The 72089-nt window shown below is 42.1% G+C and overlaps 1 protein-coding gene across 2 annotated transcripts; it reads right to left on the reverse strand.

Annotated features, from left to right (window-relative positions):
- Positions 1 to 7029: 7029 nt before the first annotated feature.
- On the reverse strand, positions 7030 to 41147 carry LOC139541384 (zinc finger protein 644-like). Of its 2 annotated transcripts, XR_011668338.1 has the most exons (10): positions 41044 to 41147; positions 37525 to 37574; positions 19710 to 22787; positions 19197 to 19404; positions 18759 to 18969; positions 18395 to 18593; positions 15525 to 15650; positions 12866 to 12971; positions 9184 to 9249; positions 7030 to 8169 (listed from the first exon to the last, which is right to left on the reverse strand). XR_011668338.1 is itself a non-coding variant. In XM_071345984.1 (9 exons), the coding sequence occupies exons 3-9, from the start codon at positions 22771 to 22773 to the stop codon at positions 7731 to 7733; spliced, it is 4353 nt and encodes a 1450-aa protein (XP_071202085.1). In that variant the 5' UTR covers positions 22774 to 22787; positions 37525 to 37574; positions 41044 to 41147; the 3' UTR covers positions 7588 to 7730. The 2 variants fall into 2 exon arrangements, 1 of the variants encoding a protein (XP_071202085.1); XM_071345984.1 differs by lacking the exon at positions 9184 to 9249 and having other exon boundaries at positions 7588 to 8169.
- Between the last annotated feature and the right edge of the window lie 30942 nt (positions 41148 to 72089).

The raw sequence follows: 72089 nt of genomic DNA on the forward strand, positions 1-72089 counted from the left end.
ATGTTGGAATCAACGTTATTGTTTCAACGTCATGCTATCGACATAAATAAAGAGGTATATTGAAATAAAATGTGAAGCTACCGTCCAACAATTCCTGCCTGAACATCGACTCCTACTGTTATATAAAGGGTAATGCAATTCAGTGAGAACAAGTCTACCAGCCAGATACCTAACACTATGTACTCTGCTTAGCTTCAGAAACAAGATGTGTTCGATTCTGCTGAGCTATTATGTCAAGACATTCAGACATTGATTCCATACTAATTTGTGTAGACAACCTAGGCCCAAATAACTAAATAACTCCTCTAACTTTTCTCACACAAGCTGATTGTGAAAGTGAATTTGGAGTGAGCTTGGGTTTATGTAGGCTACATTTGATTTGCTCAAAGGACACATTAATTTCAATGTGAAGCTAGGTATACTATCATTCATCCATGGTTGATTGGATCTTTGGAAGTTTAGAAGTTTAGAAGCAACCACAAATCAGATGTAGCCTACATAAACCCACCTCACTATGAATTTACTTTCACATACTGCTTGTGAAGAGGAGTTACTTTCAAATATTCAATGATATTTAGGTAGTCTACGTAAATGAGTTTGGAAGCTGATCAATGTCTAAATGTGTTGACATGGTAGCTCAGCTGAAACAAACACAGCTTGTTTCCAAAACTAAGCGGGGTGCAAAGAGGTATGTATCTGGCGAAGTAGATTATTTCTCACTGAAATGCATTACTCCTCATATACCAGTAGGCTATGATCCCTTATTGATGTCACTTGTTAAATCCACTTCAATCTGTGTAGATGAAGAGAAGGAGATAGGTTAAAGAAGGATTTCTAAGCCTTGAGACAATTGAGACATGGATTGTGTATGCGTGCCATTCCGAGGGTGAATGGGGAAGACAAAATATTTAAGTGCCTTTGAAGGTGCCAGGAGCACCAGTTTGTGTCAAGAACTGCAACACTGCTGCGTTTTTCACACTCAACAGTTTCCTGTGTGTATCAAGAATGGTCCACCACCCAAAGGACATCCAGCCAACTTGACACAACTGTGGGATGCATTGGAATTAACATGGGCCAGCATCCATGTGGAACGTTTTCGACACCTTGTTGAGTCCATGCCCCGACGAATTGAGGCTGTTCTGAGGGTAAATGGGGAAGTGCAAGTCAATATTAGGAAGGTGTTCCTAATGTTTTGTATACTCAGTGCATATTGAATATAGGATGACATTTTTTAACACATTTCTATTACATTTTCAACACAATTTCAACGTATACATAGCTTTTATGATTATGTAGAAATTGAATTGGTGTAACAACCTGTTAGTCAGGTTAAGTGAATGTATTTAAGTTGAAGTTTAACCATAATTTCAATGTTTACAACACTGGTTGAAATTAGATGAAAACACTACTGGTTTGTTACTTCTTTCAAATCCAATGTATTTTCCACGTTGAGTCCATGTCACAATACATTGACGAATTACATTGAAACAACGTTGATTCAACCAGTGTGTGCGCAGTAGGTAGCTTCAATCCACTGCTTCTGTATGCTTATTTAACAACGTTAGCAAATTAGCAAAGGTTGCTAGTTAAACTAATGAAGCAGTGGTTTGAAGCAAGTCCATTCCTAATAAACACTTCTGTGGTAAGATTGCATTGCATGATATTGATGGGCTACTCAGTTTACACTCTACACAAATCCAGTAACCCAACATTCAAACTTGTTTAGAATATTTCAGTAAATAAAATCTAATATTGATCTTTAGAGATCTTTGCTTGATTAACATAAAATTAGAACATATCGTAATTACAGTTAGTCTACTGTTTAAGTCAGAACAAGACAAATAGTAAATAATCAGCATAAACGTTGGAGAGAAAGCAGCTTTGTGTCCATACATACAATAAGGACAGTTTTAGCAATGCATATAATTTGTGATATGATTGATTGACCCTGTATTCTGATTATGGCTCCTATGGCTACAGTTAAAGGGTCTATTCTCATTGATGAGAATTAAAGGGATAATTCGTGATTTTATCTACTTCCCCAGAGTCAGATGAACTTGTGGATACCATTTGTATGCAGTATGAAGGAAGTTGCTAACTTGCGCTAGCGCAATTGCTACAGTAACTAGCGTTAACGCAATGGCTGGAAGTCTATGGGTAGATACCCATAGACTCCAGTCATTGCTAGCAGATACCCATAGACTTCCAGCCATTGCGCTAATGCTAGTTAGCATTGAGTTGCGAAACTACCTCTGACTTCCTTCAAAACTGGTCACAGAGACATACACAAGGTATCCAAGATTTCATCTGACTCTGGGGAAATAGATAAGGGGCCATTGCCAAAATCCCGAAATATCCATTTAAGGATCATTTCGAGAGATTCTTGAGACATAACTGTAATGTAAACTTGCTTATTTCTCACATCTCGAATGCTACCTCCGGAGCTCGCACATGACACTCGCCCGACAGTTTCCTCCCTCTGAGCAGGGCAGTGTAAACAGAATTGTATCGTTGAGCCCAACTTTCAAACAGTAAAAATACTAATAGCAGAGCAATGTTTTTGAAACAGCTGACATGTAAAGACATTTTCATTATATTTGAGACTTGTTTTATTGAGCTTTCACCTGAAATTGCAGTAACAGCCGGTTACGTTCTGAAATTGTCACCGTAGCTTTAAGAAAGGGAAGCTCAACTGCGTTTTCCTGCTTTGGCTGCTCAGAGTCACAATCCAGCAAGAAGCTGATCAACTCACAAGGAAAAACGTTTTCAGTCGCAATTTTGCATTTACCACAAATAATGACTTCCACGATACTGATAAAATAAAGCCTGGTTTGTTCTAAGGTAACTTTAATGTGCTGAAACTGTACTTTTATATTCGAATGTCATTGTCTTGCAAGCTACATTTAATGCATCTACGAACATGAAAATAAACCACTTAATTGTCTATATACTTGTGAATCGTTGCATTATTCAAGTGTAGCTAATATGTTTTAGAGGAAAAGTTGTTTGCATTGTCGAAGAGTATGCAAGGTTACAAGGTCAGTGATAACTGATACTGATTTTTACGGTAAATTTGGAGCTGCAGAGCCAGAAAGTGTATATACAGTACCAGTCAAATGTTTGGACATACCTACTCATTCAAAGGTTTTAATTTTTTTTAAATACTATTTTCTACATTGTAGAATAATAGTGAAGATGTCAAAATTATGAAATACCACATATGGAATCATGTAGTAACTAAAGTGTTAAAACAAATCAAAATATAATATTTGAGATTCTTCAAAGTAGCCACCCTTTGCCTTGATGACAGCTTTGCACAATCTTGGCATTCTCCAACCAGCTTTATGAGGTAGTCACCTGGAATACATTTCAATTAACAGGTGTGCCTTGTTTAAAGTACATTTGTGGAATATCTTTCCTTCTTAATGCGTTTGAGCCAATCAGTTATGTTGTGACAAGTTAGGCGTGGTATACAGAAAAATGCCCTATTTGGTAAAAGACCAAGTACATATTATGGCAAGAACAGCTCAAATAAGCAAAGAGAAATGACAGTCCATCATTACTTTAAGACATGGTCAGTCAATGTGGAAAATTTCAAGAGCTTTGAAGGTTTTTTCAAATGCAGTCGCAAAACCCATCAAGCGCTATGCTGAAACAGGCTCTCATGAGGACTGCCACAGGAAAGGAAGACCCAGGGGTACCTCTGCTGCAGAGGATAAGTTCATTAGAGTTAACTGCACCTCAGATAGCAGCCCAAATAAATTCTTCACAGAGTTCAAGTATCAGTCACATCTCAACATTCACTGTTCAGAGACTGCGTGAATCAGGCCTTAATGGTTGAATTGCTGCAAAGAAACCACTACTAAAGGACACCAATAAGGAGAGACTTGCTCTGGCCAAGAAACATGAGCAATGGACATTAGACCGGTGGAAATCTGTCCTTTGGTCTGATGAGTCCAAATTTGAGATTTTTGGTTCCAACCGCCGTGTCTTTGTGAGACGCAAAGTAGGTGAACGGATGATCTCCACACGGGTGCAAACTACCCACCCTCCAGGACACCTATGTCACAGGAAGGTCAAAAAGATCATCAAGGACATCAACCACCCAAGCCACTGCCTGTTCACCCCGTTATCATCCAGAAGGCAAGGTCAGTACAGGTGTATCAAAGCTGGGACAGAGACTGAAAATCAGCTTTTATCTCAAGGCCATCAGACTGTTAAACAGCTATCACTAGAACATTAGAGGCTGCTGCCTATAGGCATAGACTAGGAATCACTGGCCACTTTAAGGAATGGAACACTGGTCACTTTAATAATGTTTACATATCTTGAATTACTCATATGTACAGTTGAAGTCAGAAGTTTACATACACTTAGGTTGGAGTCATTAAAACTCGTTTTTCAACCACTCCACAAATTTCTTGTTAACAAACTATAGTTTGGCAAGTCGGTTAGGACATATACTTTGTGCAAGACACAAGTAATTTTTCCAACAATTGTTACAGATATTTTCACTTATAATTCACTGTATCACAATTCCAGTGGGTCAGAAGTTTACATACACTAAGTTGACTGTGCCTTTAAACATCTTGGAAAATTTCTGAAAATGATGTCATGGCTTTAGAAGCTTCTGATGGGCTAATTGACATCGTTTGAGTCTATTGGAGGTGTACCTGTGGATGTATTTCAAGGCCTACCTTCAAACTCAGTGCCTCTTTGTTTGACATCAGGGGAAAATCAAAAGAAATCAGCCAAGACCTCCACAAGTCTTGTTCATCCTTGGGAGCATTTTCCAAACTACTGAAGGTACCACGTTCATCTGTACAAACAATAGTACGCAAGTATAAACACCATGGGACCACGCATCCATCATACCGCTCAGGAAGAAGCGTTCTGTCTCCGAAAGATGAACGTACTTTGGTGCAAATCAATCCCAGAACAACAGCAAAGGACCTTGTGAAGATGTTGGAGGAAACAGGTACAAAAGTATCTATATCCACAGTAAAACGAGTCCTATATCGACATAACCTGAAAGACCGCTCAGCAAGGAAGAAGCCACTGCTCCAAAACCGCCATAAAAAAAGCCAGACTACGGTTTGCAACTGCACATGGGGACAAAGAATGTCCTCTGGTCTGATGAAACAAAAATAGAACTGTTTGGCCATAATGACCATCATTATATTTGGAGGAAAAAGGGGGATGCTTGCAAGCCGAAGAACACCATCCCAACCGTGAAGCACGGGGGTGGCAGCATCATGTTGTGGGGGTGCTTTGCTGCAGGAGGGACTGGTGCACTTCACAAAATAGATGGCATCATGAGGAGGGGAAAAGTATGTGGATATATTGAAGCAACATCTCAGACATCAGTCAGGAAGTTAAAGCTTGGTCCCAAGCATACTTCCAAAGTTGTGGCCAAATGGCTTAAGGACAACAAAGTCAAGGTATTGGAGTGGCCATCACAAAGCCCTGACCTCAATCCTATAGAAAATGTGTGGGCAGAACTTAAAAAGCGTGTGTGAGCAAGGAGGCCTACGAACCTGACTCAGTTACACCAGCTCTGTCAGGAGTAATGGGCCAAAATTCACCCAACTTATTGTGGGAAGCTTGTGGAAGGCTGCCCGAAACATTTGACCCAAATTAAACAATTTAAAGGCAATGCTACCAAATGCTAATTGAGTGTATGTAAACTTCTAAACCACTGGGAATATGATGAAAGAAAGAAAAGCTGAAATAAATAATTCTCTCTACTATTATTCTGACATTTCACATTCTTAAAATAAAGTGGTGATCCTAACTGACCTAAGACATGGAATTTTTACTAGGATTAAATGTCAGGAATTGTGAAACTGAGTTTAAATGTATATGGCTAAGGTGTATGTAAACTTCTGACTTCAACCCGGAGTGGTTGAAAAACAAATTTTAATGACTCCAACCTAAGTGTATGTAAACTTCCAACTTCAACTGTATGTACTGTTTTCTATACTATTCTACGGTATCTCATTCACTTAATGTTTACATATCTTGCATTACTCATCTCATATGTATATACTGTTTTCTATACTATTCAACTGTATCTTAGTCTGTTCCACTCTGACATCGCTAGTCCATATGTATATAGTCTTAATTCATTCCTACTTAGATTTGTGTGTATTGGGTATATGTTGTGTAATTTGTTAGATATTACTTGTTAGATATTACTGCATTGTTGGAGCTAGAAGCACAAGCATTTCGATACACCCGCATGTGCCCAATACAATTTGATTTGATAGGTTCCCACTGTGAAGCATGGAGGAGGTTTGATGGTGTGGGGGTTCTTTGCTGGTCACACTGTCAGTGATTAATTTAGAATTCAAGGCACACTTAACCAGCATGGCTACCACAGCATTCTGCAGTGATACGCCCTCCCATCTGGTTTGCGCTTAGTGGGACTATCATTTGTTTTTCAACAGGACAATGACCCAACACACCTCCAGGCTGTGTAATGGCTATTTGACCAAAAAGGAGAGTGATTGAGTGCTGCATTATATGACCTGGCCTCCACAATCACCCGACCTCAACCCAATTGAGATGGTTTAGGATAAGTTGGACCGCAGAGTGAAGGAAAAGCAGACAACGAGTGCTCAGCATATGTGGGAACTCCTTCAAGACTGTTGGAAAATAATTCCTGGTGAAGCTGGTCGAGAGAATGCCAAGAGTGTGCAAGCTGTCATCAAGGCAAAGGGTGGCTACTTTGAAGAATCTCAAATATAAAATATATTTTGATTTGTTTAACACTTTTTTTGGTTACTATGTGATTCCATATGTGTTATTTCATAGTTTTGATGTCTTCACTGTTATTCTACAATGTAGAAAATAGTAAAAATAAAGAAAAACCCTTGAATGAGTAGGTGTGTCCAAACTTTTGACTGGTACTGTACATATTGTGTAAATTAAAATCTTATCACGCTGTCTCCTTAAATGTTTGTCAATGAGAATAGCCTCAAAGTAATGGGCAAAGCATTTACCATTATCACAATGCTGAGGTGTGAGTTGTCTCTTTTGGTTTATTTTTATTTAACTAGGCAAGTCAGTTAAGAACAAATTCTTATTTACAATGACTGACTAGGAACATTGGGTTAACTGCCTTGTTCAGGGGCAGAACGACAGATTTTTACCTTGTCAGCTCAGGGATTCAATCTAGCAACCTTTCGGTTACTGGCCCAACGCTCTAACCACTAGGCTACCTGCTGCCCCATTGGTATTGGGTTCAAAGTTCTGACTGACTGCTAAACAGTGTAAAGAAGGAAACAAGAAGACACATTTAACATGCGTCCATGTTGCAATATGGCAAGACTATCTGTAAGTAAAACTTCACTTAAACGTAGAAGAGGTAACTGCACTGCATACATTAGGTAAAAAAAGTTGAGATACAAGGTTCTGAACTGACAACTGTTCTAGCTTCAGCGAATGTTGTTGGCCTTTTTGCATCTCAAGTAGAATTCTCTGTAACTGTAAATTCTGTAACGTTTCTGTACGTCTAAGTAACAAGATCTATCATCTACAGTATCGTATAGATACCGGTCTTATAAAATAGAGAGAAGGGCTAGTAGGTCCATGTGCATATTAAGAAAAACATATATATAGCTTTAGAATATTTGTATTTATCTCTATATATATTTCTATGTATCTATCCATATTTACATGTGCAGGATAAAGATCTAAAGTGAAAATGTTGTAAACAACCCTTTTGCTCAGGAAGCCACTGGAAGAAGCTCCGGAGGGGGCGTGGCCGTGTGCTGCTCCAGGCTGGGGTGCTCATTGGATGAGGGATATGCATAATGCAAGGGGTGCTCATCATGTGGCTCAGGGTGCTCGTGGGTTTCGGGGTGCTCATTGGGCAAGGGGGGCTCCTGCTGGGGAGAGGGGTGATCATGATGAGAGGGGTGTTCCAAGCAGGGGTGCTCATGGTGCTCCAGTGGCTCATGGGCTGTGGGGTGCAATTTGGACATTGGGTGCTCCAGACAGGGGTGCTGCTGGGGGGGAAAGGAGGACATCTCTTTGTGTAGTCCCAGGACCTCTACCATGCCAGCCCCTGTATGAGGGACACTGGTGTGCATGATGTGTCTTTGTAAGTGCTTGATCCAATCCTCCTGGACGGACAGAGGACCCTGGAAGACCAGGTCACAGAATCTGCATGGGAGAGAGCGCTAGGTTAGGTTTGGTTAAGGTAGGATAGGATAGGCTAGGCTAGGTTAGGTTTGGTTTGGTTTGCAGACATATGGATATTATTTAGTAGGGGTGTAACGGTTCACCACACCCACAGTTCGGTGCGTATTGCGGTTTGGTTTCGGGACTGTGGTAAAATGAAATGCCATTCACAATGTTCAGCATTCACAATGTTACTTGCATTGTCTGTTGTGACCAGATTGTTATGTTGGGCCTCTCAAGTTTCCACTCTGATGCTACATTTGTAACCATGTAGGAGGTGGGAATTTACCAGTTGTGAAGTCATAAATACCAGTTGGATGCATTCATGTGATTGAACTTGTTTAGAAATGTTGATTGGCTAATGGCCAACAAGCTGTGTCAACCATACACTAAAAGTAAAGATATCATGCTTGTAAACAAATGATAGAGTTCAAAAACCACATTAATAGATCGCTTTTTATAAATGTTTTGTTGTTGCATATAACTGCTGAAAATGCTGTTATAGAAGCCATTTCCTTAGTAGGTGACATCAGAGGATACCATGTGGGAGAAGTGGGTGCTCAGGATGATAGACGAGTTTCCCACTAGTATATACCAGTTGGAGGGGCGTTAAAGTACATTTTTCTCCCCAGTCATATGTGGTAAATTCCCACTTCCCACTTGATTCGAACGCACCATGCAACTGCCTCCTTCAGTACCAGATATGCACTTGTGAATCTCATAATGAGGCTGTGTCTGTAGCACGGTACATCTACCACTCCGGGGTAATGTGATAGGTGGTCAATGCGTGCAATTCATTGTAAACTTAGGCTTTGGTTTGCTTATATAGAGTGGGTACTACATGTTTTCTGAAATGGGTGCAATGCAAGAGGGAAGTTCATAACGTGGTTCGAGCACTTTCACAAGGTGCTGAAACCCTCTATTCTCAACCTCCGAGAATGGGTGCATATGCGCAGCTATAAATCAAAGGCTGTAAAAAATATAAACATAGCCTACCTATCACTCTTGTAATTTCTTTAGCCCGGTCAGAATCAGCTTTGGTCCGGTCAGAATCAGAATCAGCTTGAATGCAGAGGGGAGACGATGTTGAGTTATTGTATATTTGCGTTTCCGTCTTGGGGTAATATCGGTGTAAATGTGTCAACATATTTGAGCTGTATAGGCTATTCTCGTTGAGTGTGGAAACATACTGTTAACATTGCATCCACAACTCTCTGTCCATCGCCATTGTAATCTACTGGGAAGCCAAAATGTTCCCAAACTGGAGATTTAAACGATGATGGAGGATACTCCAATTCTGGTTTATCGACCCAACCACTCGCCATCGTACAGAACTAGTTCCTCACAAAAGGACAGTATGAAATGCGCAAATTAAGATTAGAATTTTGATTACAACATGTGCATAGGCTCTAGTTGTTTTATCGGAATAGCCTGAAATGTTTTTTGCTTTACTCAAGAGGCAGAAGCCTATAAGCCTAGTGTTTTTATTGCGTAAATATAGTTTTTTAATGTATTCATTAGGGTTCACAGGGCAGACCGAACCGAGGTCCTGGTACCGAACAGTTTGGTATGTACAGTTACACCCCTACTACTTAGTATCTGAGGAGGCAACACTGTTCATACAATACAATATGTGGTGACATGCTCGTCAAACATCTCAATCCAGAATCATGGACATTAATATGGAGTTTTGGGGCCTCCCGAGTGGCGCAGCGGTCTAAGGCACTGCAGTGCTTGAGGCATCACTACAGATCCGGGTTTGATCCCGGGTTGTGTCGCAGCCGGCTGCGACCGGGAGACCCATGAGGCGTCGCACAATTGGCCCAGCGTCATCCGGGTTAGGGGAGGGTTTGGCTGGCCGGGATGTCCTTGTCCCATCACGCTCTAGCGACTCCGGTGGCGGGCCGGGCGCATGCACGTTGACACGGTTGCCAGTTGTACTGTGTTTCCTCCGACACATTGGTGCCGCTGGCTTCTGTGCAGGCCAGTCAAGTTCTTCCACACTGATCTTGACAAACCATTTCTGTATGGACATCGCTTTGTGCATGGGGCATTGTCATGCTGAAACAGTTCCCCAAACTGTTGCCACAAAGTTGGAAGTACAGAATCGTCAAGAATGTCAATGTATGCTGTAGTGTTAAGATTTCCCTTCACTGGAACTAAGGGGCCTAGCCCAAACCATGAATAACAGCCCCAGACCATTATTCCTCCTCCACCAAACAGGTAGCGTTATCCTGGCCAAACCCAGATTCGTCCTCGGACTGCCAGATGGTGAAGCATGATTCATCCCTGAAGAGTGGCGAGCTTTACACCACGCCAGCCGTCGCTTGGCATTGCGCATGGTGATCTTAGGCTTGTGTGCGTCTGCTCGGCCTTGGAAACCCATTTCATGAAGCTCCCAAGCGAAGAGTTATTGTGCTGACGTTGCTTCCAGAGGCAGTTTGGAACTCGGTAGTGAGTGTTGCAACCGTGGACAGACGATTTATACGTGCTACGCGCTTCAGCACTCGGGGAGTCCCGTTCTGTGAGCTTGTGTGGCCTACCACTTCGCGGCTGAGCCATTGTTGCTCCTAGACGTTTCCACTTGACAATAACAGCACTTACAGGTGACTGAGGAAGCTCTAGCAGGACAGAAATTTGACAAACTGACTGTCAAACTGACAGAAACTTTCTGTCCAAAAATGATGCAGAAAAAATTATTCATGCTTCTGTCACTTCTAGGTTAGACTACTGCAATGCTCTACTTTCCGGCTACCCGGATAAAGCACTAAATAAACTTCAGTTAGTGCTAAACACGGCTGCTAGAATCTTGACTAGAATCCAAAAATGTGATCATATTACTCCAGTGCTAACCTCTCTACACTGGCGTCCTGTTAAGGCAAGGGCTGATTTCAAGGTTTTACTGCTAACCTACAAAGCATTACATGGGCTTGCTCCTACCTATCTTTCCGATTTGGTCCTGCCGTACATACCTACACGTACGTTACGGTTACAAGACGCAGGCCTCCGAACTGTCCCTAGAATTTCTAAGCAAACAGCTGGAGGCAGGGCTTTCTCCTATAGAGCTCCATTTTTATGGAATGGTCTGCCTACCCATGTGAGAGAGGCAGACTCGGCCTCAACCTTTAAGTCTTTATTGAAGACTCATCTCTTCAGTAGGTCCTATGATTGAGTGTAGTCTGGCCCAGGAGTGTGAAGGTGAACGGAAAGGCACTGGAGCAACGAACCGCCCTTGCTGCCTCTGCCTGGCCGGTTCCCCTCTCTCCACTGGGATTCTCTGCCTCTAACCCTATTACAGGGGCTGAGTCACTGGCTAACTGGTGCCCTTCCATGCCGTCCCTATGAGGGGTGCGTCACCTGAGTGGGTTGAGTCACTGACTCAACCCACTCACTGACGTGATCTTCCTGTTGTGCCGTGGCGGTAATCTTTGTGGGCTATACTCGGCCTTGTCTCAGGATGGTAAGTTGGTGGTTGAAGATATCCTTCTAGTGGTGTGGGGGCTGGGCTTTGGCAAAGTAGGTGGGGTTATATCCTGCCTGTTTGGCCCTGTCCGGGGGTATCGTCGGATGGGGCCACAGTGTCTCCTGACCCCTCCTGTCTCAGCCTCCAGTATTTATGCCATAGTAGTTTATGTGTCGGGGGCTAGGGCCAGTCTGTTATACCTGGAGTATTTCTCCTGTCTTATCCGGTGTCCTGTGTGAATTTAAGTATGCTCTCTCTAATTCTCTCTCTCTTTCTCGCTTTCTCTCTTTCTTTCTCTCTCTCGGAGGACCTGAGCCCTAGGACCATGCCTCAGGACTACCTGGCATGATGACTCCTTGCTGTCCCCAGTCCACCTGGCCGTGCTGCTACTCCAGTTTCAACTGTTCTGCCTGCGGCAATGGTACCCTGACCTGTTCACCGGACGTGCTACCTGTCCCAGAACTGCTGTTATCAACTCTCTAGAGACAGCAGGAGCGGTAGAGATACTCTGAATGATCGGCTATGAAAAGCCAACTGACATTTACTCCTGAGGTGCTGACCTGTTGCACCCTCGACAACCACTGTGATTATTATTATTTGACCCTGCTGGTCATCTATGAACGTTTGAACATCTTGGCCATGTTCTGTTATAATCTCCACCCGGCACAGCCAGAAGAGGACTGGCCACCCCTCATAGCCTGGTTCCTCTCTAGGTTTCTTCCTAGGTTCTGGCCTTTCAAGGGAGTTTTTCCTAGCCACTGTGCTTCTACACCTGCATTGCTTGCTGTTTGGGGTTTTAGGTTGGGTTTCTGTACAGCACTTTGAGATATCAGCTGATGTAAGAAGGACTTTATGAATCAATTTGATTTGATTTGTTGGAAAGGTGGCATCCAATGACAGTGCCACTGAGCTCTCCAGTAAGGCCATTCTACTGCTACTGTTTGTCTATTGTGATTGCATGGCTGTGTGCTCGATTTTATACACCTATCAGCAACGGGTGTGGCTGAAATAGCTGAATCCACTAATTTGAAGGGGTGTCCACATATCTTTGGCCATGTAGTGCATATTTTAGAACTGATACATGACCATTTCACAGTATTAAAAGGGTAATCCAGGATATATTTGTGTCTTGTGGCCACAGGATGAAACGCACAACAGATCAAGACACCAACAAAACCAACAAGTGACAGAGAAGCTTGTTGTGTTCCTACATACCTGCAGGTGAGTCTGTACATCTCCTCAACAGCAGGTGGGAGAGCTGAGAATAGTTTCTTCTTTGGTCCAGCCCTCAACCTAGGCTTCTTCTGTATACAGGAATAGGCTGGAAAACACAGACCATCTCAGTACAGGCCAAGTCAGTACAGACCAACTCATTACAGACCAACTTACTACAGACTTACTCCGTACAACTCTGAAGACTGATTGACACCAGGACAGAGAGTCACAGGTTGTGTCCCAAATGGCACCCTATTCCCTATATAGTGGACTACTTCTGACCAGAGCCCTACCTATATAGTGGACTACTTCTGACCAGAGCCCTACCTACATAATGGACTGCTTTTGACCACTATAGTTGAAGTCGGAAGTTTACATACTCTTTAGTCAAATACATTTAAACTCAGTTTTTCACAATTCCTGACATTTAATCCTAGTAAAAAGTCCCTGTCTTAGGTTAGTTAGGATCACCACTTTATTTTAAGAATGTGAAATGTCAGAATAATAATAGAGAGAATGATTTATTTCAGCTTTTATTTATTTCATCACATTCCCAGTGGGTCAAAAGTTTACATACACTCAATTAGTAGTTGATAGCATTGCCTTTAAATTGTTTAATTGGGTCAAACGTTTCAGTAGCCTTCCACAAGCTTCCCACAATAAGTTGGGTGAATTTTGGCCCATTCCTCCTGACAGATCTGGTGTAACTGATTCAGGTTTGTAGGCCTCCTTGCTCGCACACGCTTTTTCAGTACTGCCCACACATTTTCTATAGGATTGAGGTCAGGGCTTTGTGATGGCCACTCCAATACCTTGACTTTGTTGTCCTTAAGCCATTTGGCCACAACTTTGGAAGTATCTTTGGGGTCATTTTCCATTTGGTAGACCCATTTGCGACCAAGCTTTAACGTCCTGACTGATGTCTGAGATGTTGCTTCAATATATCCACATCATTTCCCCCTCCTCATGATGCCATCTATTTTGTGAAGTGCACCAGTCCCTCCTGCAGCAAAGCACCCCCACAACATGATGCTGCCACCCCCGTGCTTCACGGTTGGGATGGTGTTCTTAGGCTTGCAAGCCTCTCCCTTTTTCCTCCAAATATAACAATGGTCATTATGGCCAAACAGTTCTATTTTTGTTTCATTAGACCAGAGGACACTTCTCCAAAAAGTACGATCTTTGTCCCCATGTGCAGTTGCAAACCGTAGGTAGTCTGGCTTTTTTTATGGCGGTTTTGGAGCAGTGTCTTCTTCCTTGATGAGCGGCCTTACAGGTTATGTCGATATAGGACTCGTTTTACTGTGGCTATAGATACTTTTGTACCTGTTTCCTCCAACATCTTCACAAGGTCCTTTGCTGTTGTTCTGGGATTGATTTGCACTTTTCGCACCAAAGTACGTTCATCTCTAAGAGACAGAACGCGTCTCCTTCCTGAGCGGTATGACGGCTGAGTGGTCCCATGGTGTTTATACTTGCGTACTATTGTTTGTACAGATGAATGTGGTACCTTCAATAGTTTGGAAATTGCTCCCAAGGATGAACCAGACTTGTGGAGGTTTACAAATTTTGGCTTTGTCTTGGCTGATTTCTTTTGATTTTCCCATGATGTCAAGCAAAGAGGCACTGAGTTTGAAGGTAGGCCTTGAAATACATCCACAGGTACACCTCCAATTGACTCAAATGATGTCAATTAGCCCATCAGAAGCTTCTAAAGCCATGACATCATTTTCTGGAATTGTCCAAGCTGGTTAAAGGCACAGTCAACTTAGTGTATGTAAACTTCTGAGCCACTGGAATTGTGATACAGTGAATTATAAGTGAAATAATCGGTCTGTAAACAATTGTTGGAAACATTACTTATGTCATGCACAAAGTAGATGTCCTAACCAACTTGCCAAAACTATAGTTTGTTCACAAGAAATTTGTGGAGTGGTTGAAAAACAAGTTTTAATGACTCCAGCCTAAGTGTATGTAAACGTCCAACTTCAACTGCATATACTGGACTACGTCTGACCAGAGCCCTACCTACATAATGGACTACTTTGGACCAGAGCACTACCTATATAGTGGACTACTTCTGACCAGAGCCCTACCTACATAATGGACTACTTTGGACCAGAGCACTACCTATATAGTGGACTACTTCTGACCAGAGCCCTACCTACATAATGGACTACTTTGGACCAGAGCACTACCTATATAGTGGACTACTTCTGACCAGAGCCCTACCTACATAATGGACTACTTTGGACCAGAGCACTACCTATATAGTGGACTACTTCTGACCAGAGCCCTACCTACATAATGGACTACTTTGGACCAGAGCACTACCTATATAGTGGACTACTTCTGACCAGAGCCCTACCTACATAATGGACTACTTTGGACCAGAGCACTACCTATATAGTGGACTACTTCTGACCAGAGCCCTACCTACATAATGGACTACTTTTGACCAGAGCACTACCTATATAGTGGATTAATTTGGATTAATTTTGATTTTGAATTCTGGTCAAAAGTAGTCCACTATATAGAAAATAGGGCGCCATTTGGGACACAATGTTCTGTACATTTTCTACAAGGAACATTCAATACTGTAATTTCAGAAATGTGCCTTTATTTTCTTGATTTTTCTGACCAGGCTTAGAGAACTTACTTGTTCCTTCCAACATGGCAACCCTCTTCCTGCGTGCGTAAGCGCGAAGATGATTGGACAGGCTAACAGCACTGGGGAAGGTTGTGTTACAGTGAATGCACATCTTCTTATTAGATTCATTTCTCTCTGGAAAGTGAGACATGTGAAAGGGAAAGAGAGACATTTCAAAAGAAAGCAAAGCACACACAAGTTCAGTTCAAAATGTAAAATATGTTCCAAACACTCCTTAACAACACTTTTCTTGCAAGGGAATGCCTTTGAAATAGTGTCAAGAGTATAGCATTTTATTCAAATGCCCCTAAGCCTCCGGATTACCTCGCTCCATTCGTTTTTTACTTCATTAACAGTTATCTTCCATTAGAGACATTTTGTTTGTTCAACTTCTACACACATTACATCTAAATAAATTGTTTGGTTTCAGGGTCTTTGATGAGCGTCTTTGACAAATATAATCTGGAGGTGAGTTGAGGTGACTGTAAGGAAAAATCTGAAGAAATATGGCTAAAAGTGACAACAGAGCACATAGAGATGAACATGAAGTAAAACTGCTATTCCCTGAGTGCCAACACCTCTCCCTCCATCTGTTTTCATATGGGAAGGATCTGTTTTGCACTCTGCAGTTGGAGATGTATTGTTGAGAGTAATGTTTATCACAATCTAAGGACTCCAGGGTGCCTATTTTCACCTGGGTTTAGAATTTGATTTAGGCTATGATAAGAAATTCATACTGTGCTGATTGTGTCAATATTGCACATGAATTACAATAGTTTTGCATGTCACTACAGGCTACATCTAGAGCATGTTAAATCGTAAAAGCGTTTGATTAGGAAAGGTCTCTCTGTACACCCTTTAGAGCAGATTTGATTGGATGACAAGCCCACACCAAGTTTCTATGCAGGCTGTCCTGAAGCTACTGGCAGTGGTGTGAAAATTATAGCGACAGCTTCCCATTCATTTCACACCTAATAGGGGGGAAAACATCTGCTACGGAGGTGTTTTTTAACCATGACAAGCCACTAAAGGTTATTTAAATTACCTGCAAATCGTTTGCAACAATTGCATGTGCAAAATGAATCTCTTCTTGGTTAATTAACTAATGTCCTTAAAGAAGCTTAAGTATATATTATACAGTATTCTCCCCACTGTATGTGTTAAATCTCCATTTAACATAACACTGATTACACCAAAATGGCGTAAAAGCCTTAGTTAGATGATTAAATCTGAATGTCAGAGTCAGTCTATTCTCCCTTTAAGGTTTCAGCTTTCAGCTATAATGTAAAAAGTAACTATGACATTCAACAATGTCAGCCACAGAACGGCCAATCATTAGAATTGAGATGGACATTAAAAAAAATCCATATTTTTTAAATATATTTTTTGTTGTTGTATTTTACCCCCTTTTCCCTCTCAATTTCAATTACGATCTTGTCTCATCGCTGCAACTCCCCAACAGGCTCGGGAGACGCAAAGGTCGAGTTATGCGTCCTCCGAAACATGACCACCCAACCGCGCTCCTTAACACGCGTCCGCTTAACTCGGAAGCCAGCTACACCAATGTGTTGGAAGAAACACCGTTCAACTGACGACCGAGGTCAGCCTGCAGGTGCCCGGCCCGCCACAAGGAGTTGATAGAGTGCAATGAGCCAACTACAGAGCCGGCCCCCCGGCCAAACCCTCCCCTAGCCCGGATGACGCTGGGCCAATTGTGCTGCGCCCTATGGGACTCCCGGTTACAGCCAGTTGTGACACAGCCTGGGATCGAACCCGGGTCTGTAGTGATGACTTAGACCGCTGCGCCACTCGGGAGGCTCCCATATCTGATTTAGACATCTTTATTAATCTTTCTGCGAAACGGACGGAAACTGTTATTTGGACAGAGATTAAACAAAGGTGTGTAAACACAGCTGATGTGCTCCCAGAACCACATCAAAAGGACGTGACAGGTTTTAATTTCAATTTCAAAGCCAATTTATTATTTTTGTGTGCGTTACAATAATACTGTTTCCTGGTGACTTCAAGGTTGCTGACAGAAGAACAGACAGAGTACTGGGGTATTATGATGATGCTCACATACATATTTAATGAAGCTCAATTTGAATGACATTTTGTGATTTAACATGAGCGCCTGTAAACAATGAAAATCTGTACAGGTAATAAAACACACAAAACAGCTGCGGAACAAGACAAGTTTGTGTTTCATTATGGCAAGCTGATCTACTGTAATTGGAGGGTAAACTACTATCTTAACTCTGTATCATTGCACTCAATAAAACTATTCTAAAGATCACCTAAAATAATCATACCTATCTGCAAAGGACTAAACTGATCAAGCCTATGAATAATAATAGAACACTGTGAAAAGAACAGACTGGCGACCCAATTAAGCTAATAAAGCTGTCTGTCACTTCTATCCATCATGTATCTGGCATAACTGGCTTTCTTGTCTTCTTTGATTCTACATCACTTGAAACAGACTGATCATATGTCATATATGTTTTGCTGTCACAGAGGGGCCTTGTTGCACTACAATAATCAGTACCATTAAATAAAATATATTTGGCAGATAAAGTAACTCTGTAGTTTTTAACTGTATAGTTTTTCACTCTGTTACTTCGCAGAAAACAAAAAAAAAATCATATTTTGGCTATCTAGGTCCTTGTATCCACTGTTCAAAATCTAATCACAATAAAAAAAAAAGTAGTATTTTTTCTGGTCGCTAAAAAGACATGTAAAAAGTAATTTTCAACCTTACCATGATGTCACCAATTTTGAAATGTTACAATCTCAACCTCTGTCTCATAACAGTTCTGAAAGTGCTCTAAAATGCTGATATTCTGATTTGTATAGAAATTCGTTGTGAATCTGCTTACCTTGGGCCCAGTGTGGTTCCAGATTGCTGGCCTGTTGGTTCTGTCTCTCCTCAAACCTCTCTTTGGTCACAGTAAAGTGATTCCTATCTGCATCATACGATCTGCTGTTATCCCTCAGCTGCTCCTGCTCCTTGTCCAACTTCCTCTTCCTCAGCAGCTCTACTAAAGTGCCCTGGGAAGGTTCCCTGACCCCTCGTATCTGTAATAATAATATTAATTACAATAATACATTTTACTTGAGCCTTTCAAGATACCCAAGGACACTTACAGAATAAAAAAAGATGTAATTATAAGCAACTTAACTAAGCGTAAAAGTACATCACACAAAAGAACATAGCACCAAAAAACAACACAACAACTGTACCTCTATACTCTTCCTTTCAGAAAATAACTCCTCTCTCTTAAATTCCTCCTGCCTGGGTGTAGTTGCACTGGGCCCCCATGAAGTAGAATTGCCATCCTGGCCTGGCTGGCAGCCATGTTGGATCTTCACTGGGAACCCTGTGGGTGTCAGGAAGAGCCCATCACTCCCGATGAACTTCTGGGAGATGATTGGTCGAGAGAGGAACTGCTTCCTGTTCAGATTTCAAATGAAACACAACAATGATATAGGATACACTAGTCACAACATATAGCCAGAGAGGTACATGAAAAAGAACAATGACATAAAAGTAGACAAAATGAAAAATACATTAAAATGAAGACAAATTCAAAATAAATATATAGCTGATATAAGATAGAATATTCTATTACATCCCTAAAAGGTGTAAACAGTAACTTGTGGAGGAATTGTTTACAGTACCTGTTGAGGGTCTGGAGGATGTTCTGGTGTTCCTGCTCATCCTGTAGCAGCTCGTTAAGGATACACACTGGACTCTTACTGGTGCTGGTGCTGGTCTTCCCTATCCGCTTTAGATGGCCCCTCACATGATTGGAGAGGCCCGTGTTGGTATCGAACCAGCCACAGCACAAGGGACAGGTGTGCTCCGCCTGAGACTCCGGCTTCTCAGCTGTAACATGAAGATTAAAAAAAGGTTTTAACACAATATCTATATTTACATTAACATTTTAGTAATTTAGCAGACGCTTTTACCCAGAGCGATCTAGGTAAATCACTATGCAACTTTGTGATAACTCTGAATATTACACACTATCTATAAAAGAATAACATGACACACTTGACTGTGAAAGAAACAGTCACAAATATTGTTAGATGTGATTACAGATTACTTTTATTACATATTACCCTATTACAGTACAATAGGAAACAATAAGTAATTGAATAAAGACAGGGAAAATATAATAAGTTGCTGACCTTTTTTGATCCTCCGTGCCACAGAGGGGATCTTCCTGCGTATGCGTGGCTGTCGGTCCTGTGAAGCTACCTGCTCAGGTGACACCACGTGACGAGCATCATAACTCAGCCCCACCCTGTGCAGGTGCCCTCGCACGTGATTGGACAAGCCCACCCCAGACTCAAACACAGCAGGACAATAGGGGCAGGACTTTCTTTCTGACCCAAATGGAGGGGAGACGTCATACTCATAGGAGAGACTTTGGTTGTGTGTTTTGGTGGTGGTGGGTGACTCCGGAGAATCGTCACACACTGAGCTTTCTATACACTCCTCTTTGATGATAAGCTTCTGTATGTCATCGCTGTCATACTCCCCCTCCTTGACTTCAGTCTTTTCAAAATGGTGGTCAGCCTGAGTAGCGTTCTTTTCAAAATGGCCGACATCAGCAGCAGGTGCAGGATCTTCTTTAACAAAATAACCCCTCTGTCTGCGTATGAAGTAGCTACGGGCGTAGGGGTTCCTCTCATTCTCACTACTATCCAGGAAATTGGCTGTAGCCTCGCTGGTGTAGGCACTAAAGTCATATGTGTCCTCATAATCATCATCTTCTGTGTCTTCAGGAGTGGTAGTCTCTTTTAACTTTGGGTTCAGTTTTGGAAAATCATTATCAACCACCTTCTCCACAGTGTTGCGGAAGGGTGTGGACATTTTTCGTTTGGATGGAGACTTTTGGGTAACAGCTTGGGGCTCTGACTTCCTGCAGGTCAAGTCGTTGCTATCTCCCTGACTCTTGTCAGAGTCATAGCTATGATTTAGCATCTGGCCTGTTTTAGCCGTCTTGGATGTAACCAACACATCTACATTTGAGGGATATTTTGTCCTTTCTGAGATTCCTGAAATGACATGGTTGTATTGCTGATTGTCTTCCTCAACATAAGGGAGACCTGTTGTCACGTCTATTTTCTCTGTTGGTTTGGGAGATAATTTGCTTGGCTTGTCGCTCCTCCACATAGATGGTGACAGCTTGTTTGTTGAGCTGCCAAGACTGTATTTGAACTGGGAGGCTGTAAGATCTTTGTAATACTTCTGTGCGTCTGCTTTGTTTCTCGTGTAAAAGTCAGCTACACTACCAGACCAAAAGGGCAAATCTGCTCTTTTCCAGAAAGCAGGCTTTTTAATACAGAACTTTTGCTTCAGCTGTAGTAGTTTTAAATTTGCTTTTTTGGACGGGCCAGCTAGCCTATATTGATCTTGATGGTCAGATGCTTTGTTAAACGGTGGACTTTCACATTCATCTTCACAAAACTGGTGTATTAGGTCACAATGGCTTTTCAGGTCATTTTGACTTTGGGTGCTGAAAGGGCACACTTTACAGTGAAACAGAACAGATCTTGATTCATTATCTTCATTGTTATCTGTAGGAAACTCTGACTCCTCATCTTTGATCATGTTCTTGTATTTGTACTGCAGTGTGTCACAGTGTACCGCGTACAGGTGTGCTTCAAGCTCCCGTTCTGTCAGGGCCATGTGGTTGCACTCCTCGCAACAGTAATAACGTTTGTCCTTCTCATGTGTCTTGGCGTGCTGGACAAACGTCTTGGGGCAGTTGGTCCCGAACACACACTGCGGGCACTGCAGCTTGGCGTTCCTGCCTTCGTCTCGGAGTTTGTTGAGTCCCTGGATCTCCTCCATAAGTTTCTCCCGTCTCTCCTGGTGGATAATCATGTGCTTGAGGAGGGAGTTGCGATCGCGGAACGAACGCCCACACTCCCTGCATATAAAAGGCCTTGGAACGTTCTCATGGTGGCCTATCTGATGATTATGCCCATCTAAATGATAGATCATATGTCTATGCAAATGCCTTTTCTCCTTGAAATTAACATTGCACTTTGTGCATGGGAAGAACGATGGTTCTTGTTCGGATTGCTCTGTCTTTAGCTGCTTGGGCTTTCTACTAAAGAGGGAGTCGGAGTGATTGTCTTCGTGGCAATCTGCTCTTATAATCAGTTTCTTGATGATTACAGGACTGTCACTGGGATGCTCTTGACATGAATTCACAGAAGATTGTACATCAGCCTTTTTACAAGGGAAATCCTCATCATTTATGTTGGCGATGTCAAAATCCTCGTCATCATCTTCCTCCTCTTCAATATGCCACTTTTTGTAGGTGTGATTCGAGCTGCTGTTGTAAACTTTTTCAGGAGAGCCTGACGTACCCACCAGGTGTATTTTACGCTTCCTCTGTCTTTGGCTGGTAAGCTGAGGCATCACTCCCACTCCCGCAGCGTTTTCCTGTAAGCTGCTGTCAACGTTACGATTGTTCCACAACACCCGTATGAGCTCTTTCTGAGAATCCCAGTGTAGTGAGTCAGCCCCGTCAGAACCGTCCGACGAGCTCTCAGAGGACTCTGTGGTGTTTAAGTCCCATATAGATCTAGCTCTAGCCTTGACTCCCTCAGCCGTCCATATTTGGTTAATTGGCGTTTGGTGAGGCTGTGGACTGTGGTCTGACAAGGTGGCGTCACGGGCCTGGTAGGGCAGTTCAGCCTCACTCTCCCCAGAGTCAGATGGTGACGTGTTGTTGGCCTCTGGCTGCGTGGTGGCTAGTGTTTTCAGAACAGGCCCTGGCCCTGCTGGGTTCTTCAGGGCTTCTGATTGAAGCTCACTGGGTGGCGGTAACACCTGAGGGCTTGTGTCCCTCCCTGCTTGCCATAGTTGGGCGTCCTGGGCCTCCACCAGGACAGTGTTGGGCGTTGTGCTGTCTTTGTTCAGGCCACAGCTCTCCTCTGAGGCGGGGTGTGAAGCAGGTCCATTAACAAGTGCTACGGAAGGTAGTGAATGGGCTGCTTGGGCTGTGTGGGGAAAAGCAGGGACACTGCTGGGTACAAATGGACTGGGCTGTGCTCCATTTAAAGGGTTTGGGAGTCTGTCAGAGGACAGCTGCTCTGACAACCTTGCAGCATTGTTCTTAAGGGAGGATGTGTGACGCTGTAATGGCTCCTGAGTGGCAACGGAGCTGTTACACACTGGTTCCACCACATCTCCTTCTTTGTCCTCTTGTGCATTTGGCTTTATATCAGCCATCTCCCCAGTATGTTCTGAGAAGAGAGAAACAGAGAAAAATCACCAAATCAGCTTAAAACATACTCAATAATTTATATTGTGTTTTGAGGGCTAAAGGCGATGAAAAATGGATGATTAAAACAAGTCTAAATGTGGCAAATGGAAATATATACAGCCCAACCCATAACACTTGTATTGGTTCAAAGTCAAAATACAGGCTAATATTATGTTGAATAACAAACAATTATTATTCCTTATACACACAGAAAATCAGTCAGTGTTCAGTGTCAGCTCTGCCTACTTTCTCTCCAATTGTTCCACACAATGAGAGATTCATCCACAATACTCTTCTGATCGACTCTCTGTTACTGCATTATGATTTTCCTAACACCCTCGTCCGCCACTTCTCTTCACAACAAACCCTGCTGTTAGCCCCAGATACCCCGGTGAGGGCTCTTAATTACCATAGCACACCTCTGGGATACAACCTTCCTGTTCCTCCCCCGAACGCTCCCAGACGCCTGCTAAAATTGACCAATTTCCATGTGAACAAAGTAGACTTCCAATGAGATCATACTCAGTCTTAGCACTCTGTGATGGTGCTAACACGGGTCCCAGCACGACACTGTTGTTGCTCCAATCCTGACAAATTGGCATGCGTCGGGCTACACAATCTGTCTGTCTCACATACACTCACACAAACACACGCATGGAAACACTCACTCACACATACACACACACAGACATAAAGAGATATAAACACACATACATCTATAAACACACACACCCATGAACACACACACACACAAACATTAGGGTTGGGAATTGCCAGGGACCTCACGATATGATATTATCACAATAGTTAGGTGCTGATAAGGTATGTATTGCTATTCTCACAATTCTCATGATTCTATACGTATTTGATGCGATTTGATGCTCCAAACATATTGCTCACTGTAGGTTTATGAGAAAACAAGTTTGATCAGTCAGAAAAATAAAATGCTGAAAACATGTTGGCAAACTATTTAAGAAGATGAAGTGGTGGCGTGGCGAGAATCTGTCTCCGCACCACGTGCTCTCACCACTGGTGTCCCCCAGGGCTCTGTTCTAGGCCCTCTCCTATTCTCGCTATACACCAAGTCACTTGGCTCTGTCATATCCTCACATGGTCTCTCCTATCATTGCTATGCAGACGACACACAATTAATCTTCTCCTTTCCCCCCTCTGATAACCAGGTGGTGAATCGCATCTCTGCATGTCTGGCAGACATATCAGTGTGGATGACGGATCACCACCTCAAGCTGAACCTCGGCAAGACGGAGCTGCTCTTCCTCCCGGGGAAGGACTGCCCGTTCCATGATCTCGCCATCACGGTTGACAACTCCATTGTGTCCTCCTCCCAGAGTGCTAAGAACCTTGGCGTGATCCTGGACAACACCCTGTCGTTCTCAACTAACATCAAGGCGGTGACCCGTTCCTGTAGGTTCATGCTCTACAACATTCGCAGAGTACGACCCTGCCTCACGCAGGAAGCGGCGCAGGTCCTAATCCAGGCACTTGTCATCTCCCGTCTGGATTACTGCAACTCGCTGTTGGCTGGGCTCCCTGCCTGTGCCATTAAACCCCTACAACTCATCCAGAACGCCGCAGCCCGTCTGGTGTTCAACTTTCCCAAGTTCTCTCACGTCACCCCGCTCCTCCGCTCTCTCCACTGGCTTCCAGTTGAAGCTCGCATCCGCTACAAGACCATGGTGCTTGCCTACGGAGCTGTGAGGGGAACGGCACCTCCGTACCTTCAGGCTCTGATCAGGCCCTACACCCAAACAAGGGCACTGCGTTCATCCACCTCTGGCCTGCTCGCCTCCCTACCTCTGAGGAAGTACAGTTCCCGCTCAGCCCAGTCAAAACTGTTCGCTGCTCTGGCACCCCAATGGTGGAACAAACTCCCTCACGACGCCAGGTCAGCGGAGTCAATCACCACCTTCCGGAGACACCTGAAACCCCACCTCTTTAAGGAATACCTAGGATAGGATAAAGTAATCCTTCTAACCCCCCCCCCCCCCCTTAAGAGTTAGATGCACTATTGTAAAGTGGTTGTTCCATTGGATATCATAAGGTGAATGCACCAATTTGTAAGTCGCTCTGGATAAGAGCGTCTGCTAAATGACTTAAATGTAAATGTAAATGTAAAAGATGGACACCAAGCTATAGGATGCAAGAGTTTTGCCACAGGTGCAGCCAACAAATGTATACTTTGAGTCAAATACCGATATAATAAAAAATAATATCACAATATGTCTCGATTTCCCCCCCCCCATCACTAACAAACATATAAACAGCAATCAACATTTGACAGATTGCTAAATGTAATATAGACTCAACTGTTGAACATGTTAATCGTTAAACAAGCCACTTAAAAGAGTGAAAATACATGAATAAAATCTTCTAATATTTAACACTCTTCCCAGCCTTGTAATAGCCAAGCTGTGAGACTGAGGCGAGGTGATGTATTTTACAGCTTGGTACAATGTGAAGTGTCCAGGCAGGCTTGTTGTAACCCAAGCTGATAGACATAGACTGCATCCCAAATGGCACCCTATTCCCTATTTACTGCACTACTTTTGACCAAGGCCGATAAGGGCTCTGGTCAAAAGTAGTGCACTTTATAGGGAAAAGGGTGCCATTTGAGATGGAACTATTGTGTAGTCTACAATGTATACTCAGTGGATTTGACATGATCCAGTGTTGGCTGCTCTCTGCAGGAAGCTACGTCGCTAACAAAGTGGTAAATTCAGTGTTAATGAGTGGCTTCACTGTTACCACCTCTGAGGTAAAACCTTCCGAGCTCCCTATTCCCTCCGTCTGCTGTGGTGTTACTGTAGGGGCTTGGGTTAGCAGGGAGGGAGAGGCAGAACAGACGCTCTGCATTTAAAGCTAACTTCACTGCTACCCCCCGAACAGCAGGGTGGCAAAGCCATCAGAATATGATTTCAGCTTTAAAGGCTCATTAGTGGGGCTACTAGCATGCGATATGACTCTCTCTCTCTCTCTCTCTCTTTCTGCTCCATATATAACAACCACAAGCAAACATTCAGGGTTCAACAGGGATGCGATTGAAAAAAAATTTTTTGCTTCTATTTACTTCACTTTGTCAATGTTAAAAGGCTGACTTTGCCTTTCTGGAAGCTATTTGCAAGGATTATAAGCTTAAATACATTTATGCCGTATGCATAGATCGATCTGTATCTTATCAATGAGATGTATTACCATTAATCCAGCTCTGCATCATTCCTCAAGACATCTTATATGAGAGAATGTTCAGTAATCATTATGTTCTAGAATTCTCTGAAATGGAACGTTTATGTTCAGCCAAATTCTACTGAAGGAATAACAAGAGCTCTTACTGAAACACCTCCCAGATATGTATAATATGTTACTTGGCTTTTTCTTTCTTTCTTTGACTATTTTTTTTACGGGTCTATCAGCACTTTCAGGAACACTCGTATAGCACCTTATCTTGAGGTTTGTACAGAAGAAAAGGGGAGGCGATAATTGCATATTATCATTATTATTCTGGATTCCCAAGATACATAAACCTTTCTGAGATATTTAATAACCAGCTTGTCTCAGCGACCCATTATCTTTAAAAGCATTGTAGAAAAGCATTTAAAACTTTAAACGTCTTACTCTTGACCCTCAGCAAAACCTGCAAAAGAAATATTACATTTATTACATTTTTTATTGCAATTTTTTGTTACAAATAGAAAAATAACGAAAAGATCTTTGTTGCGCCATTCATCACCATATTTATCATAATGTCCAGGAAATGGCTAAAATATCATGTGAACAGCCTGAAAACATCACAAAACAAAGAGTGCCAGGCTAGCCAGTCTTAAACATCAGTAGAGAATCAGTGCTAAAGGCTTTTGAGTTTGGGACTAGTGTCCAAAGGAATTCCCTCTTCCCAACCAGGACCAGTCAACCAGACCAGTTCAACCGCTGGAGCTGTCTGGATAGATCAACAGACAGCCACCCATCCCCATGTAGCATGTCTCTGCCTCTGCCTTCACTGGGAGAGAAAACACACATCTAAACAACAAGGGGGGCCGGCGCTGCCCTTCAAGTACTGCAGCAGCTCCACAACTTCCTCAGCTAATGGGAACTATTGATTTATTTGACACATAGTGAATTTATGAAGCTGCCTCTCAAGTGTGAGTATCAAAACCCACGGATCAAAATAAACAGGCAGAGATTCAGTCGGACTCTTCAGCACTCCCAATGAGAGGAGAGCACAGCACTGTTCTCCTCAATGCCACAATGATTAGGAAAGGCTTGGTTCAGTTCATATTCTGCAGTGTGGTCTAAAGCCTACAGTTAACCAATAACCACATAGACCCAGCGACACCAGATATTTTTGCTTAGAATGGGGTAAGCTTTTGAGGCATTTAGAAGTTATATACTTTAAAAAATGATAGTTAATATCACAGACTGCTCCTTTACCCAGACAGACCCATGCAGAGACACAAGAGAAACAGGCCCAAAAAGATTAGTGTAGCCTACAACCCTCATAATAACACAGTAATAATAACACAGCTATTCAGCAACTACTGTAAATGTAGAGCTCACAATTATGAATTTACAATAAATTCAATGGTGCTTGTATTCATAAAGAGAATAAAGTGGGCAGTTTCATACGTCAAATCAAATGTTATGTGTCACATGCTTGGCAAACAACAGGTGTAGACAAACAGTGACATGCTTGCTTAAGGGCCCTTCCCAACAATGCAGAGAGAAAAATTGAAAATAATAGAAAGATAATAACACAAGGAATAAAAACACAATGAGTAACGCTAACTTGACTATACTGTATACACGGGGTACCAGTACTGAGTCGATGTGCAGGGGCATGAACGAGGCAATTGAGGTAGATCTGTACATATACTGTAGGTAGGGGTAAAGTGACTAAGCAACAGGATAGATAATAAGCAGTAGCAGCAGTGTGATGAGTCAAAAGAGTTAGTGCAAAGGGGGATCAATGCAGATAGTCCGGGTAGGTATTAGGTTAACTATTTAACTAGCTATTTAACAGTCTTATGGCTTGAGGGTAGAAGCTGTGCAGGGTCCTGTTGGTTCCAGACTTGATGCATGACGTTTGTACATGACATGACGTTTGGCTTGATTAAGTTCATTTTTATCATCCAGATAGCTTGTCAACAAAAGGTCATCTACATCATAATAGCATCCCCTCTCTCTAGAGGGATTTTGGGGTATGATTATGTATGTATGTATCCTGATTTGGGGTGTGATTATGTATGCCTGTATCCTGATTCGGGGTGTGATTATGTATGCCTGTATGCTGAGCAGACGCACTCAGTCTTGTCAGCCTGAATCATGGTAATGTAATTACACAAAGCCTTTGATAACCAAACAATGTCATCCCCTGCTAGAGTAAAAATACATGTATTTGACTCAAACAGTTCTAATGAGAAGAAATGCTTTAGTCACAAGTGCACTACTTTTGACCAGGGCTGACAGGGCTATGGTCAAAAGTAGTGTACTATATAGGCAATAGGGAACCATTTGGGACACAGACACAGTTATAGATTAAAATGATATATTAATAGCCTATGTTCTAAAATAGGTTGTGGTGTGTATATTTGGACTCAGTAAACAAAGGTTCAGAAGAATGTAAGAATAATAGAACATGCCTTGAGCTTTCTTTCTATTCTATGGAACAATAACAAAAACAGAGAACAAAACGCTGATTACACACCATGAAGGCAATAGTGATGTAAAGTTGTGGCAATGTTGAGTGGACTCAAATTCAACTAGCCAGAAACGCTCTGAAAGCAAGCCCCGAATTTCACTAAACAAAAGAATAATACATCCTGCCAGTAAAAACCAAGTGGGCTAGTTTCATTTCACAGAGTTAAGACTAAAGAGCATGTAAAAAAAATACACCTTGCACCAAACCCTCAAACCTTGTCATGCGCTTTTCTCTAAAAAACAGAAAGAGAATAAATGAAATGGCTGTGATGGTAGATTTACTGATGAAAAAAAGGTGTAGAGAGAACATTGGGAGTGATAAAAGAGGACAGGGAGCGAGTGACAGTTGGGTTAAGACAGAAGTCATGTTCAATAGCAGGTAGCAACATCAAACGCTTGAGTTCACAGGGAACCTATGCAACCTTGTCTAGCACGAGGCTTTTCTGTTGTGTGGAGTAGATTATATCTGTTCAAACTGCTGACATGGCCTCATTTTCTGCCCGTAGTGTTAGAGAGTGGATTAAACTATATCAACTTTGAAGCTTTAAACAATACCTTTCAAAATTAAATGGATTAAGGGAGGGATGTCTGATGGGGATTTCCCTGGGCTTTGTTAGTTTTAAACTTCTCTCCTTTTTAAGAAGAAAAAAAATCTTAGGTCTGAGGTTTTTTTCAAGCATTCATGTGACCGTTTTAGTGAGTTCTCTCTCTCACACAATGAGGAGGAGACCAGGGCCAGTGGCGACAGAGGAACAGCTACTTTCCCTATGGGCTCTGGTCAAAGGCAGTGTTCTATATAGGGAGTAGGGTGCCATTTGGGACACAGCCACTGTGAATACTACAGCAGACAGATGGTTCATGAACATCATATCTGTTCTGTTTAGATACACACAAATACTGAGAAGAAAACACTCACTGGCTAAGTCCCAAATGGCACTGTATTCCCTATATACAGTAGTGCACTACTTTTGACCAGAGTCCTATGGCTCTAAATGGGGAATAAGTTGCCATTTGGGACACACCCTAACCAAAGCAGCCACACTCATCTACTCGGCTGGTTCTGGCAAGCTGTGCAGTGCTGTTCATGCCTGTTGAAAATGGCACATTTCCATGTACTACTGTGTTTGTTGCATCCTTCATGACATGAGCTGTTGATTCATATCTTCTCATCTGTTTTGAATGTGTGATGTAGGCCTAGATATAGAATGCATTGGTAGCTTTGCTATTTTTATTTATTTATTTTATTTATTAGTTGTATGGGTTTTGGCTTTTAATAAATGTGAGAGCTCACCATATATAAATACTTCGGGGCTATATGCATGATACAAGCAATTGCTATGATCATGATCAGGCATGCTCAGATTGCACCCTGTCTTTTTGTTGAGATGGAATTATATAAAATATAGGCCTATAAAACTTTGTCACTGCCACTTTTCTGTAGTCAGACACGTGACCAATCAAATGAAAGAGATGTCAGTGTCAAACTCCTCTCCAAACGGAGGACAGGCTCCTCTCTCTGCCGAGTGAGCAGGCATCAGCACGCTTACATCTGGAGGAATGTCAAGCATCGCACACATCAGGATGAAAAACCTCTCATTACCTTTCTTTAAAAACATAATATGAATATCTGGCTCCGTCAGTCGTACAGAGTACGTGGCAAGGATGGATCAGGCAGCAGGGGCTATAACAAGGACCTCTCACTAGCTAGCTACAGTACAAAGCAAGCCAAACTCAATTGATTCAGCATTATTCATCATCAGTAGAACAGAGCATTGTCCCTCATTTAAAGTACTTTATACTTTTAAATCTGTGTGTTCTCCGATAATATTATTCCGTTTTAAAATACTTTCGGCAATTAGTGTATTCTCCAGGTAAAGAACGTGTAATCTAGCAGGTCGTTAGAGTGTTGTTAGATTGCTACACCTACTGTGTGGCAGCTGAACTGAACTATATGGCTGGCCAGAAGTGGGGATGTGGTCCTTAGTCCTAGGCCCATAAACAAGAAGTAAATGATCTGCAAAGTCTAACAATAATAATAACAACTGCCCATGAACTGTTCCTTGTTCGAAGGAAGGAAAATAACTTTCCCCTTCCAAGCAAACAATAAAATAATAAAAAACACATAGATATAGCTAGGGATACAAGTAAGCAAACACAAACCTTTCCAATCAAACATAATTTTATTTATTAACCTTTATAATCTAACCCACAATGCACTCTGGGTGATCAGAGACACTGAGCAACTTGAACGCACTGACCCTGACAGCAATGGGATTCCCTCTTGTCATTTCTCAAGGTCCACCTATCTAAGCTGTGCATACAGTACACACACATATACACCGAGACTCACACACAGACCTCTTCCCCCCCCCCCCACACACACACACACACACACACACACACACACACACACACACACACACACACACACACACACACACACACACACACACACACACACACACACACACACACACACACACACACACACACACACACACACACACACACACACACACATAATATGATTATTCAGTGGTGCTTGTCAATTGCACCTTTCCAGCGTGGATCAAAGAGTGGCTTGCACCAGGGGTCCTGCACCAGGACCAGTCATTAACATGGGCCTGCCACTCTACCAGCCCAGCCTCCAAATAAATCAAAGGGTCGGCCGGGGAAGAAAAGAGGCTAATATTTCCTCAATAACCCCAGAGAGGCTCCATGGAGAGATGCAAATTGCCTCCCAGGAGACCCCAGGGGGATGTGGAGGACAAGGGAAGCTGGCTGGGAGGCACCGCACTGGGGAATCTAATGAGTATAATGGTAAACGTATACAAGGAGAGGTGGAGTAGGAGGAGAAAGCCCTCTCTATTCATACCAATTAATATAATCTTATCAATGGAGGTACACCGTGGAGAGGTGGGGTGGGCTGGCGTCTACCGTCTAACCCTTAGCCACTGATCACAGGCGAGGGTTTGACACACACACACACACTGAGATACACACACATAAACTCTCTACACACACACACTCCCCACGTCCATCCTCTGAGTATGTGTATTAATCAACACAGACTAGGCCCCGGTCATTAACCCTATGGGAGGCTGGTCAGGCCTGGGGGGTTTAAGGAGATTTTAAAAACCTCCCTCCCTCTCATTTCCAGATCAAAAGAAATCAGAGCAAATCAAAGAGGTTCACAAATGTCCCTTTTTTGACGACTGACTTACCCCCCCTATTGTTCTGAGATCTTTTATTTTATTGTAAGGATGTAGCAACATTACAACTGTACTAAATACCATTGTAAGTAGTCTTCTTCCACCTGCTATCTGTGATTTTAAATATAGATTCATAAATTATAGACAGAGCTTATGGCGTCTATTGCTAATGCATGATATGACTATAACATGATATAACTTCATGTATTATGCTGCTGTAAGCGTGATTGCATCAGTTTGTGAGCGTTCAGAAAAAATATCCACAGAATACTGTTTTCGTGAAGGATGATTTAATCTTTCATTCCTTTTATTTAATTTGTTAGTTTGTTCTTTTCTTCTCACTAACTTTCTGTTTTATTAACCGATGCTGTGGGATTCATTTCAAGTTGACCCTTCAAAGACTCAGTCAAATGTTCGCCAGGCAGTGCTTTCATCAGATTTACTCACATTGAAATCCTGATTTGGAAGCCCTAAAAATATTTGAATCTCTAACGATTCGGTTTATTACAGTTAAATACTATTAATCACTATCAATCAGTCAAACATGCAGAGTGAGAGTCTGAAACTATAACTTATAGCTCGTTCAAATTTGAATCTCTAACGATTCAGTTTATGACTATCAATCATTACTCTCAACCAGCTGAACATGTGTATCTGTAAGACACACTCCCTTAATCGCTTTCTGTTTAAATATGTATTTTTATATCTTTACATCAATAGAGCAAGATATGAGTAATAAAGTAGAGATTGACCAAATCCTCAATTACCCCAACAAGTTATCTATCAGATAACTGAGTACTGGTTTGAGCTAACATTAATCTATGATTGTCATAGTCACATGGGAGTACTTGTCAGATTTGTATCACGAGAGGTATATTACTGTAACTTGATCATGTGTATAACTGGACCTCTTCCAATACCAACAGTGACCAACAGATGGCCCTGCTGCAGCCTTCCTGTCCTGTACACACAGGTGGACTGGACACAACACTTCACCGGCAGAAACTCAACACACAACACAACACTAGAAGACTGAACTATGAAAGGCAAGATACTGTGTACTTCATGATGTTATATATGAGCCACTTTATATGGATATACTGTATTCTAGTCATGGCTCATCCTATATAACTACTGCTGTACACACCTTATCTATTCATATACTGTTCATACTGTCTATACACACCACTATATATATTTATTTATATTCCGGACTCTGACATTGCTCGTTCTGATATTTCTCAATTTCGTTATTTTTAGATTATGTGAGTATTGTTTTTTTTGCTAGTTATTACTGCACTGTTGGAGCTAGAAACAAGCATTTCGTTGCATCTGCGATAATGTCACGATCGTCGTAGTGAGGAGACCAAGGCGCAGCGTGATGATAATACATTTTATTTTTAATAACGTAGAAGACTGAACAAACTATACAAAATAACAAAACGAACGTGAACGCTAAATGACACGAGTGCAGACATGCAACATCACATAGACAATAACCCACAAAACCAAAATGGAAAATGGCAACCTAAATAGGATCCCCAATCAGAGACAATGATAAACAGCTGTCTCTGATTGGGAACCAATTTAGGCCACCATAGACCTACATTACCTAGACAATACCAAAACCCCATAGATATACAAAAACCCCTAGACAAGACAAAAACACCGATACCACCCTCGTCACACCCTGACCTAACCAAAATAATAAAGAAAACTGAGATAACTAAGGTCAGGGCGTGACAGATAACATCTGCTAATCTGTGTACGTGAACAATAAACATTGATTTGATTAGAATAATAACTGTACCAATGATAAAAAATATATTGTTTTACTCCTGTCTTCATAATATCAAACACGTATTCCAAATATCTGAGTAGGATACTGTAATTTACCAGGTAACAGTCCTTCAATGCAATTTTTTAAAGATTTGTAATATAACCTCTGCAGTCAGAATAATGAGATTCCCAGCGGTTCCCAGCGGCATTAGTATGGACAGCTGACCATGCAGCGATCTTACCCCTCTTAAGAAGTGAATAATACTCAAATCAGAACAGGACTTAGTTTAAGGGAGCATTTGCACTGCCCTAAAAATGGCATACAAATCCTTCAAAAACATAATATGAAAAAATGTCCCTGATCTATCCTTTTGAAGGTCATTTATAAATCAAGCTGGCAGGAATGTGTCTAGAAGGAGCTGATTAGATGAGGATTTGTCTCCCTGAGATGGTTGAGAGGAGAGAAAGGAAGGTTCATCACTATGTAACAACTAACCATAAGTATAACGGTAGGCTCAGAAAAGCAGGAAGCACCAATGACTAGATCAATTAAAAAGTGGTCAGATGAAACAGATGCTAAGCTACAGGACTGTTTTGTTAGCACAGACTGGAATATGTTCTGGGATTCCTCCAATGGCATTGAGGTGTACACCACATCAGTCATTGGCTTCATCAATAAGTGCATCGATGACGTCGTCCCCACAGTGACCGTACGTACATACCCCAACCAGAAGCCATGGATTACAGGCAACATGCACACTGAGCTAAAGGCTAGAGCTGCCGTTTTCAAGGAGCCACCATAGTGCCTGTGCCCAAAAACACTAAGGTAACCTGCCTAAATGACTACCCAACCGTAGCACTCACGTCTGTAGCCATGAAGTGCTTTGAAAGGCTGGTCATGGCTCACAACAACACCATTATCCCAGAAACCCTAGACCCACTCCAATTTGCATACCACCCCAACAGATCCACAGATGGTGCAATCTCTATTGCACTCCACACTGCCCTTTCCCACCTAGACAAAAGGAACACCTATGTGAGAATGCTATTCATTGACTACAGCTCAGCGTTCAACACCATAGTGCCCGAAAAGCTCATCAATAAGCTAAGGACCCTGGGACTAAACACCTCCCTCTGCAACTGGATCCTGGACTTCCGGAAGGGCCGCCCCCAGGTGGTTAGGGTAGGTAACAACACATCTGCCACGCTTATCCTCAACACAGGGGCCCCTCAGGGGTGCATGCATAGTCCCCTCATGTACTCCCTGTTCACTCATGACTGCACGGCCAGGCACAACTCCAACACCATCATTAAGTTTGCCAATGATACAACAGTGGTAGGCCTGATCACCGACAACGACGAGACAGCCTTTAGGGAGGAGGGTAGAGACCTGGCCATGTGGTGCCAGGACAACAACCTCTCCCTCAACGTGATCCAGACAAAGGAGATGATTGTGGACAACAGGAAAAAGAGGACCGAGCACGCCCCCATTCTCATCGACGGGGCTGCAGTGAAGCAGGTATAGAGTTTCCAGTTCCTTGGTGTCCACATCACCAACAAACTAACATGTCCAAACACACCAAGACAGTCGTGAAGAGGGCACGACAAAACATATTCCCCCTCAGGAGACTGAAAAGCTTTGGCATGGGTCCTCAGATCCTCAAAAGGTTCTACAGCTGCACCATCGAGAGCATCCTGACTGGTTGCATCACTGCCTGGTACGGCAACTGCTCAGCTTCCAACCGCAAGGCACTACAGAGGGTAGTGTGAATGGCCCAGTACATCACTGGGGCCAAGCTTCCTGCCATCCAGGACCTCTATACCAGGCGGTGTCAGAGGAAGGCCCTAAAAACTGTCAAAGACTCCAACCACCCTAGTCATAGACTGTTCTCTCTGCTACCACACGGCAAGCGGTACCGGAGCGTCAAGTCTAGCCTGTGTAGCCCTACGCTCAAATCTCAAAAATGTCACATCCAACTCTGAGAATAAATGGGAAATTTAATTAGGATGGCCACAACCTTGATAGATATCACAGAAAGGTCCAGCTGCCTTGTTACTAATTTAGTGGCAAACTTCTGCTGTTACCCTCTCAATCAATACAAACACAGGGCTTACATTTTTGGTTAATTGGCGCTCAATGAGTGAATAGCTTCCACATCAATAGAACATTCTTCCGGCCTTGGTTGTATTGATCCTGGAATCTGCACAAAAAATTTCAAACGTCTTTTCCGATTGGGCCTTCTTGTCTGTGGTTAATTTGGATGACATTATGTGGTCACATTATGAGGATTATATTATTACTACAGAGCTACAGATTGGAAATACTAATACTTTCTATTTCTTTTAAATATCACTAAACATACCTGTATTTATATGTGCATTCAACATACTGTAGACTTGGTGTAGACGTATCTATTTCAGTCATAAGTAAATCTTGTATACAGTTAGCATCTTAGAAATGTAGTTTAATTTAGTATGGAACACAATGAAAATGTTTCAATCCTTTTTTCTCCTGAAATATTGCTTTTTTTTGTGATTGTCTTATAGCGACTGCCTTCACTGTTGGCAGACTCTACAAATACTTCTCTAAAAATTATAGACTGCAATGACAAATCAAAAATAGTAATTAATCACTGTAATGCTTGCCTATTGTTATGTGCCATTGTTCATCTAGACCTGTAACTCAACTCCTCTGAATGGGGGGGTTAAGGCATTAGTGATCATATTGTGCCCCTTAGTGGTGGGAACGCTCTGTAACCTGACAGACATGTTTGAGGAGAACAGACAGATTGGCTGACACTGTAGAGCCACTTCAACAAGTCTGTGTTACTGGAGTGCCCAGTGAGTTTAGGAGTCAAAACCCCAGGAGACCTGCAAGGGGCTAGAAACCTCTCTCTCTCTCTACACATGATGCACTATATAGTCCCAGTAAGGGACCAACTGTGAACGTTGTGATTGTCCTGAGGACGTCCCCTGTTACCTGGGATATAGATCAAACGTACCATGAAAGTATGTCATTCAAGAAAATAGAATATTAATTTAAATATTACAATATTACTAGATCACATAACAACACTTAAAATCACACTCATATTGTTTTGCGTCAATCTCTTCTTGGTCTATGTGTATGACTGGAGGTATAATCAGAGTAACAGGAAATAGACTTAACACTGCCTATGACCTGCCAAGTGTAGTGTAGTGTAGTGTTGGAGATGGCAGTGACAAATGGTGTGCATCCCAAATGTTACCCTATTCCCTGTGGCTCTTGGTCAAAATTAGTGCACTATATACTGTAGGGAATAGGGTGCAATTTGGGATGCAGACACGGAAGTGACATCTGAGATTTAATTTGACTCTGCTTAATCTAATCACACCTAGCACATAGCAGTTCACAGCTCTGAGCTACAGGTTCAGGTGTTATGGCAGTATGTATGGAAAAACACAACTGCGTCTCACAATCATCACACCTCAACAACATACTGTCACATTATTGTGCGTTAAGATCCCTTTCCTTCAATATAACCTGAAAAACATTATCAGTCATGCATGACATTTTCTTAAATTTTGAATTTAATATACATTTATTGAAGTATACAAAGTTAGGTAGCCCTTTCCTGCAGTACTAGCGGCCTCATGGGTGGAATGTTAATATTTTTATATATTTTTTTAAACAGCTTAAATTCTTGTGTTTCTTTGTCAAATGGTTTTGTTATATTTTAGTCTTTTGTGATATAAAGTGTAATATTGGGACGCAAACTCACAATTGAATACATTTCAACTCTATATCTGACATATCTGACATGGTACAGGTGTATTTTTCTTAAGCCCATAACCATGTGTGTGAAGTATATACTTTGGTTTCAAATTAGATTTGTTTAAGACTACCAAAACCCTGATTTAGCAAACTGCAGTAAAAGGTTATGGTTAATATGGTTCAGCACAAAATACAATTGTTGACATGTTACTAATGCTTGTGGTTTACTAATAGATGATTCAAAAGCAGTCATTCCTTACCAATCTGTTCCAAACCATTGGTTCCACTCTACGGTCTTCTGAAAACCCACCTGTAATAAAGAAATAAAAATGGTCTTTATGTATCCACACATTAATATAGCGTATCATACAGTATCAAAACTTGAGTTTTAAAAGTGATACACAAATGTTCCCTTCAATGGCAATGGTCCAATGGCAGTGTTGGCTACTGAAGTACCTTCAAAAGGACATTTCCTATAGATTCAATGGTTTATACTAAGAGGATATTGTCAATGTATGCCACATCATCCAATCATTCTGCCCTTATTTCCTTTTGCTACTAAAATATATGTGGTCCTTGGTACTATATCCTTCCTAAGGATTACTAAAATATCTCATCTCTCACTGCAGCTGCTCATCTGAGTTGATAATTCAGGGCAGTGTACTCCCGTTACAGTAGTCCCTGGCGTCTTCATTTATAGCAGTATGAGCGCGTCAAGACAGCAGACTCAAGTTGTATTCCAAATGGCACCCTATTCCCTACATAGTGCACTACCTTTGACCAGAGCGCCCTATGGGGCCTGGCCAAGAGTAATGCACTATATAGGGAATAGGGTGACATTTGGGATGCAATACTGTACACATGATGTTTTGCTATGCCGTGCATTCTGCGAATTCTGGCATCTTATATTTGACCTTGTCAAGTTACATATAATCAATTTGAGGATAACTTGCCTAGTCCATCTCATTTATTAAGTCAAACTGGGAAATCGGTTTACAAGGAGGAATTTACTGTGTGTGTGTGTGTGTGTGTGTGTGTGTGTGTGTGTGTGTGTGTGTGTGTGTGTGTGTGTGTGTGTGTGTGTGTGTGTGTGTGTGTGTGTGTGTGTGTGTGTGTGCGTGCGTGCAAGCGTGCGTGCGTGCGTGCGTGCGTGCGTGCGTGCGTGCGTGCGTGCGTGTGCGTGAAGCCAGAGTGTACAGTTGAAATTGGAAGTTTACATACACCTTAGCCAAATACATTTAAGCTCTGTTTTTCACAACTCCTGACATTTAATCCTAGTAAAGATTCCCTGTCTTAGGGAACGTTTCGGGTATCCTTCCACAAGCTTCCCACAATAAGTTGGGTTAATTTTGGCCCATTCCTCCTGACAGAGATGGAGTAATGGAGTCAGATTTGTAGGCCTCCTTGCTCGCACACGCATTTTCAGTTCTGCCCACAAATTTTCTATGGGATTGAGGTCAAGGCTTTGTGATGGCCACTCCAATACCTTGACTTTGCTGTAATTGTGTCACAACTTTGGAAGTATCCTTGGGGTCATTGTCCATTTGGAAGACCCATTTGTGACCAAGCTTTAACTTCCTGACTGATGTCTTGAGATGTTGCTTCAATATATCCACATAATTTTCCTCCCTCATGATGCCATCTATTTTGTGAAGTGCGCCAGTCCCTCCTGCAGCAAAGCACCCCCACAACATGATGCTGCCACCCCCGTGCTTCACGGTTGGGATGGTGTTCTTCGGCTGGCAAGCCTCCCCCTTTTTCCTCCAAACATAACGATGGTCATTATTGCCAAACAGTTCTATTTTTGTTTCATCAGACCAGAGAACATTTCTCCAAAAAGTACCATCTTTGTCCCCATGTGCAGTTGCAAACCGTAGTCTGGCTTTTTTATGGCGCTTTTTTATGGCGGTTTTGGAGCAGTGGCTTCTTCCTTGCTGAGCGGCCTTTCAGGTTATGTCGATATAGGACTCGTTTTACTGTGGATATAGATACTTTTGTACCTGTTTCCTCCAGCATCTTCACAAGGTCCTTTGCTGTTGTTCTGGGATTGATTTGCAATCCAAAGTACGTTCATCTCTAGGAGACAGAACGCGTCTCCTTCCTGAGCGGTATGACGGCTGCGTGGTCCCATGGTGTTTATACTTGCGTACTATTGTTTGTACAGATGAACGTGGTACCTTCAGGCGTTTGGAAATTGCTCCCAAGGATGAACCAGACTTATGGAGGTCTACCATTGTTTTCTGAGGTCTTGGCTGATTTCTTTTGATTTTCCCATGATGTGAAGCAAAGAGGCACTGAGTTTGAAGGTAGGCCTTGAAATAGATCCACAGGTACACCTCCAATTGACTCAAATTATGTCAATTAGCCTATCAGAAGCTTCTAAAGCCATGACATAATTTTCTGGAATTTTCCAAGCTGTTTAAAGGCACAGTCAACTTAGCGTATGTAAACTTCTGACCCACTGGAATTGTAATACAGTGAATTATAAGTGAAATAATCTGTCTGTAAACAATTGTTGGAAAAATTACTTGTGTCATACACTAACTGACTTGCCAAAACTATAGATTGTTAACAAGAAATTTGTAGAGTGGTTGAAAAACAAGTTTTAATGACTCCAACCTAAGTGTATGTAAACTTCCGACTTCAACTGTAGATCAACTTTCATATAAAGTCAATATTATTTGAGTTAGGTCATAATCATAGATTATCATAATATGTTATAAATGCTTCGGAATTTGCATGAATTCCAGCTACAGTGTAACTGGGGTGAGTGACTCCCATAACTGAAAGGTGTTATTAATGTTCTATTAATGTGGGCATACTCCATTAGCAGTTGTTGTGGCAGATTACCTTCAAAGTGCAAAGATCCCTTTGCCTTTAAAGTAGGCTACTGCATGAATCTGTTTCTAGAACAATGGTTTACAGTTCACAGTAGGGCATGCAGAGACATGATACCCATATAATGCATTTCACATATTGTTTTCATGTTTGAATGGAATGGACACAGTGGAGCAAAGTGATATTTATACATGCAAATAGCACTTGATTCTATGAGTCTATCTTTAGTATGGGAAAGGCATTCCATGACAGCAGAACCCCCCCCAAAAAATGTGGGAATAGATTATAATAGTATTTAATACTTTGAAACAATCGGTCTAAGTTTCAAATAGGTCAAGTGCATGATTCGTGTAAGTCTTCTAAAAAGTTGAGGAGGTAGCCTAGGGTAGTGGCTACAAATCTGACCTAATTAGTTGAGGAATGCATTGCTCCATGTTCGTTTGAATACTTGAAGGTGTCAAATGACTCAAATCTCAGACTGGCTGCAGATGTGACACGTATAGCTCTGTCTGGAGTTTGACAACACCCCTTTTAAAAGGTATAGCCCTCTGTGTTAAGTTATTGGGTACAGGTAGGCTACAGCCCCATTGCGTAGATAAAGAAACAACAAAGAGTCTATTGAGTAGCTGAAAGCTAAGAACTTTTGGAACGGTGCTTAACTACAACATACAGGACAATGGAGTGCTTAGTGAGTATCGGGTAACTTGACAGTGCACAATTGGTGAATGGAAGTCAAGTCCATCAGTCCATACTGACCATTATGCATGTCGAGCTAACGTCTTGCGTTATCTCATCTCTATGCCAGTATGGTGCCAGTGTGTCCGCTGTGTTCCGTGCTCAATAAAACCAGGGCTACCACGAACCTCTAAACATGTCAACACCAGATACCCCAAATAATAATATATTGTCTATAGACGCGTGTATCGAAGCATGAGACCTACCTTCCCAATGCAGGAAACAATAACAATTAGCAAGTTTGTCATTACACTTGACACTGTACGTTTTTCGTCCTCCATCCATTACAGTGTCGCCATTTTGCTAAAAATTCTGCAGGTTAAACTATAATTCTGAGAGGGATGTTTGCAGCGGAGGGAAATAAATGTTAACGTTAGCTGAATAGCACAGCGCATAGGACTTCTTCTCTTTCACCGATACTGCAAAAGGCAATGAACATAATGTAATAGAATCGGTATTTTATTCCATTTATGTTCGATTTATGGCAATGGTCTTCACGACAAAACTAGCGGTCCCCTATTCAAAATATGGACCATCCCAGACCCACTGTAGAAAAGTCGTTAGGTTAAATGGAGCTTGGAAGATGGGAAAACTGTAGGGGTAGAGTGAATGTTGTCCAACACACACGGTCAAATGTTTGCTAGATAGTGGAATGTTACATTGTAGCCAGACACCATCAAATGTTAAATTAATTGTGCTGGACATGGATTTCACTCAACATTTTATTGGAAGGGTGGGGGAAATGACATTACTGTATACACACACCTTTAGCTTCCTGATTCTACCCCTTCTCTCAAATTGAAATGTGACATCATACTATATTGTTTTATTGTAGTAGCATATTTTTACTTTGAACACTACCATTTCTTTATGCAGTATTTTACAAGTGACTGGGGCGGCAGCCTAGTGATTAAGAGTGTTAGGCCAGTAACCAAAAGGTTGCTTGTTTGAATCCCAGAGGCAACTAGGTGAAAAATCTGTTGATGTGCTGTAAGCCTCTCTGGATAAGTGTCTGCTAAAATGTTCTGAAATCTATTCCATTCTAGTTATCCATTCCTGAGTGACTATATAACTCAGGAAAATACATTAAGCTCTTTATAGAGTCATTGGTAACAAGGCTAGTGTAGATATATTTTCAAACCAATGTATTTGTGAGTTGCCACAACCTTATTGCAGTGGCATACAAGATTCAGCAGGGTCTGCAATTTAGCAGGCTAATCCTCGACAAAGCACAGGTAGGCCTATTCTAGCCTATCTTGACTGATGTATTATGTTCAAGGGGACCTAAAAGACAGTAAAGTTAGCTGCCAGCCAGTACAGCATTATAGTGTATAAAATCATCTTGTATGGGACTACAAGGCTGATGACTTTGATATGTATGTCTTTATATCCCCTGATTATGACTATGCTGTCGAAGCCGGCTGTTGCAGGGGTTCCCAAACTTTTTCACTCAGGGTCCCCCTTCCAGCATTGGGGAACATTCTGTGCCCCCACTGCATGCGCTCGCACGCGCCAAGTCTATTTCTATGGGCACAAGCACTGTTCATGATACAAACTGTTCACACCCTTCTTGTTGGTGGAGAGAATTTTGCAGGTTTAAAGCTTATTTCCTGCAATTCTATACATTTTGCCATGTCTAATGTGTATTCATATGATATTTGAGTGACAAAAAATGTACAGCAATATCTATGGGGTAAAAAACATAAATAAAAAACGTTAGCTGACATGGGCTAGTTGATCGGGACATTTCTGACAAGTTATAAATAGCTCTTTAAGGTATGCATGCAATGACTTTGATGACAAGAGGAACTGATGATGCACTACCCAATTTCAAAATTGCACCTTGTGCATTCTACTATTACTATTATAGTAATTTTATAGCCGGACTGAGTTCCTTATATATATACTGTATATATATATATATATAAATAAATGTGGGAACCCGAGCACCCCCTGCCGACCCCTCTGGGGTGTGCCCCAAAGTTCGGGAACCACTGGGCTGTTGGATAGAATGGGGAATACATTTGCCTAATGAGATAATCATTCTAGAATATAAGTGAATTCTAGAATATTCCATATTAAATATTTTACTGGTGAAAATGTGCTACTATTATATTTTTAATGCCTCGCTGCTCTCACACAAGTAAACCAGTCAGCTTTAACCCTCATTTAAATTGTATAATGATGATAACAGACTGAGTGTACATTATTGATGTGATTACATTATTTATTTGACCGAGCACATGACCCCAAGCATCCATCCCGTTACCGTTGCTGTTGTTGTTATGTATAAGTAAACAGCATTTCAAATGCTTCCACAATAAAGCTTTTCAATATGTTTCCACCCTCTTGTGTCAGATAGGCAGTGTGTTTTCAACAGGCTAGTTAGATTTACACTGAACCAATGGTGGACGCTCTTTGATATCAATATTATTACTGTTGATCATCTGCAACGTTATAGTGTATCTCTGCTCAAATGATATTAGGGACAAAGTTGCAGAGTAAATGTGTAGACTACTACTATATGGTTCAAGTTGGGCATGTCAAGCTACACATGAGAGTCATAATATACCATTTTACTACATACTGTACAGCATGGATAACACATCTTCCAATTGGCACCTCTGTACAGTCCTCCATATGGTTAACCCATATGGATTGCTACCATTTTGACTCAAATGTTTATTTTTCTTATCCTGCAATCTGGATCATTTTCATTTCCTGTTAAATTGTTTATCTTTAGGGTCTTGTTTACTCCAGCATGAGACTTCATTTATATTTCATCACAAGATAAATACCACTATCAGGGACAAGCTGGTGATAAACGGTTTCATTTTAAAGACCTTTGTTGAATTTTTTTCCCAAATGATATTGCTGACAGAGCCTCAATTACAGTTAAACAGTACCTTCTGGATAATAGCATTTGCCATGAGCAATTATAGCAGTAATACCTGGGAAATTGCTTGTTCTTCTTTTCCACCTTCTCTCAGGTCAGACTTGATTTAGCCAATCCCTGTCCTTCATTCTAATCTAGTCTAATCTAATAATACTAGTCATTTAAATGTATATCAAGGAATGGCTAACTGTGCAATGGTAACAATAGTGAACATTTTGTATCGATGAATCAGGGGCTTGTTATTCAGTAGTAATTATGTTTTTATCCCTAAAGGTTTTATGTCTGTCCTGTCGCACTACCAATGTGAATTTAATACCTGATCTTGCATGCCCCATTTAAAAACTAATTTCACCATCTGATGAAAGCAAGGTAAATCTTAGAATACACTACTGTATATCACATGACCTAGGTTACCTTTTACACAAAAATATGTAATTGTCATCTATCATATTGTCAACCTTGATAGATGATACCTTGATTTAAAAAATTAATACCAAAATATGGAAACATCTCAAGCCTTGTACACCCTTTTACCCTTAGGTGGGTATAGCAAGCTCTCTAAAACTCTCGCATTTGTTACATTATGAAATATTCATTAAATGAAGCAAATGTTTAGAGCAAAGTCTTTGTACTGTATGTAAAGTACGGAGATAATTATATTGGAAGCAACAGCCATTATCTACAAGAAACAGTGTGTGGACACAGATTCTGAAATGTCTGAAGTATTTGGTCTATTGAATATTAATAGGAAGTGCAAAATATTTTGATTAAATTATTAAATGTGTGGATCATTAATCATTAATGTTGAAAATGAGGAATATTTGCTATGCAATACCAATTTATTTTTTAGGCACAGTTCTTTATTTAAGGGATGGATGGAGTTCAGAGATTCATCATACTGTATGTATTTAAAGATACATTCACATAAGATGAGAGTTTTTTGACTCAGTCTCTCTATTACCCATATACAATAATAATTAGGTGGGTCATGTCAAATTTTACACATGTACAAGTGTGTATTAGGAATGTGTGTTTTGCATATCCCAACTCCGACTGTGACACCCTCAGAGAGTGGGGCCATGGCCAGGGTCTGAAATTATCAATGCTGACCCTGGAGCAATTAGGGTTAAATACCTTGCTCAACAGGTTTTTCACTTTGAGGATTTAAACTAGGGACCTTTCGGTTACGGGCCAAACGCTCTAACTGCTAGGCTACCTGCCACCCATAATGTATCATTGTATGTACTCAGATGGAAGCAAGAGCACAGTGGTACTGTAGTAATCCCTCCCAAAGAGTGTTGTCTCTTTGTGAGATATATTAGAATTGACACAAGGCCTCTGTTTTCAGAACATGAAATATTCTTTTAATGGCCTGCCAAGTGTACGCACATTCCCAAAGTTTGATTTTGGTCTGCAAAACGAGTAGCTCAAAAACCTCTGACAATTTATTATGCTGTTTGTGCCTCACGCTACTAGTTATCCTCTGCAATTTATTCCCTACCTTGGGGTACTGTGAGCCATTTTCTCAATTTTTCAGTGGCTCACTTTTTTTGTGATCCTGGGTGCTGCAGACTCCTGCCTCCAGCCATGGTGTCAGAACATCACAGAAAACTACACCATTATACTGAAGCCAGTTAACAAAGAGGGAGGCAGAGAACCAGTCTAAAACATGGGGCAAGAGATAGAATACATAAGATTACAGAGTTCACCATTTCACCGGAGGATGGGAGGGAAGCAGTGAGGGAGGCAGGATGAGAGGGAGGGAGGGAGGACGACAGGGAGGGAGGCAGGACGAGAGGGAGGAAGGCAGGACGGGAGGGAGGACGAGAGGGAGGGAGGCAGGACTGGAGGGAGGTAGGGCGAGAGGGAGGGAGGCAGGACGGGAGGGAGGGATGCAGGACAGGAGGGAGGGCGAGAGGGAGGGAGGCAGGACGAGTGAGTGAGGGAGGACGAGAGGGAGGAGATTTGCCTCTAACGTGGAGCATGGAGAGGAGAGAGGAGGCTCTTGCCTGTGTTTCATCCCCTGTACTGAAGGGTTGCATCCCAAATGCCACCATATTCCCTATATACTGCACTACTTTTGACTAAGGCCTATAGTAGTGTACTAAATAGGGAAATGGGTGGCATATGGGTCACACCCTATCTCTCCTGCTGCACAGGGATTCTGAGTCACTAATGAAAGCTGTTTCAGGCCTCAACACACGCATCAACCATAAACTCAAGGTCACCTGTGTGTTCAGCCACCTGTCTTAAAGACTGTTGCTCAAAATGTAGAATCTATTTGACGAATCCCTCCGGTATCACCATGTTTTCCTGTGTTTTTGTCCATGTTTTATTCAGAAAGGTTGGCTATAGCAGCTTCAGTTAGGCTGGAGTCCTCCAGCCGTTTTAGCATGTTAATTGGACAGTGACCTTGGTGTGTTATAGAGGTGTTAGCCTGAATCTCTCTGGCCTAATGAAATCACCTTTACTGTCCCATTTTAGCATTTCTATACTTACCTCTGACACTGCCAAAGGGGGAAACAGTAGACTTTTGTCATGATAGACATTTTAACAATAAAAAGAAGGTTGTGGATGCGAAGGTAACCACCCCGTTCTGCCCCCGTCACGCCCCCCTGTAAGTCTCTTCTCCGGAGCTGAAGATCCAGGTTACCTTCTGCACAGGCGTTTCTTTACCTCTACTTTACACAAAAAAATATTGTGGTCACCCTCCCTTCACATTTCTTACTGTCAATCGTGAATGATAATTCCTCGAGGTTTACCGGTGAAACGTTTTGACAACAATTTGATCTCAATCAGTTTCATGAGAATATCTTGAGATATGTACAGTGTTGTTTTAATTGACATACCGTGAGAGAATTTTTGAGCAGATGGTGTTAACAAGCTGTACACTCTTAGAAAAAAGGGTTCTTTGGGGTTCTATATTTAAGCAATAAGGCATGAGGGGGTGTGGTATATGGCCAATATATCAGGGCCAAGGGCTGTTCTTCCACACGATGCAACAAGGAGTGCCTCGATACAGCCGTTAGCTGTGGTATATTGGCCGTACAGCACAAACCCCCGAGGTGCCTTATTGCTATTATAAACTGGTTACCAACGTAATTATAACAGTAAAAATATTTTTGGGGATCATAACCGTGGTATACGGTCTGATATACCACAGCTTTCAGCCAATCAGCATTGAGGGCTCAAACCACCCAGTTTATAAAGAACCTTTTGGTTCTTTGGATGAGATTAAAGAGCCCTACTAAAAATGGTTCTATATACTGTATATATATATACCCAGTGAAGGCAAAGAACCTTGACGGTTCTATCCCTACCCCAGTGTAATGGGGATTTCAGAAAACAACAGCTAACAAAAGCTTACTCAGTCACATTAAACTCTGAAATGACAGCTAACATGCCCTTTAAATGTGTTTCAACTGTTTTGCAATCATGCTACTGCATGATTTCGCCAGGGCAGAAAAATGGCTAGCTGACATCCAACACATTAGCTCTCTTTGGCAGGGGGAATATCGAATTCATATTTTGCAACATTTTTGCCAAGGTCTGAGTGGCAAATGGCAAGGTTCATATAAACCTGTGCTGTTGGAAACTAAATGCTAGCTCGAAGCAAGAGGAAATAATCTGTTTAATAAAAGCATGCACTCAAAAAAAGGGTTCTATATAGAACCTTTTGGTCTATTCATAATGTAACTGCCATTCCAATTCAAAAACCAAATGACATTCCAGCATGACCACGCAAGACAGACAGAGGATGGTGGTTGAACCAACTTGCAAGTATCCTACCAATATGCACGTTTTTTTTCCATGTATAAAGGTCAGCAAAGTTTATTATTTAATTTGAATGTATGATGCCAAAGTCATATGATAAACTATAAGCTAGCTTTTCTTCTTTTTTTACCTAGGCAAGTCAGTTAAGAACAAATTCTTATTTAGAATGACAGCCTAGGAACAGTGGGTTAACTGCCTTGTTCAGGGGCAGAACGACAGATTTTCAGCTCAGGGATTCGATCTAGCAACCTTTCGCTCTAACCACAAAGTTGAAATGTTATTCGAATTTGAGCACATTTGTAAGCTAGCTAGGCTACTAGGAAACATCTAGGCTACTTTAATTCACCACTTTACAAGCTAGCCAGCTAACTCTTTCAAATAAACATGATTTATTATGGTATGTGCCAAATAGAGCTCCAGACCCAGCCTGATATTGGTAATTAGCTAATTGTTACTTATATTTCAGTGGTGTCAATTGAGAGGACTATGTTTCATGAAGCCATTAGAAGACTGTTGCTGACTGAGAGGAGGTATGTATAAATGATTTATAATCATAATGTATAATAAGTCTTGGTGATTCAATAGCCTAGTTAATAATTACATGACTTTTAACACACTATGTATGTTTTTCTCAGTCTTGCAGTAGGCTAACCAAAAAATATAAGAGGTAATGTTAGAGGATCTCTCTTTTGGCTGCTGCTGATGACAACTGCATGTAACTTGTTCTTCTACATCATAATAATTATATGTCTGCATAACATTTTGTCTTCATTTTGGAAGATTAGCTCATGCTTATTTCTGAAGATCAACTCATGTTTTTGCTCCTTTTTTCTTCTTCTCTGGAACCAGTCAGGCAACAAGTCATACTGTACTGGCGCTAGGTAGCCCAGCGGCTAGGGAGTTGGACCCGTGGCCAAAAGGTTGACGGTTTGAATCCTGGGCCAGGCGCTGGGAAAAAAACAGGCGGAATTAATCTGACAACTAGAGGGCTGCTGGGTTCACATCCTCAAAACATTCCTCTACTGTTGGGCCCTTGAGTAAGGCCCTTAACCCCACAGCATGTTCTTCATCCAGGGGCGCTGCACTGCAGCTTGAACCTGTGCTAATCTCAACTGTATGTTTGTGGGTGTTGAGAAAGAGAAGAAACATTTTTGTTGTTCGGACAAAGTCGCATTGTATTGTATTGTAAAGAAGTCAGCCAGAGTTGACGTGATCTATGTTTGCATATAATGACAATAAATTCTAAAAACTATGCTGGTATTCTTTTGTCCATTATTTAATTGTTTATTAAATTATATTCTTAGCTAAGAAATATTACTATTTAATAGTAGTAGCCATAATTAATAAATGGCACCATGCAGGGTCCTATATGGAACCATTTAGGTTCAGGTTCAGTTCATCCATGTTTCATTTTCGTTTTGTTTTGTCTGTATTACACACACCTGGTTTCAATTCCCATATCATGTTCCTTATTTAACCCTCTGGCATACCTTTCTGTTCTGTCCGTGATTGTTGGTGTCTTAGTGGTTGTTGTAGGTCTTAGTTTGTATGTATTTTCCTTATTGGAATATTGCTTGTTTGTTTTATTGAGTAAACTCAGTTGTTTTGCTCTAACCTGTGTCCTGCGCCTGACTCCGCTACGTCTCTGCATCCAATCGCTGACAAGTATATAGAACGTTTAGGGATGCCATATATGAAGCAAGCGATAGAACCCTTTTTGTTTTTATAAGGAACCTTTTTTCTAAGAGTACCTGTTTCACTCAAAGCACATATTTGGCCAAGTGGCGCATGCTGTTGAGTTTTGGCATGAGAGAAAAATGTGGCCATTTGTGCAATCATCCTTAAATCTCATAAGAAATTAGGTGCTGTTTTCGGTCTTGCAGTAAAGTAATACTATGATATTATATTCGGTTCTGTTATGTAGAATTCTATCATTATGTGATCTTGCATTCATTTAGCTTTGATCTGATTTTATTAAACGAGCACTGCACCATTCTCCATTCATCACTGAAATTTGCCAGAGTAGCCTGTTCTCTGGACAGTCTAACAAGTAGATCAGAGACTGTGCAGAGACTGCACGTATAGTAGAAAATCCGGCACATGCGCAGAAGCTTCAGACTTCTAGCTGTTAGGAGGAGGGTTCCAGAGAATTCAGATCCACAGCCACTCACTAAAAACTATTAGGAGAGAGTTCATTCTCAAATCAGCTGAGCTGACCCTCCTTTGTTCATTATATACTTGAATATCTAACTCTATTCTCTTCTTCTCCTCTTGATTCATATTGCCAATTGTTTGTATCGTGAGGGCATCATGTGTGAAATTACAATACATTAAATAGTCAGATAATATTTCTACATATTTTATAGAAACTTTTACTCTCTGTGCAGTGGAGGAACATAGCCACAAGGTGGTATATGATCTCTTCCTGTAGCACTTTGAATCGTGCCGTCTCAAATTAGACCTATTAAACGCTATTACATCAGCAATATGAAAATCATATTTTAATATGTAAAACGATTTTTTAAATACATATTATATGCTGTTTTAATTCCTAATATCAGTAAATATGGTATATTAGAGTCTTTAATACTCTTCAGAGATTAACATCCAGCCACTCATTGCCTGTGTGCTTATGCAGGGATTCAGCTTTATCAAATATTAATTCTTCTAAACTTGCTCTTTTAAGAAGATTTCTTTGATGTTGCTTAATTTCGCACAGCCTAGGCAAAACTCTGCGTCTGGTGCTGGTATCCGTTGGAAAGTAGACCAAGGGGCATGATTCATTGATGAGTGGTGTAGAACCATAGACTCACATCTGTATTTTATATGCTTTAAAACTGCCATTAATACAATTCAGTTATAGAAATCAGAAAACAATTTGTTATTTTGCTCACTATCTCTGCTCCTATTTCTTCCTGTCTCAGAGTTCTAAGGTATTGATGTCTGGGATCGTTCCAGAGACAACTGTCTTCCCAACGTTTGTGTAAACATTTGTGTGCAGATAAACTCGTAAACAATATCTGTTGTATCACAGCTGTGTCAAATGGGTTGTATATCAGTTGTACAACCTGAGCGTGTACTAGGCCTTTGTTGAGGTGAGCAGATACTGTACAGACTGAGCCGTACTGAAAGTTGATATACATCACATTTGGCAAGTCATTCTCACATATAATGACACCCATTAACAAAGAGGCTGCAGTATCATAGTATAATGCCAATTAACCAGTTCAAATGTGGGTACATTTATGTTTCACTATGAAAAGGTCATATCAGTTACAGTATTTCTCAAATTTTACAGTTTTTCTCAATTGCGAAAGCAACACACAAAGTGCTGTTGTCTTTTTTGTCTCCATGGTTATGGTATGTGTCTTGAATTTAACAGTCAATTTGAAATGTATAAAGTTCTGCAAACATTGAGAGACATAGAATTGGCAATTAACTATATTTTGCTACTTCTTTTGGCCCTGCCCAAGCAAGAGCACACAGATTCAGTTTTGATCTTCCCTGCATTGTTTGGGGAGATATATTAGAGAGGCAAAACATAAAGTTTAAGGTTATCACCCAATTAAATTATTCATCATGGACAAGATAGTGATGTTGGCCCATGGAGTTTGGGAATTTATCTTTCTGTAAACAAGTTTAAGCAAGCAGGATTGAAGTAAATTGCAAAGACGAAGGAGCTCTCTTTAGAGCTGCTGTGCTCTCTCCCTTTCATGTTTCCTGACTTGGGGGGCTGAACAATGTTAATCACATTGGGAAGACCTTGGGCAGGCCACGCAGCAGCCTGATTAGTTTCACTCACTTCAGACAAGGGCCGCTTTGGAAGTCTGCAATAATATTGTTTTCTTCTTCAGTGGATATCTGAGGAAGAGAAATAAACAGAATACTTTAAATATCACCGATGTGTTTGTTCTCTTCAAAAGCGAGAAACATCTTGTGATTCTGTTTTGTGTTTTTTAGAGTGAGTTTCAGATGTTGGATGTATGCACTCATTATTTCAATAAGCCCATTTGGGCCTCTCAGTCTCATGCATTGCTCTCCATAAAGAGAATTGTGGAGGACCCACCATATTCTCCAGTTAATACAGCAGTACAAAAGAATACTAGATGGCTGTGGATAGATAGGACTGAGGCTACGGTGGGACCAGGGACCCACAGTCCCCAGGCAGTCTAAATTGCAAACAAGACTATTGCCCCAATTCCTGATGAAATGGTGTGGTTAAGTCCAAATAAATTGAGTCCTCTGGTAGATGGTGGAGCTGAGGGGGTTGAAGTAATTATACCGTTGGTATTTTTGTTTTGATATACAGTATGTATTTGTGGCATCTTAAAAAATATCCTTGAAAATATTTGACTAAAAGGATGATTGATAATCATAGAACAGGTTTGGTCAGCTTTAGTGCAGTCAGATTGTGCTATTGTGCCTGTTAAGAGCATTTGTTTTAATTGAAAAGGAATCAGTAGAACATCACCATGGGTGAAGCATGATGCAATGGGGCTGTGCTAACAACTCCCCAGCGATGAAAAGTTAGACAACTGTCTCCAACGGTTTGCCTATTCACAATACTGATGTGACCCCATTAAATAACAAAGTGCACGCAATATACTAAATATGGTATATACAAAAGTATCTGGACACCCCTTCAAATTAGTGGATTCGGGTATTTCAGCCCCAACCATTGCTGACAGGTGTATAACATTGAGCACACAGCCATGCAATCTCCATAGACAAACATTGGCAGTAGAATGGCCTTACTGAAGAGCTCAGTGATGTTCAACGTGGCACCATCATAGAATTCCACCTTTCCAACAAGTCAGTTCGTAAATGTCTGCCCTGCTAGAGCTTCCCCGGTCAACTGTAAGTGCTGGTATTGTGAAGTGGAAATGTCTAGGAGCAACAACGGCTCAGCCGCAAAGTGGTAGGCCACACAATCTCACAAAACAGGGCAGCCGAGTGCTGAAGCGCGTTGGAAGTCAAAATCGTCTGTCCTCGGTTGCAACACTCCCTACCGAGTTCCAAACTGCCTCTGGAAGCAACGTCAGCTCTAAAACTGTTTGTCGGGAGCTTCATGAAATGAGTTTCCATGGCCGAGCAGCCACACACAAGCCTAAGATCACCATGCTCAATGCCAAGCGTCGGCTGGAGTGGTGTAAAGCTTGCCGCAATTGGACTCCGGAGCAGTGGAAACGCGTTCTCTGGAGTGATGAATCACGCTTCACCATCTGGCAATCCGACGGATGAATCTGGAATCGGATGCCAGGAGAACGCTATCTGCCCCAATGCATAGTGCCAACTGTAAAGTTTGGTTGAGGAGGAATAATGGTCTGAGGCTGTTTTTCATGGGTGGGGTTTTGCCCCTTAGTTCCTGTGAAGGGAAATGTTAATGTTACAGCCTACAATGACATTCTAAACAATTCTGCTTCCAACTTTGTGGCAACAGTTTGGGGAAGGCCCTTTCCTGTTTCAGCATGACAATGCCTCCGTGCACAAAGCAAGGTCCATACAGAAATTATTTGTTGAAATCAGTGTGGAAGAACTTGACTGGCCTGCACAGTGCCATGACCTAAACCTCATTGAACACCTTTGGGATGAATTGGAACATCAACTGCGAGCCAGGCCTAATTGCCCAACATCAGTGCCCGACCTCACTAATGCTCTTGCGGCTGAATGGAAGCAAGTCCCTGCAGCAATATTCCAACATCTAGTGGAAAGCCTTCCCAGAAGAGTGGCTGTTATAGCAGCAATGGGGGGACAACTCCATATGAATGCCCATGATTTTGGAATGCGATGTTGGACAAGCAGGTGTCCACTTTTGGTCATGTAGTGAAGTATTTGTGTGCTTGTTTGATTGTTTGGTGTGGTTGTCTCTGCCCAAAACTAGTGATGATGAGTAACCTTTCCTTGTGGAATGCAGGATAAGCAGGTTTGAACCTCGGTCGTAGCTTACATATGCAGGGCTGAGTGGAAGAGAGGCCTAGAGTCGCAGAGCCATCTTGAGGACACCTTACAACATTGATGGATGAAGTGACAACATCAGGTAAAACTGAATTATAAATCACTGTGTGGAATATGGTGTCCCACACGCAGACCTGTACTTAGGAAAAATTTGTTTCCCGAGGTTACGGTCCACTAAGTGCTACGGTACTTCTATCCTAACAGTCTCCTCTCCCATTGCGAATAAATAGGACACACAAAACCATATGAGCCATTTGAACTGAATTGAACCCCACAGACGCAGACTACACAACTGTTGAGTGAGGGGCGCGTGTGGGGGAGTCCAGACGACTGCAGACTGCATCCATGGGCCAAAGTCTGCATTCCTATGCATATTCCATAGCAGCACACTACAGACCTGAGTAGGAGAGCACACTTACTGCTGCAGCTGGTTGTTCAGGAAGTTGCTTGGCCAAGTGTCTGTGTGGACCATGCCAGAGTAGTGGATGGGACTGGGAGGGCTCTCAGCCAGTGGAAGATAGAGTATACTGACACACTCTTACAAAACTCTTCTGCAAGAGACATTTACGCCACCACACCAGACTTCTCAAGAGCTGTTTGGTTTATGAAGAGAATAGATCCAACAGTAGTAAATTCTAGCTGACCACCATATAGAATCGATTTTCCAAATAAGGAAAAAAATATTTAAAAAGACCAAAACTGTTAAACAGATCCTTAATTTGCCTCGGTTACATGCTAAGATAAATGTAAACAGATACGTGTATAACTTCTGGTACATACAGGTCCCTTTTACTTAGTACAGTGCTTGAGTGCACTCTGAATTCTGAAGACAACAACAGAAATGTGTTCCTGTATTTGTCTGGTGATGCAAGTCAAAAATAACAGAGCCACCAAGATTCTGATGAGAGAGAGAAAGATCAATCTTGATAAACTCCCATATGTACTAGGTGAAGTATCACAGTGCGCCACCATAGCAGCAAGCTTGGTACCTAGTGCCACAAGAAAAGGCCAACCAGTGGAGAACAAACACCATTGTAAATTAAACCTATATTTATCTGTTTATTTATTTTCCCTTTCATACTTCAACCATTTGCACATTGTTATAACACTGTACATAGCCAATAATATAACAATTGAAATGGTTGGTATTGTAAACATATGTTTCCTATGTAGGGTGCCGTCTTTCGGATGGGACGTTAAACGGGTGTCCTGACTCTCTGAGGTCATTAAAGATCCCATGGCACTTATCGTAAGAGTAGGGGTGTTAACCCCGGTGTCCTGGCTAAATTCCCAATCTGGCCCTCAAACCATCATGGTCACCTAATAATCCCCAGTTTATAATTGGCTCATTCATCCCCCTCCTCTCCCCTGTAACTATTCCCCAGGTCGTTGCTGCAAATGAGAACGTGTTCTCAGTCAACTTACCTGGTAAAATAACGGTAAAATAAAAAATAAAAATAAAAAATGCCGATAAAGCCAATTGAATTGAGAGAGAAAGGGAAAGAGGGATACCTAGTCAGTTGTACAACTGAATGCATTCAACTGAAATGTGTCACCCGCATTTAGAGAGAGCGAGAGAGAGAAAGAGAGAGACAAGAAGGGGCTTTACGCCATCAAAAGGAACATAAAATTCAACATACCAATTAGGATCTGGCAAAAAATACTTGAATCAGCCCTTTATGGTTATGAGGTCTGGGGTGCGCTCACCAACCAAGAATTCACAAAATGGGACAAACCCCAAATTGAGACTCTGCATGCAGAATTCTGCAAAAATATCCTCCGTGTACAACATAAAACACTAAATAATGCATGCAGAGCAAAATTAGGCCGATACCAGCTAATTATCAAACTCCAGAAAAGAGACATTAACTTCTATAACCACCTAAAAGAAAGCGATTCCCAAACCTCCGATAACAAAGCCATCACCTACAGAGAGATTAACCTGGAGAAGAGTCCCCTAAGCAAGCTGGTCCTGGGGCTCTGTTCACAAACACAAACGGACCCCACAGAGCCCCAGGACAGCAACACAATTAGACCCAACCAAATCATGAGAAAACAAAAAGATAATTACTTGACAAATTGGAAAGAATCAACAAAAAATCTGAGCAAACTAGAATGCTATTTGGCCCTAAACACAGAATACCTGACCGCTGTGACTGACCCAAAACTAAGGAAAGCTTTGACTATGTACAGACTCAGTGAGCATAGCCTTGCTATTGTGAGAGGCCACCGTAGGCAGATCTGGCTCTCAAGAGAAGACAGGCTATGTGCACACTGCCCACAAAATGAGATGGAAACTGAGCTGGACATCCTAACCTCCTGCCAAATATATGACCATATTAGAGACACATATTTCAATCAGATTACAAAGACCCACAAATAATTCGAAAACAAATACAATTTTGATAAACTCCCATGTCTATTTGGTAAAATACCACAGTATGCAATCACAGCAGCAATATTTGTGACCTGTTGCCACAAGAAAAGGGCAACCAGTGAAGAACAAACACCATTGTAAATACAACTCATAATTATGTTTATTTATTTTCCATTTTGTACTTGAAATATTTGCACATTGTTACAACACTGTATATAGACATAATATATGAAATGCCTCTATTATTTTGGAACTTTTGTGAGTGTAATGTTTACTATTAATTTCAGATTGTTTATCTCACTTTTGTTTATTATCTATTTCACTTGCTTTGTAAACATATGTTTCCCATGCCAATAAAGCCCTTTGAATTCAATTGAGAGACAGAGAGAGACAGAGAGAGAGACAGAGAGAGAGACAGAGAGAGAGAGACAGAGAGAGACAGAGAGAGACGGAGAGAGAGACGGAGAGAGAGACAGAAACGGAGAGAGAGACGGAGAGAGAGACAGAGAGAGACAGAGAGAGACAGAGAGAGAGAGACAGAGAGAGAGACAGAGAGAGAGAGAGAGAGAGAGACAGAGAGAGAGACAGACAGAGAGAGACAGAGAGAGAGACAGAGAGAGAGACAGAGAGAGACAGAGAGAGACAGAGAGAGAGACAGACAGAGAGAGACAGAGAGAGACAGAGAGAGAGACAGAGAGAGACAGAGAGAGACAGAGAGAGAGACAGAGAGAGAGACAGAGAGAGAGAGACAGAGAGAGAGAGACAGAGAGAGACAGAGAGAGACAGAGAGAGAGACAGACAGAGAGAGACAGAGAGAGAGACAGAGAGAGACAGAGAGAGAGACAGAGAGAGACAGAGAGAGACAGAGAGAGAGACAGAGAGAGAGACAGAGAGAGAGACAGAGAGAGACAGAGAGAGAGACAGACAGAGAGAGACAGAGAGAGAGACAGACAGAGAGAGACAGAGAGAGAGACAGAGAGAGACAGAGAGAGACAGAGAGAGAGACAGAGAGAGACAGAGAGAGAGACAGACAGAGAGAGACAGAGAGAGAGACAGACAGAGAGAGACAGAGAGAGAGACAGAGAGAGACAGAGAGAGACAGAGAGAGAGACAGAGAGAGAGAGAGAGAGACAGAGAGAGACAGAGAGAGACAGAGAGAGAGACAGAGAGAGAGAGACAGAGAGAGAGACAGAGAGAGACAGACAGAGAGAGACAGAGAGAGAGACAGAGAGAGACAGATCTTGGAAGACTAAACACAGCGAGGTTCTGCATCATGCGGACCATGGAATTCTTAAGGATAACAGAAAACATATTCATTCCATATGATACAACATGGGAGGTGATTCATCTATGGCAGGAGAGATCACTCTCTCAACCAAAATACTATCAAGCACCTAATGACAGAATAATAACTCATCTTAGAAAAAACCTTTTTCCTTTCTTTCTTACTTTCTCTTATAGACATTATAGTGAAGTGTACATGAAATCATAGATGTTTTTGTTATCGTGTAATTGTGGCATTTTGTCCCCTATATCACCACATGAGGGCACTGTAGATGGACAAATCTTCTGGAATGGATTCTTTCTGTCCATTTTTCTACCAAGTCTGCAGTAGAGGGGGTCCAAGAGTTGCACGGTTAGTTACCTGGGCATATGATGAGTGATGGACACATGCCATATCAACAGTTACTTATTTATATCCTATATGACATGTTATATGTGTTCATGTCAGCTCATTGGGGCTCCTGAGTAGCTCAGCGGTCTAAGGCACTGCATCTCAGTGCAAGAGGTGTCATTTCAGTCCATGGTTCAAATCCAGGCTACATCTATTATATTTTCTCTTTAGGCCTACAGTAGAGTTGTGACTGATTCTACGTACAGTGCTGTTTTGGGGGAAGGACGTCTCAATCGATTTTTAGAAAAAAATGTAGTTACCAAAATATATGTGTGTGTGTTTTTGGGCTTCTGTGTGTGTGTGTGTGTGTGTGTGTGTGTGTGTGTGTGTGTTATATCAGTCTCAACAGCTCAATTCCAGAGAGAGATGTAAGAAGAGAGGGTGGCTTGTATTATCTCCCATCACAATGGGTCCTGACAGGGCTGAAAATGAGCTCAGAGCCGAAACCTTACACATGCACACACACGCACGCGCACACACGCACGTGCACACACACACACACACACACACACACACACAAACAAACACATTCACACAGACCCCAAACCATTTCCCTAGATGCCAGACTGATAAAAGGAGAAATTCGACAATAGTAACCCATCCATTAAACACATTACATTCACTGTCCATCATAACAAAAACCAAGGAAAGATCCTATAAATAAACAAGTTTTTAGGAAGGGAAGACTTACTGGAAATTGTTTGCTGGGCAGTTGAAGAGGTCTCTGAAGTCTCTGTTTGTGTTCCAAATGGTACCCTATTCCCCATGGGTCCTGGTCAAAAGTAGTGCACTACAGAGGGAGTGGGGTTCAATTTGGGACTCTATTTGGACATTAAGGGAGTCTGTCTATGTTTGGAGGCTTATCATGACCAACCGTGATCTCAGTCAACTCAGTTAAACTTCAAATTAGGAGAGTATTTAGACTAGCTTTCCCCCAGAGACCTCTCTTTCCCTCTGAGACCTCTCTTTCCCACTGAGACCCCTCTTTCCCCCAGAGACCTCTCTTTCCCTCTAAGACATCTCTTTTCCACTGAGACCCTTCTTTCCCTCTGAGACCCCTCTTTCCCACTGAGACCCCTCTTTCCCACTGAGACCCCTCTTTCCCACTGAGACCCCTCTTTCCCACTGAGACCCCTCTTTCCCATTGAGACCCCTCTTTCCCACTGAGACCCCTCTTTCCCTCTGAGACCCCTCTTTCCCACTGAGACCCCTCTTTCCCCCAGAGACCTCTCTTTCCCTCTGAGACATCTCTTTCCCACTGAGACCCCTCTTTCCCCCAGAGACCTCTCTTTCCCACTGAGACCTCTCTTTCCCACTGAGACCCCTCTTTCCCTCTGAGACCCCTCTTTCCCTCTGAGACCCCTCTTTTCCACTGAGACCCCTCTTTCCCCCAGAGACCTCTCTTTCCCACTGAGACCCCTCTTTCCCCCAGAGACCTCTCTTTCCCACAGAGATCCCTCTGAGACCTCTCTTTCCCACTGAGACCCCTCTTTCCCTCTGAGACCTCTCTTTCCCACTGAGAACCCTCTTTCCCTTTGAGACCTCTCTTTCCCTCTGAGACCCCTCTGTCCCTCTGAGAACCCTCTTTCCCTCTGAGAACCCTCTTTCCCACTGAGATCCCTCTTTCCCTCTGAGAACCCTCTTTCCCTCTGAGACCCCTCTGTCCCTCTGAGAACCCTCTTTCCCTCTGAGAACCCTCTGTCCCTCTGAGAACCCTCTTTCCCTCTGAGAACCCTCTTTCCCTCTGAGAACCCTCTTTCCCACTGAGATCCCTCTTTCCCTCTGAGAACCCTCTTTCCCTCTGAGAACCCTCTTTCCCTCTGAGAACCCTCTTTCCCTCTGAGATCCCTCTTTCCCACTGAGATCCCTCTTTCCCTCTGAGAACCCTCTTTCCCTCTGAGAACCCTCTTTCCCTCTGAGAACCCTCTTTCCCTCTGAGATCCCTCTTTCCCTCTGAGAACCCTCTTTCCCTCTGAGATCCCTCTTTCCCTCTGAGAACCCTCTTTCCCTCTGAGAACCCTCTTTCCCTCTGAGACCCCTCTTTCCCTCTGAGAACCCTCTTTCCCTCTGAGAACCCTCTTTCCCTCTGAGAACCCTCTTTCCCTCTGAGAACCCTCTTTCCCTCTGAGATCCCTCTTTCCCTCTGAGACCTCTCTTTCCCTCTGAGAACCCTCTTTCCCTCTGAGAACCCTCTTTCCCTCTGAGAACCCTCTTTCCCTCTGAGAACCCTCTTTCCCTCTGAGAACTCTCTTTCCCTTTGAGACCTCTCTTTCCCTCTGAGAACCCTCTTTCCCTCTGAGAACCCTCTGTCCCTCTGAGAACCCTCTTTCCCTCTGAGAACCCTCTGTCCCTCTGAGAACCCTCTTTCCCTCTGAGAACCCTCTTTCCCTCTGAGAACCCTCTTTCCCTCTGAGAACCCTCTTTCCCTTTGAGACCTCTCTTTCCCTCTGAGACCCCTCTGTCCCTCTGAGAACCCTCTGTCCCTCTGAGAACCCTCTTTCCCTCTGAGAACCCTCTGTCCCTCTGAGAACCCTCTTTCCCTCTGAGAACCCTCTGTCCCACTGAGAACCCTCTTTCCCTCTGAGAACCCTCTTTCCCACTGAGATCCCTCTTTCCCACTGAGATCCCTCTTTCCCTCTGAGACCCCTCTTTTCCACTGAGACCCCTCTTTCTCTCTGAGACCTCTCTTTCCCACTGAGACCCCTCTTTCCTTCTGAGACCTCTTCTGAGACCTCTCTTTCTGAGACCTCTTCTGAGATCTCTCTTTCCCTCTGGGCTGTCTTCTTCTTAGACAGGGTCTAGTGGTCTGGCTAAAACACCCCGATCCACACACACACACACGCACATACACATCCCATAATTAACACAGAGGTGAGCTCAGATTTAGGGTTGCGCAACCCTGAGTTGGCACAAGTCCATGACAAACCTCTCCCTTCACAGAGTGTGACCATGACCCTGCACCGTGCCAATCAACACATCTCAGTCTGGTGGCAGTGGAGAGACCATACAGTATAGTGCCAACTGAAATCACGGGACAGTTTCCTAGCGCAATGAGGTCTGGCCCGGAGATGAGCCCTCCTCAGTTCATTGAGCTTTTTCACGGCAAATGGCATGGGTTCCCTACATGTGTTGTACTTGTAGGAAAGATGAATGGTCCTTGCTAGCATTTTTAAGTTGTCAGTTATACATTAAATAGAGGGAGAGGAGGGAGATTTGATTTTCCACATCAGACATCAGTCCTGTGAGACTGAAATATAAAAGACATCAGTAAACACATACAGTATATGACCAACTCAGTGGCCTTGTGGTTAGAGTGTCCTCCCTGTAATTGGAAGGTTGGGAGTTCGTTCCCTGGTCAAGTCATGCCAAAGACTGTAAAAATGGGACTGAATGTTTCTCTGCTTGACCCTCAGCATTAAGGAGATAGATTGGGAGTAAGGCCCTGCAAGAGACTAGTGTCCTGTGTGGGAACTTTACATCAGGCTGCCTTACGCTATAGAAAGAGGAGTTGAGCCAATCTGGCTTGCCAAAGCTCATGCAAGGCTACTAACACATATGGTTTGAGACAGTGACCTCAACTGTCTATCCAGTGTGTCTCTGCTAAGACATATGGTCTCATCCCAGGCTATTAAACACTTGTTCATAAAGACCCTGCATACTAGACCTCTATCTGAAGCCCAGACGAAACATAGGAGGAACCTACAATGTCCATGTGAGGATGAATTATCCCCCTCTGTCCTAAGGAGACATCGCTGAGGCACCAGTGGTGTGTGTGTTCCAGCGCCCTCCAGGAGTTACATTACCCCCTGGGAGCCTCTTCTTCTTCCCTCTCTACACAAGGAACGTTCCGTCATGTCCTATGTAGAGCGAGCCGACCATTTGTCTATGAACCTTCATTTATTTTTATTTTCAAGTTAAGGTCCCTTGCATTACTTCTCTGTGCAGCATCTGTCTCTCCCGTCCCTCCCTTCCATCTTTCTCTCCTTCCATCTCTCTGTCTCTCACTCTCTCTCTCACTCTCTCTCTCATTGTCTGTCTGTCTGTCTGTCTGTCTGTCTGACAGGCTAGGAGAAGGACGCCACGTAGTTAAGGTGGGCCACATCTCAAATGTCAACACTTCAGAGAGACTGTAGAGTGAAGAGCAACCACATGTAGCATTTTAACATCTGCACGCCAGGTAACGATCTAAACAGGTAACGATCTAAACAGGTAACAGTCTAAACAGGTAACGGTCTAACAAGTAACAGGTAACGATCTAAACAGGTAACGATCTAAACAGGTAACGGTCTAACAAGTAACAGGTAACAGGTAACGATCTAAACAGGTAACGATCTAAACAGGTAACGGTCTAACAAGTAACAGGTAACAGGTAACGATCTAAACAGGTAACGATCTAAACAGGTAACGATCTAAACAGGTAACGGTCTAAACAGGTAACGATCTAAACAGGTAACGGTCTAACAAGTAACAGGTAACAGGTAACAGGTAACGGTCTAAACAGGTAACGATCTAAACAGGTAACGGTCTAACAAGTAACAGGTAACAGGTAACGATCTAAACAGATAACGGTCTAAACAGGTAACGGTCTAACAAGTAACAGGTAACAGGTAACGATCTAAACAGGTAACGATCTAAACAGGTAACGGTCTAACAAGTAACAGGTAACAGGTAACGATCTAAACAGGTAACGATCTAAACAGGTAACGATCTAAACAGGTAACGGTCTAAACAGGTAACGATCTAAACAGGTAACGGTCTAACAAGTAACAGGTAACAGGTAACAGGTAACGGTCTAAACAGGTAGCGATCTAAACAGGTAACGATCGAACAAGTAACAGGTAACGATCTAAACAGGTAACGGTCTAAACAGGTAACGATCTAACAAGCAACAGGTAACAGGTAACAGGTGACGATCTAAACAGGTAACGATCTAAACAGGTAACGGTCTAAACAGGTAATGATCTAAACAGGTAACGATCAAACAAGTAACAGGTAACGATCTAAACAGGTAACGGTCTAAAAAGGTAACGATGTAAACAGGTAACGATCTAAACAGGTAACGGTCTAAACAGGTAACGATCTAAACAGGTAACGATCTAAATAGGTAACGATCTAAACAGGTAACGGTCTAAACAGGTAACGGTCTAAACAGGTAACGATCTAAACAGGTAACGATCTAAACAGGTAACGGTCTAAACAGGTAACGATCTAAAAAGATAACGATCTAAACAGGTAACGGTCTAAACAGGTAACGATCTAAACAGGTAACGGTCTAAACAGGTAACGGTCTAAACAGGTAACGATCTAAACAGGTAACGATCTAAACAGGTAACGATCTAAACAGGTAACGATCTAAACAGGTAACGATCTAAACAGGTAACGGTCTAAACAGGTAACGGTCTAAACAGGTAACGATCTAAACAGGTAACGATCTAAACAGGTAACGGTCTAAACAGGTAACGATCTAAAAAGATAACGATCTAAACAGGTAACGGTCTAAACAGGTAACGATCTAAACAGGTAACGGTCTAAACAGGTAACGGTCTAAACAGGTAACGATCTAAACAGGTAACGATCTAAACAGGTAACGATCTAAACAGGTAACGGTCTAAACGGTAACGATCTAAACAGGTGACGATCTAAACAGGTAACGGTCTAAACAGGTAACGGTCTAACAAGTAACAGGTAACAGGTAACGATCTAAACAGGTAACGATCTAAACAGGTAACGATCTAAACAGGTAACGGTCTAAACAGGTAACGGTCTAACAAGTAACAGGTAACAGGTAACAGGTAACGGTCTAAACAGGTAACGATCTAAACAGGTAACGGTCTAACAAGTAACAGGTAACAGGTAACAGGTAACGGTCTAAACAGGTAACGGTCTAAACAGGTAACGATCTAACAAGCAACAGGTAACAGGTAACAGGTGACGATCTAAACAGGTAACGGTCTAAACAGGTAATGATCTAAACAGGTAACGATCGAACAAGTAACAGGTAACAGGTAACGATCTAAACAGGTAACGGTCTAAAAAGGTAACGATCTAAACAGGTAACGATCTAAACAGGTAACGATCTAAACAGGTAACGATCTAAACAGGTAACTATCTAAACAGGTAACGATCTAAACAGGTAACGGTCTAAACAGGTAACGGTCTAAACAGGTAACGGTCTAAACAGGTAACGATCTAAACAGGTAACGATCTAAACAGGTAACGATCTAAACAGGTAACGGTCTAAACAGGTAACAATCTAAAAAGATAACGATCTAAACAGGTAACGGTCTAAACAGGTAACGATCTAAACAGGTAACGGTCTAAACAGGTAACGATCTAAACAGGTAACGATCTAAACAGGTAACGATCTAAACAGGTAACGGTCTAAACAGGTAACGATCTAAACAGGTAACGATCTAAACAGGTAACGATCTAACAAGCAACAAGTAACAATCTAAACAGGTGACGATCTAAACAGGTAACGGTCTAAACAGGTAACGGTCTAAACAGGTAACGGTCTAAACAGGTAACGGTCTAAACAGGTAACGATCTAAACAGGTAACGATCTAAAAAGGTTACGATCTAAACAGGTAACGATCTAAACAGGTAACGGTCTAAACAGGTAACGGTCTAAACGGTAGCGATCTAAACAGGTAACGATCTAAACAGGTAACGATCTATACAGGTAACGGTCTAACAAGCAACAGGTAACAGGTAACAGTCTAAACAGGTGACGATCTAAACAGGTAACGATCTAAACAGGTAACGCTCTAAACAGGTAACGATCTAAACAGGTAACGATCTAAACAGGTAACGCTCTAAACAGGTAACGATCTAAACTGTTAACGATCTAAACAGGTAAAGGTCTAAACAGGTAACGATCTAAACAGGTAACGGTCTAAACAGGTAACAATCTAAACAGGTAACGGTCTAAAAAGGTAACGATCTAAACAGGTAACGGTCTAAACAGGTAACGATCTAAACAAGTAACGATCTAACAAGCAACAAGTAACAGGTAACGATCTAAACAGGTAACGATCTAAACAGGTAACGATCTAAACAGGTAACGGTCTAAACAAGTAACGGTCTAAACAGGTAACGGTCTAAACAGGTAACGGTCTAAACAGGTAACGATCTAAACAGGTAACGATCTAAACAGGTAAAGGTCTAAACAGGTAACGATCTAAACAGGTAACGGTCTAAACAGGTAACAATCTAAACAGGTAACGGTCTAAATAGGTAACGATCTAAACAGGTAACGGTCTAAACAGGTAACGATCTAAACAGGTAACGTTCTAAACAGGAAACGATCTAAACAGGTAACGATCTAACAAGCAACAAGTAACAGGTAACGATCTAAACAGGTAACGATCTAAACAGGTAACGGTCTAAACAAGTAACGGTCTAAACAGGTAACGGTCTAAACAGGTAACGGTCTAAACAGGTAACGGTCTAAACAGGTAACGGTCTAAACAGGTAACGGTCTAAACAGGTAACGGCCTAAACAGGTAACGATCTAAACAGGTAACGGTCTAAACAGGTAACGGTCTAAACAGGTAACGGTCTAAACAGGTAACGGTCTAAACAGGTAACGATCTAAACAGGTAACGGTCTAAACAGGTAACGGTCTAAACAGGTAACGATCTAAACAGGTAACAATCTAAACAGGTAACGATCGAACAAGTAACAGGTAACAGGTAACGATCTAAACAGGTAACGGTCTAAACAGGTAACAATCTAAAAAGATAACGATCTAAACAGGTAACGGTCTAAACAGGTAACGATCTAAACAGGTAACGATCTAAACAGGTAACGATCTAAACAGGTAACGATCTAAACAGGTAACGGTCTAAACAGGTAACAATCTAAACAGGTAACGGTCTAAACAGGTAACGATCTAAACAGGTAATGGTCTAACATTTCAAATTTAAGGAGGACACGTTAAGATTAAAGGGGATTTTTAAAGGAACTCTCTCAGCTTGTCGGTGTTCAAAGAGTTGATTTGTGACACTATTAAGCTATTTCCTGTTTAGAGGAGTTGATATTGGGAAGCAGCATGCGAGTTAACCCATTCAGTATGTGTCCTTGCAGACAGATGTGCCTTTTGCCTTCCATACTGTAAATAAACCCTGATTTCACTGCTGCTCAAACTGATGCACAAACTTCCAGACTTCCTATCTTCCTGATGTTAAAACTGATTATTTTCTGTACAATATTTGTATATATTTATTTGAACAATCACTCAAAACAAGGTGAAAAGCTGAGAAGTTGACTTCTAAGTTTCAAAGACTTCTAATGGGTCCTACTGTAATGTGCTGTGACTGAGCTGTCAGCATTCAAATCCTGTTTAAAATGCTAAACATACAGTATTAGGTGAAAAAAACGCCTCTCTCTCTCTGGGAACCAAGAGTATAATTGCCATTTGTGGCTAATTTTAAAGGCCACAATATGCTTCATACGAGGGAGAGGGAGCTTTCTGTGGCATACAAACACACACACTCTCTCTCTCTCTCTCTCTTTTTCTCTCTCTCTCTCTCGCGTTGACTCTGTGATTACATTAGCCCTTGGGAATGGGGATTTAGTAAGGCAGCCACAGCTGTCGTGCTACTAGCCATACTGGTGTCATTAACCATGTGGTTTAGAGCCATGCTGTAGAGCTTCCTTTAGGGTTAGTCTACGTCCCAAATGGCACCCTATTCCCTATATAGCGCACTACTGTTAGGCAGGGCCCATACGGCTCTGGTCAAAAGTAGTGCACTATATAGGGAACAGGGTGCCATTTCGGAAGAAGCCATGGTCTCTGAGCTTGCCATAAGGATGCAGTTTGAGTTGTTACACAACAAGCTAGCTGCATTTCTCTGGCAGGGTGGCATATCACATAGGCTAATCAACAATGTCAAACCAGACCCCAGTCCCAAAGTCTGATATGCCATAATACCAGGGTTTCTTTCCAGTTTCTTTCAACGGGTCAAAGGCATTCAGAATGGCTGGTTTATAAATTCCATCTACATGGCTCAGTTCCAGTTCCAGAGCTCTGTTAAAGAAAATAACAAACAAGAGAGTTATTTCTTTAGTTCTGGAATTGGTTATTGACTGATATAATCTTGCTCCTCAAAACTACTATTTTGCCTTCTGAGCCTCACCACCCTAATAGGCATGCAACTATAACATCAAGATCTGTTGGGACAAATTGAATCATTATTTATACAAATCCCTGTGAGCTCTGTACAAAAGTCTTTCACTTTTGCAGAAAGGGAGTTATTTTAGGATCACCATTGTGGTGGTGCATTCTACTAATATATGAATAGAAATGGCTATATGAATGGATATGTCTCCATATGTTGGTCTTGTAGTTCCATATGTTGGTGTATAAGCTAAATGTAAATGGGCTTCCCAAGCCATGTGTTATGAAGTAAGACTCATAATGGTTTAATCTTACAGCAGGGTTCCCCAATTGGAGGCCCGGGTGTGATATTATCTGTCCCTCCAAAAGAATGTATAAAAAATAGATATTTTGTTTTCTGACATAAAAGACTGTAAAAACATCAGCAAATCAGCTGTAAGTGATTTTAATTTTGGTAATCTGTTCCAAAGTATTTGCATAATAGAGAGATATATGTGATCGTATACAAACGAAAGCCAAGTTTGAAATTATTAAGTGTTAGTCAAATGTTATATCTGTTAGGGCTTCTTGCGGTAAATTTGCAGTCTGCAAATGATTTGTAATTATATTCCGGCCCCGTGACCATCCGCTCAAGAATAAATGGGCCCATGGCTGAAGCTAGTTGATGATCCCTGTCTTACAGCAATGCCTAAAAAGAAAATAGATTTTGATAACGTTTGTAACAAAAATCTGTAGAATGCTTCTAAAAATGTCTCCTTTACTTATAAATAACTCATATTATTAAGAAATTATTTACAGCTAATTAACTGTCAATTCACAATGTATTTGCAGGGTTACCGCTTACAAATGGGCTATTATTAGGATATTGCATTGTGAGTTATTATATCCATGCTTTCATCTGCTGCCTGAAGGCCTAGCAATAAAACCAATAGAATAGCTCTCTCATGACTCTGAACTATAGAGGAGAGTTTGACCTCACATGCGTGTGTCATCAGCCGTAACAAGGAGAATTGTCCATTATCTCATTATTTCACATATGCTATCAATTTGTCACAAGGCATTTTTAAAGGGCAATATGTTGAGAGAATAACCTGTCTTAACTATATGCGTTTATCTATTAAGTTAACTTATCTAGTGGACTGTGAGACTAAGAAACAGACAGACATTACAATCCTCTCAGCCAATGTAAAGAAGAGAAGAGAGAAAAGAAAACAGATTCTAAATATTGATTCTGTCCCATGTAGTTTTATAATTTATTATTATTATGGAGAAACGGATGGTTGTCAGGGGAGATGGAACACAGTGGAGAATTCTGGGAGGATTGATACTCTGCATGAAAAAGAGTTTGCATTGTAAAAAGTGAGAAACTGAGCAATAAAGTTTAGGGAGCAAAGGTTTGCTTTGATTTGAAAACTATACTTTATTCATCTGACTAAACATTAAGACAGGAGACAATACTGGTTACATGGATATGATTAATAAAAACGTACAACTTTTGAAAACTTTGATTCTGTATCTAATAAAGATGCATTTGGTAAACGTTTTGCTGTTGAGGAATAGAAGAGGACATAAAATACAGCAAAGCAAACTAAGAGATATTGTGAGAGATTTGTTTGCAGTTGTTTGTAATTACAAACCATCTTGGCTCTTGAACCTGGAACTAGAAAGAAAACGGATTATAGGCCTAAACAGTTTATCTGAATAGCATAATGAACACACTATGGTTGTTCCCAGTCCCAACTAGCTTGCATATCTGTGTGCAGTGCAGTCTCAAATAAAATAAACCATGGTTGGAATAGAATACAATAGATTAGAATAGAACATAATTGAATACAATACAAAACAATACAATACTATACACAAGTTCTAGACTACCATCACATCAAAATATAACAAAATACTACTTCCGGCGCCGACAGAGATGGCCGCCTCGCTTCGCGTTCCTAGGAAACTATGTAGTATTTTGTTTTTTTATGTGTTATTCCTTACATTGGTACCCCAGGTAATCTTAGGTTTCATTACATACAGTCGGGAGGAACTACTGAATATAAGAGCAACGTCAACTCACCATCGTTACAACCAGGAATATGACTCTCCTGAAGCAGATCCTGTGTTTTGCCTTCCACCCAGTACAATGGATCTGATCCCAGCCGGCGACCCTAAACAACGACGCCGTAAAAGGGGCAAACGAAGCGGTCTTCTGGTCAGGCTTCGGAGACGGGCACATCGCGCTTCACTCCCTAGCATACTACTCGCCAATGTCCAGTCTCTTGACAACAAGGTTGATGAAATCCGAGCAAGGGTAACATTCCAGAGAGACATCAGAGATTGTAACGTTCTTTGCTTCACGGAAACATGGCTCACTCGAGAGACGCTAACGGAGTCGGTGCAGCCAGCTGGTTTCTTCACGCATCGTGCCGACAGAAACCAACATCTTTCTGGTAAGAAGAGGGGCGGGGGTGTATGCCTTTTGATTAACGAGACGTGGTGTGATCATAACAACATACAGGAACTCAAGTCATTCTGTTCACCTGATTTAGAATTCCTCACAATCAAATGTCGACCGCATTATCTACCAAGGGAATTCTCTTAGATTATAATCACAGCCGTATATATTCCCCCCCAAGCAGACACATCGATGGCCCTGAACGAACTTTATCTGACTTTATGTAAACTGGAAACCCCACACCCTGAGGCTGCATTCATCGTAGCTGGGGATTTTAACAAGGCTAATCTGAAAACAAAACTCCCTAAATTCTATCAGCATATCGATTGTGCTACCAGGGCTGGTAAAACCTTGGATCATTGTTATACTAACTTCCGCGACGCATATTAGGCCCTCCCCCGCCCTCCTTTCGGAAAAGCTGACCACGACTCCATTTTGTTGCTTCCAGCCTACAAACAGAAACTAAAACAGCAAGCTCCCGCGCTCAGGTCTGTTCAACGCTGGTCCGACCAATCTGATTCCACGCTTCAAGACTGCTTCGATCACGTGGATTGGGATATGTTCCGCATTGCGTCCAACAACAACATTGACGAATACGCTGATTCGGTGAGCGAGTTCATTAGAAAGTGCATTGACGATGTCGTACCCACAGCAACGATTAAAACATTCCCAAACCAGAAACCGTGGATTGATGGCAGCATTCGCGTGAAACTGAAAGCGCGAACCACTGCTTTTAACCAGGGCAAGGTGACCGGAAACATGACCGAATACAAACAGTGTAGCAATTCCCTCCGCAAGGCAATCAAACAAGCTAAGTGCCAGTATAGAGACAAAGTAGAGTCGCAATTCAACAGCTCAGACACAAGAGGTATGTGGCAGGGTCTACAGTCAATCACGGATTACAAAAAGAAAACCAGCCCCGTCGCGGACCAGGATGTCTTGCTCCCAGACAGACTAAATAACTTTTTTGCTCGCTTTGAGGACAATACAGTGCCACTGACACGGCCCGCTACCAAAACCTGCGGGCTCTCCTTCACTGCAGCCGAGGTGAGTAAAACATTTAAACGTGTTAACCCTCGCAGGGCTGCAGGCCCAGACGGCATTCCCTGCCGCGTCCTCAGAGCATGCGCAGACCAGCTGGCTGGTGTGTTTAAGGACATATTCAATCAATCCTTATCCCAGTCTGCTGTTCCCACATGCTTCAAGAGGGCCACCAGTGTTCCTGTTCCCAAGAAAGCTAAGGTAACTGAGCTAAACGACTACCGCCCCGTAGCACTCACTTCCGTCATCATGAAGTGCTTTGAGAGACTAGTCAAGGACCATATCACCTCCACCCTACCTGACACCCTAGACCCACTCCAATTTGCTTACCGACCCAATAGGTCCACAGACGACGCAATCGCAACCACACTGCACACTGCCCTAACCCATCTGGACAAGAGGAATACCTATGTGAGAATGCTGTTCATCGACTACAGCTCAGCATTTAACACCATAGTACCCTCCAAACTCGTCATCAAGCTCGAGACCCTGGGTCTCGACCCCGCCCTGTGCAACTGGGTCCTGGACTTCCTGACGGGCCGCCCCCAGGTGGTGAGGGTAGGTAACAACATCTCCACCCCGCTGATCCTCAACACTGGGGCCCCACAAGGGTGCGTTCTGAGCCCTCTCCTGTACTCCCTGTTCACCCACGACTGCGTGGCCATGCACGCCTCCAACTCAATCATCAAGTTTGCGGACGACACTACAGTGGTAGGCTTGATTACCAACAACGACGAGACGGCCTACAGGGAGGAGGTGAGGGCCCTCGGAGTGTGGTGTCAGGAAAATACACTCAATGTCAACAAAACAAAGGAGATGATTGTGGACTTCAGGAAACAGCAGAGGGAGCACCCCCCTATCCACATCGATGGGACAGTAGTGGAGGTGGAAAGTTTTAAGTTCCTCGGTGTACACATCACGGACAAACTGAATTGGTCCACCCACACAGACAGCGTTGTGAAGAAGGCGCCGCAGCGCCTCTTCAACCTCAGGAGGCTGAAGAAATTCGGCTTGTCACCAAAAGCACTCACAAACTTCTACAGATGCACAATCGAGAGCATCCTGCTGTATCACCGCCTGGTACGGCAACTGCTCCGCCCACAACCGTAAGGCTCTCCAGAGGGTAGTGAGGTCTGCACAACGCATCACCGGGGGCAAACTACCTGCCCTCCAGGACACCTACACCACCCGATGTCACAGGAAGGCCATAAAGACCATCAAGGACAACAACCACCCGAGCCACTGCCTGTTCACCCCGCTATCATCCAGAAGGCGAGGTCAGTACAGGTGCATCAAAGCAGGGACCGAGAGACTGAAAAACAGCTTCTATCTCAAGGCCATCAGACTGTTAAACAGCCACCACTAACATTTAGTGGCCGCTGCCAACATACTGACTCAACTCCAGCCACTTTAATAATGGGAATTGATGGATATTATGTAAAAATGTATCACTAGCCACTTTAAACAATGCCACTTAATATAATGTTTACATACCCTACATTACTCATCTCATATGTATATACTGTACTCTATATCATCTACTGCATCTTGCCATCTTTATGTAATACATGTATCACTAGCCACTATAAACTATGCCACTTTATGTTTACATACCCTACATTACTCATCTCATATGTATAGACTGTACTCTATACCATCTACTGCATCTTGCCTATGCCGTTCTGTACCATCACTCATTCATATATCTTTATGTACATATTCTTTATCCCTTTACACTTGTGTGTATAAGGTAGTAGTTGTGGAATTGTTAGGTTAGATTACTTGTTGGTTATTACTGCATTGTCGGAACTAGAAGCACAAGCATTTTGCTACACTCGCATTAACATCTGCTAACCATGTGTATGTGACAAATACAATTTGATTTGATTTGATTTGAATATTGTTGCAATATCCAATGGTTAAGTGGCCGTGCAGAAGAATCAGCTACAAAACAAAATGTGGAAATT

Source organism: Salvelinus alpinus, chromosome 16, assembly GCF_045679555.1.
Source record: "Salvelinus alpinus chromosome 16, SLU_Salpinus.1, whole genome shotgun sequence".
NCBI classification, from domain to species: Eukaryota; Metazoa; Chordata; class Actinopteri; order Salmoniformes; family Salmonidae; genus Salvelinus; species Salvelinus alpinus.

What these genes read in the sequence shown, in the direction of transcription:
- LOC139541384 (XM_071345984.1), bottom strand. Translation starts at nt 22,773, where the DNA reads ATGGCTGATATAAAGCCAAATGCACAAGAGGACAAAGAAGGAGATGTG. An exon ending in ATCCTCCAGACCCTCAACAG is followed by an intron (nt 18,970 to 19,196) that starts GTACTGTAAACA and finishes AAATCTGAACAG; the next exon opens with GAAGCAGTTCCTCTCTCGAC. An exon ending in GGAACCACACTGGGCCCAAG is followed by an intron (nt 15,651 to 18,394) that starts GTAAGCAGATTC and finishes CTCACTTTCCAG; the next exon opens with AGAGAAATGAATCTAATAAG.